The sequence below is a fragment of the Loxodonta africana genome, chromosome 26 (genome assembly GCF_030014295.1).
Source record: "Loxodonta africana isolate mLoxAfr1 chromosome 26, mLoxAfr1.hap2, whole genome shotgun sequence".
Lineage (NCBI taxonomy): Eukaryota > Metazoa > Chordata > Mammalia > Proboscidea > Elephantidae > Loxodonta > Loxodonta africana.
The window spans coordinates 26,194,710-26,266,798 of record NC_087367.1 but is presented as its reverse complement, the minus strand read 5'-3'; the positions used below and the strand labels follow the sequence as shown (position 1 = coordinate 26,266,798).

The 72,089-nt window shown below is 43.2% G+C and overlaps 1 protein-coding gene across 5 annotated transcripts; it reads right to left on the bottom strand.

The window, feature by feature from the left end:
• Window positions 1–17,887: 17,887 nt before the first annotated feature.
• On the bottom strand, window positions 17,888–51,094 carry CDC42EP3 (CDC42 effector protein 3). 5 transcript variants are annotated; one of them, XM_023555290.2, is made up of 3 exons: window positions 50,116–50,298; window positions 41,797–41,902; window positions 17,888–23,678 (listed from the first exon to the last, which is right to left on the bottom strand). In XM_023555290.2, exon 3 carries the CDS (start codon window positions 23,441–23,443, stop codon window positions 22,679–22,681), a length of 765 nt encoding a protein of 254 aa, XP_023411058.1. In that variant the 5' UTR covers window positions 23,444–23,678; window positions 41,797–41,902; window positions 50,116–50,298; the 3' UTR covers window positions 17,888–22,678. The 5 variants fall into 5 exon arrangements, with proteins under 5 accessions (XP_023411058.1, XP_023411059.1, XP_010594174.1 ...); XM_023555291.2 differs by lacking the exons at window positions 41,797–41,902; window positions 50,116–50,298 and adding an exon at window positions 50,868–51,094; XM_010595872.3 differs by lacking the exon at window positions 41,797–41,902.
• Between the last annotated feature and the right edge of the window lie 20,995 nt (window positions 51,095–72,089).

Genomic DNA, 72,089 nt, shown 5'->3' with positions numbered 1-72,089 from the left:
TGTTGAGACTTTTGTGCTTTCCTTTACGGTTTATTCTCTTTTCAGGTTTGTGCTTTCTCATCATACCTTTTCTTCTCATTTATATTGTTCTTTCTTTGTTATTTCCTTTTCAAAAGTTAGCTCATGCTGTATAATACTGTGTACCCCTCAACTTCTTTTTACAAAGGATTAAGCCACCCTTTCTCCAGGCTTCTTCGATCATTCGCCTGTCTCAGTCTGTCAGTTATTCTCTCTCTCTGTGTCATATATACACACACTCTACATGTGCACACCACACCACGTGCACACACATACAACCTAGGAACATAACATTTTTACGTATAGGCATCAAGTTTACACAGAATTTGTTCCTTGCTTTAGAAACTATGAGACTCATGAAATAGAGGGCCATACATTTGATCTTGTCCTTACTCTCAGATCTTGCATCTGGATAATTAGGTCACGCCAAGAGGCCTAGGATGGCACAAATGGAAATTCTTTTAGATGCCCTGTTGTGTGCCCTTGAGTGCTGTGGTTAGAACTTGGCTCTTTAAATTTTTACTTGCCTGTTGGTCAAGTGTCCGGTGACTTGTGACAGCTGCAGTGTGAGATGAGATAATAGGGTGCCATGTGTAATTCATGGTTATGTGTCTTATGTTTTGACTATAGAAAGCTATTGAACCCAAATCACATCTTACATGATTTAAAGATTTTTGGATCGCTTAAGACCAAAAATTGACTTTCCACCAGGAATCAATGTTCACATGTTGTTCTTCTTTGTTATTACCAGTAAACCAGTAATACCAGTAAATCAATTGCCATTGAGTTGCTTCAAACTTATGGTGACCCCATGCATGCAGAGTAGACCCCATGCATGCATCCGTAGGGTTTTCAAGGCTGTGACCTTGCCAGGACTTTTTTTGCAAGGCCTCTCTGGGTGGGTTTGAACTGCCAACCTTTTGGTTAATAGTCCAGTGCTTGTGCTTGTACTACCTGAAGACTCCTTACAGATAATTTACGTCTCTTTATTTCTGACATGATTGGCTGTCCTAGAAATAGTCAATGTCAACAATTAGGCTATAAAATCATTTGCTGCTTAACTCCTATTCTATTATGTGTTCATGCGTCTGCAAGGCGGGGCACTTAAAACACATTTGCTTTAGCACACTTAGATAATGTATGGTAAAGGTGACAGGGTTTTTTTTTTTTTTTTTTTTTTTTGCTAGCCCATACATTAGTGTCTCTTAAGTGACAGATTAAAAATTTTCCTAAAGCAACAAGAGTGATTAAAAATGTTTCTTTAGGCTTGTTAGAACTGTAAGTGCTTACAAGATCTAAATCATATTCTTATCTTTCTTTAAATCAACAGCATTTCAAAAGCCTGCTGGAATGGCTGTATCTTATTGCAGCAAATGATAATAATTTTATTTATGGCTATTTTATTTTACAAGGCAAATAGCTACAAAGCTTAAATATGGGAGAAAAATCCAGATCCATAGAAACATTTGCATGTAAACGTTTCTAAAAGTGGTTTCAGTCCCATTAGTCTCTACATCCTTTTAATACATTAGAGAAATGCATTATATGTTCTTTTTTCCTCAAAAAATTTGCGATAAAAATTTATGGCATCTCTCTCATCCAGTTAAAATTCCTAAGAAGTCATTTCTTGTGAAATTATATATATATATATATATGTATGTATAGGTAAGCATTAATTTTAACCTCTACTTTTTATTCATTTATTATTCTTCCATCCTGGCTGGGGTAAGGCCTAAGGACTGGACTGTCTTGTATGGGGTAATATGACTTGGTCATAATACAGAGGGAGACCTGCTGAGTGAGGCCCACGCAAAGTGTGATGGGGCCAAAACAGAGGGAACGAATGACAGCCAGGAGCTCTAATGTAGGCTTCACATAGGAGGTGACATCAACTTGGGGTTAAAAAAATTGATAGAGTAAAGAGGAAGGAACACATGCGAAGACATAGAGGCTGAACTATGCGGAGAATTCAGCAATAGACAGTGTGGCCAAGCTTAGTGTTGAGCCGTGGTGGGAGAAGAGGCTGGATGAGTTATTTGACGCCAAAACATTAAGGGCTTTGACCGCCATTTTGAAGAGCTTGGATTTTGTCTCCTAGCTGTGGTGACCTGGTGAGAATTTTAGTCAGGGTGATGACTAACAGTGGGCAACGTCAGAGACAGGGGCTCTTGCAATAGTGTAAGCTAGAGGAAATGTGGACTAGAAACAAAGACCTTCTGTGTGGCTATAGACAAGCTCAGCATGTAATATAACAGATAAAAAAAAGATTAACGTATAAGTAGTCACAGCCTCTTTTCTCCTTCCCATTCCCTGGCTTCTCCCTGCTTAGGAAAATTATGGCAGAGCTATGGGATATGAATTGGATCTCCTTTGGTGTTCTTTGAGAGAAAGATATAAATATTAAAATGCTTTAATCACTTTTTGTTGCTACATGATGGTTTTTTGTTTTGTTTTCTAAGAGCTGCAGTGAGATCAGCCCACATGGGCCTCTAGGCTATTGTTGTTGGGTGCCATTGAGTAGGTTCCAAATCACAGTGACCCTGTGTACAACAGAACAAAACACTGCCTGGTGCTGCTCCATCCTCACAATCATTGCTATGTTTGATCCCATTGTTGCAGCCACTGTGTCAATCCATCTTGAGGGTCTTCCTCTTTTTTTGCTGACCCTCTACCAGTACTTCTCCAGGGACTGCTCCCTTCCGATAACATGTCCAAAGTATGTGAAATGAAGTCTCACTATCCTTGCCTCTAATGAGCATTCTAGCTGTACTTCTTCCAAGACAGATCCGTTCCTTCTTTTGGCAGTCCATGGTGGAGTCAATATTCTTTGACGCCATCATCATTCAAAAGAGCCAGTCCTTTTTTGGTTTTCCTTATTCATTGTTCAGCTTTCACATGTATATGAGGTGATTGAAAATACCATGCTTGAGTCAGGTGCACCTTAGTCCTCGAAGTGACATCTTTGCTTTTTAACATTTTTTTTCTTTTTTTATTGTGCTTTAAGTGAAAGTTTACAAATCAAGTCAGTCTCTCATACAAAAACTTATAAATACCTTTCTGTGTACTCTAGCTGCTCTCCCACTAATGAGACGGTCACTCCTCCTCTCCATCCTGTATTCGCCCTGTCCATTCAACCAACTCTGTCCCCCTCTGCCCTTTCATCTCGCCTCCAGACAGGAGCTGCCCACGTAGTCTCATGCGTCTACTTGAGCCAAGAAGCTCACTCCTCACCAGTATCATTTTTTGTCTTAATAGTCCAGTCCAATCCCTGTCTGAAGAGTTGGCTTCGGGAATGGTTCCAGTTTTGGGCTAACAGAAGGTCCAAGGACCATGACCTCCGGGGTACCTCTAGTCTCAGTCAGACCATTAAGTCTGGTCTTTTTATAAGAATTTGAGGTCTGCATCCCACTGTTCTCCTGCTCCACCAGGGATTCTCTGTTGTGTTCCCTGTCAGGGCAGTCATCTCGCTCTTTAGGTCTCAGGCTGATGTATTCTCTGGTTTATGTGGCTCTTTCTGTCTCTTGGGCTCATATTTTCCTTGTGTCTTTGGTGTTTTTCATTCTCCTTTGATCCAGGTGGGTTGAGACCAATTGATGCATCTTAGATGGCCACTTGCTAGCACTTAAGACCTCAGATGCCACTCACCAAAGTGGGATGCAGAATGTTTTCTTAATAGATTTTATTACGCCAATTGACCTAGATATCCCCTGAAACCATGGTGCCTAGACCCCCATCCCCGCTACTCTGGCCTTCGAACCATTCGATTGTATTCAGGAAACTTCTTTGCTTTTGGTTTAGTCCAGTTGTGCTGACCTCTCCTGTATTCTGTGTTGTCTTTCCCTTCATCTAAAATAGTTCTTGTCTACTAATTACTAAGTACCTCTCTCCCTCCCTCCCTACCTTCGTAACCATCAAAGAATATTTTCTTCTCTGTTTAAACTATTTTTTAACTTCGTATAATAGTGGTCTCATACAGTATTTGTCCTTTTGCACCTAATTTCACTCAGCATAATGCCTTCCAGATTCCTCTGTTATGAGATGGTTCACAGATTCATCATTGTTCTTAATCATTGTGTAGTATTCCATTATGTGAATATACCATAATTTATTTGTCCATTCATCAGTTGATAGGCACCTTGGTTGCTTCCATCTTTTTGCTATTGTAAACAGTGCTGCAGTGAACATGGGTGTGCATATATCTGTTCATGTGAAGGCTCTTTTTTCCCTAGGATATATTCCAAGGAGTAGGGTTGCTGGATCATATGGTACCTCTATTATTAGCTTTTTAAGGAAGCGCCAAATTGATTTCCAAAGTGGTTGTACCATTTTACGTTCCCACAAGCAGTATATAAGTGTTCCAGTCTCTCCACAACCTCTCCAACATTTATTATTTTGTGTTTTTTGGATTAATGCCAGCCTTCTTGGAGTGAGATGGTATCTCATTTTAGTTTTGATTTGTTTTTCTCTAATGGCTTATGATCTTGAACATTTCCTTATGTATCCGTTAGCCTCCTGAATGTCTTCTTTGGTGAAGTGCCTGTTCATATCCTTTGCCCATTTTTTAATTGGGTTATTTGTCTTCTTGTTGTTGAGTTTTTGCAGTATTGTGTAGATTTTAGAGCTCAGATGCTGATCGGAACTGTCATAGCTAAAAACATTTTCCCAGTCTGTAGGTAATCTTTTTACTCTTTCGATGAAACCGTTGGATGAGCATAAGTGTTTGATTTTTAGAAGCTCCCAGTTACCTAGTTTCTTTTCTCATGTTTGTGCATTGTTAATGTTTTGTATACAGTTTATGCCATGTATTAGGGCTCCTACCATTGTCCCTATTTTTTCTCTTATGATCTTTATCATTTTAGATTTTATATTTAGGTCTTTGATCCATCTCAAGTTAGTTTTTGTGCATGGTGTGAGGTAAGGGCCTTGTTTCATTTTTTTGCAGATGGATATACAGTTATGCCAGCACCATTTGTTAAAGAGATTGTCTTCTCCCCATTTAACAGACTTTGGGCCTTTGTCAAATATCAGCTGCCCATGTCTGGATTCTCAATTCTGTTCCACTGATATCTGTTGTTGAACCAGTAACAAGCTGTTTTGACTACTGTGGCAGTATGACATGTTCTAAAATCAGGTAGTGCAAGGCCTCCCACTTTGTTCTTCTTTTTCAGTAGTGCTTTACTTATCCAGGGCCTCTTTCCATATGAAGTTGGTGATTTGTTTCTCCATATCATTTAAAAAACTCACTGGAATTTGGATTGGGATTGCATTGTATCTATAGATCGCTTTGGGTAGGATAGATATTTTTACAATGTTGAGTCTTCCTTTCCCTGAGCAAGGTATGTTTTTCCACTTATGTAGGTCTCTTTTGGTTTCTTGCAGTAGTGTCTTCTAGTTTTCTTTGTATAGGTCTTTTACGTCTCTGGTTAGATTTATTCCTAAGTATTTTATCTTCTTGGGGGCAATTGTAAATACTATTGATTTGGTGATTTCCTCTTTGACATTCTCTTTGTTGGTGTAGAGGAATCCAACTGATTTTTGCATGTTTATCTTGTATCCTGATATTCTGCTGAACTCTTCTATTAGTTTCAGTAGTTTTCTTGAGGCTTTCTTAGGGTTTTCTGTGCATAAGATCATGTCATCTTCAAATAGAGGTACTTTTACTTCTTTCCTACTAATTGGGATCCCCTTAATTTATTTATCTAGCCTAATTACTCTGGTTGGGTTTTGTTTAATTACTCTGGTTAGGACGTCCAGCACAATGTTGGATAAGAGTGGTGATGAAGTGCATCCTTGTCAGGTTGCCATTCTCACGGGGAATGCTTTCAGACTCTCTCCATTTATGATGATGTTGGCTATTGGCTTTGTATAAATGCCCTTTATTACGTTGAGGAATTTTCCTTCTATTCCTATTTTGCCGAGAGTTTTTATCATGAATGGGCGTTGGACTTTGTCAAATGCCTTTTCTGAATCAATTGATAAGATTATTTGGTTCTTGTCTTTTGTTGTATTTATGTAATGGATTACACTGATTGTTGTTCTAATGTTGAACCATCCCTGGATACCTGGTATGAATCCCACTTGGTCATGGTGAATTATTGTTTTGATATGTTGTTGAATTCTATTGGCCAGAATTTTGTTAGGGATATTTCCATCTAAGTTCATGAGGGATTTAGGTCTGTAATTTTCCTTTTTTGTGGTGTCTTTACCTGGTTTTGGTATCGGGGATATCTTGGCTTCATAGAATAAGTTTGGGAGTATTCATCCTTTTCTATGCTCTGAAATACCTGTAGTAGTAGTGGTATTAACTCTTCTTTGAAAGTTTAGTAGAGTTCTCCAATGAAGGTGTCAGGGCCAGGGCTTTTTTCTTGTTGGGAGTTTTTCTTTTGTTATGGGTCTATTTAGTTGTTCTATTTCTGTTTGTGTTAGTTTAGGTAGGTAGTGTATTTTTAGAAATTTGTCCATTTCTTCTAGGTTTTCAAATTTGTTACAGTACAATTTTTCACAGTAATTTGATATGATTATTTTAATTTCAGTTGGGTCTTGTCACAGCGCCCATCTCATTTCTTATTTGGGTTATTTGCTTCCTCTGTTGTTTTTCTTTTGTCAGTTTGGCCAATGGTTTATTGATTTTGTTAATTTCTTCAAAGAACCAGCTTTTCATCTTATTAACTCTTTCAATTGTTTTCCTGTTCTCTTTTTCATTTAATTCTGTTCTAAATTTTATTATTTGGTTTCTTCTGGTTCTTGAGGGTTTCTTTTGTTGCTCTCTTTCTATTTGTTCAAGTGGTAGGGCTAATTCTTTGATTTTGGCTGTTTCTTCTTTTTGAATGTGTGCATTTTGTTGCTATAAATTGACCTCTGGGCACTGCTTTAGCTGCGTCCCAAAGGTTCTGATAGGAAGTGTTTTCATTCTCTTTGGATTCTATGAATTTTTTTATACCATCCGTAATTTTCTATATAACCCAGTAGTTTTTAAGAAAGGTGTTGTTCAGTTTCCAAGGGTCTGATTTCTTTTCCGTACTTTTTCTGTTATTCATTTCTACTTTTATGGTCAGAGAAGATGCTTTGTAACATTTTCATGTTTCGGATTCTGTTAAGGCTTGCTTTATGACCTGATATATGGTCTATTCTAGAGAATATTCCATGTGCATTGGAAAAGAAACTATTCTTGACTGCTGTTGGCTGGGGAGTTCTGTGTATGTCTGTAAGGTCAAATTAGTTGATTGTGGCATTTAGATCTTCCATGTCTTTATTGAGACTCTTTCTGGATGTTCTGTCCTTCACTGAAAGTGGTGTGTTGAAGTCTTCTGCTATTATTGTGGAGCTTTCTGTCTTGCTTTTCAGTGCTGTTAGAGTTTTTTTAATGTATCTTGAAATCCATAAATATTTAATATGGTTATAGCCTCGTGGTATATTGTCCCTTTAATCATTATATAGTGTCTTTCCTTACCATTTGTGGTGGATTTAACTTTAAAATCTATTTTCTCAGAGACTAATATTGCCACTTCTGCTCTTTTTTCATTGTTGTTTGCTTGATATATATTTTTCCATCTTTTGGGTTTTAGTTTGTGTCTTTAAGTCTAAGGTATGTCTCTTGTAGGCAGCATATAGAGGGATTGTGTTTCTTTATCCATTCTGCCACTCTCTGTCTCTTTATTGGTGCATTTAGTCCACTTACATTCAGTGTAATTATGGATAGGTACAAGTTTAGTGCTGTCATTTTGATGTCTTTTTTTTGTGTGCTGTTGATGGTTTCTTTTTTCCCCTTAATTTTTTGTGCTTAGTAATATTTCTTTACATATTCTCTTTTCCTGTTTTTCATTGTTGTTGATTTTGTTTTTGCTGAGTATTTTATTTTGCTGCCTAGGATTGTTAGTCTCCTTTGTGGTTACTTCAATATTTACCCCTATTTTTGTAAGTTTAAAGCAAACTTTTATTTCTTTATATCACCTTGACTTCCTCTCCATATGATGAAAGATCTGTAAGTACATTTTTTTTAGTCCCTCTTTATTGATTTAATGTTGTCATCTTTTACATAATGACATCTCTGTTTCCCTGTTTTGAGCTTTTTTAAATCTTGATTTATTTTTGTGATTTCTGTATCTGGGTTGATATCTGGTTGGTTGCTCTGTCCTGTGTTCTAGTCTTGGTTTGATAGGTGATGTTACTGATTTTCTAACCAGAGAACTCCCTTTAGTATTTCTTGTACTTGGTTTATCTGGAAATGTCCTAATTTTGCCTTCATATTTTAGAGGCAGTTTTGCTGGATATACAATTCTTGGCTGGCAATTTTTTTTTCTTCAAGGCTTTATATATATCATCACAGTGTCTTCTTGTCTGCATGGTTTCTGTTGAGTAGTCCAAGCTTACTCTTATTGACTGTCTTTGTGGGTTACCTTTCATTTACCCCTAGTGCTCTTACAATTGTCTATCTTTGGTTTTGGCAAGTTTGATTATAATATGTCTTGGTGACTTTCTTTGGGGATCTAACTTATGTGGGGTTTGATGAGCATCTTGGATAGAAATCTCATCTTTCACGATATCAGGGAAGTTTTCTGTCAACAAATCTTCAACAAGTCTCTCTGTATTTTGTGTTCTCTCTACTTGTTCTGGTATTCCAATCACTCATAGGTTATTTCTCTTGATAGAGTCCCACATGATTCTTATGGTTTCTTCATCTTTAAAAATTCTTTTATCTGACCTCTCTTCAAATATATTGGTGCCAAGTGTTATATCTTCAATCTCACTAATTCTGAATTTCATTTCCACAATTCTGCTCCTCTGACTCTCTACCAAGTTGTCTAATTCTGAAATTTTAATGTTAATCTTCCGAATTTCTGATTGCTGTTTCTCTATGGATTCTAGCAGCCTATTGGATTTTTCATCATACTCTTGAATAACTTTCTTAATTCCCTTGACTGCTTTGTGTTCCTTGGCTTGTTCTGTGTATTGCCTGATTTCCTTCCTGATGTCTTGAAGGATTCTGTATATTTATCTTTTGTATTCTGCATCTGGTAATGCAGGAAGGCACTATCATCTAGAAGATCCCTTGATTCTTTGTTTTGAGAGCTTGTTGAAATGATCATGGTCTGCTTCTTTATGTGATTTGATATTGACTGTTGACTCTGAGCCATCTGTAAGTTATTGTATTAATTTATTTTATGTTTGCTTACTATGTTGTACCTTCTTGCTTTGTTTTGTTTTGATATGTCCAAATAGGCTGCTTGAGCGAGCTAGCTTGATTATTTGTGCCTTTGAAGCTCTAACGTCCTGTCACCAATGGCTAGATCTGTTACCAGGTATATGATCCTAGGAGTCCATTTACTTTTCTTGTATGGATTTGGCTCAGGTGTCCAGGAAATCGATCACCAAGTGTGTGGTGCAGGCTCTGTCCTACAATCTTAAAAGGGCAGGGGTGATTGGTGTAGGCACAGGTATCTGGTTCAATCAGGGGGTCACACTCTTTGCAATGCAGGGTGCTGACAATCGCTCACCGAGTCTCTGTGAGGGAAGCACGTCCCTTGTTCCAAAGAGTGCACAGGTCAATGGGTTCTGCAGCCAAACCATGGGCACCAAATGCTTTTGGCTGTAAGGACTGGGAGGCTCCACTTATCCTTGGACCTCTGTCCCGGGTGGCTAGGTCACGTAGGTGGAGACACCAGTCTTCAGGCCCCTGATGTGGGTAAGTGGGGGCCCTGCTTAATAGGCAGAGCAGTGTCAAGCATCAAAAACTCACCTGTCCACTGCACAGCTGAAACAATCGAAGTCAGATCTCAGGGGTGAAATAGCCTGTGGACTGTTTGTGCCTGGACAGGAGCTGCTTTCCCCCTGACTTCCCAGCTTAGGGGAGCTTGCAGGTTATTTTTTCCCCCATTAGTTAATTTGTTCCTTCTCCAAGACTGGGAGAATGGCTCAGGATGTGCAGCATGACCTATCTCAGGCCCAGGGAAATCAACAACCACTTAAACCAGCTTGGGGGCAAGGGGCGTGTTAAATTAGATGCAAATATTTACCTTTTGCTGAGAGCTCTGTTCTTTGCTGATTCTGGAGGCATTGTTAGATTCTGTACTGCTTGCCATCCGTCCCTGAGGAAAATGCATCCTGAACGCTACTGCCAGCCTTGCCGTGGTCTTGCCAGGGGATCGTGCCTGAGGGACACCGGTTCCCACTGAGTCAGGTCCAGCAACTCCTCATTGCTTCTGAACCATCTCCCCCTCCCCCTGCCACTCAGTTTGATTTCCTAACTTTGCCTTTGATGTTCAGGGCTCCTACCTTGTCATATATATAATCAATTCACTTGTTTTTTCGGGTCTTTGTAGTAAGAGGGATCAACAGAAGTGTCTGACTACTGTGCCATCTTAGCCCTTCCTCCTGCTTTTTGATATTTTAAAGAGGCCTTTTGCAGCAGATTTGTCCAATCCAACATGTCATTTGATTTCTTAACTGCTGCTTCCTTCCTTCCATGGGCATTGATTGTGGATTCAAGTAAAATGAAATCTTTGACAACTTCATTATTTTCTCCATCATCATGATGTTGCTTATGGGTCCAATTGTGAGGATATTTGTTTTCTTTTTGTTGAGGTATAATCCATACTGGCGGTTATAGTCTTTGATCTTCATCAGAAATGCTTCAAGTCCTTTTCGATTTTTAGCAAGCAAGGTTGTGTCATCTGCATATCAAAGGTTGCTAATGAGCCTTCCTCCAATCCTGACGCTGTGTTCATCTTCCTCTAGCCCAGCTTCTTGGATTATTCACTCAGCATACAGATTGAATAAGTACAGTGAAAGGGTGCAGCCATGACACACACCTTTCCTGACTTTAAACCATGCAGTATCCCCTTGTTCTGTTCAAAGACTGCCTCTTGGTCTATGTACAGGCTCTGCATGAGCACAATTAAATGTTCGGAATTCCCATTTTTCACAATGTTATTCATAATTTGTTATGATCTACACAGTCGAATGCCTTTGCATTAGTCAATAAAATATAGGTAAACATCTTTCTGGTGTCCTTTGCTTTTAGCCAAGATCCATCTGACATCAGCAATGATATCCCTTGTTCCACATCCTCTTCTGAATCTGGCTTGATGTTCTGGCAGTTTCCTGTCAATATACTGCTGCAACGGCTTTTTAATTATCTTCAGCAAAATTTTACTTGTGTGTGATATTGATGATATTCTTTGACAATCTCTGCATTCTGTTGGATCACTTTTCTTTGGAATAAGCATAAATATGGGTTCCTTCCAGTCAGTTAGCCAGGAAGCCAATTCCTTGGCATAGATGAGTGAACACTTCCAGTGTTGCATCTGTTTTTTGAAATTTCTCAGTTGGTATTCGTCAATTCCTGGGGCCTTGTTTTTCACCAGTGCTGTCAGTGCAGCTTGGACTTTTTGCTTCAGTAACATTGGCTCTTGATCATATGCTACCTCCTGAAGTGGTTCAGTATTGACCAATTCTTTTTAGTACAATGACTGTGTATCCCTTCCATCTTCATTTGATACTTCTTGTGTCTTTATTAGTCATGTCTATGAAGAGAAGATAGGCAAGATCCTGAAACTCCAGATCCTATCCTGTACCCTCCTACCACTGTAAGTTCATGAAAAACATTCCAGGGAGGCATGCTATTTCCAGCTAAGGCTCTATGCTTAACACCTTAAGTAAGTGCCTTTTCTGCGCCACTCATCTGGGCCAAGCTTTGGGTGAGCTGTAAGGACCCCTTGGCCCATCTAAAAGCAAGACCTAAAGCAGGTGAGATGACATTGTTGGCCCCTCTCTCCTGGATTCTGCCTGATTCCTGTTCAGCTTTCTAAGAAAGGGAAGAAGGCTCTGGACCAATGTTTTCCACCAGCTTCTTGGGAAGAAAGAGAAATGACCAGAATTTTAATAAAGTTGAACTTAAAAGAAGATGTTCTGAATGAAGTATTCCACCCAGGAGCAAAAAAGTTGATTGTTTTTCCTCCCATTTAATCCACAGTACCACAAACTCAATTCTACCGCGTTGGGTATGGATTAGGGTAAGGTGGAGTAACACTTGATTCTGATTTATAAAATTTGGATTTACGTCCAGCTTCTGCCACTAACAGATGAGTTTCCATGTCCTGCTTAGGGGTTTGAGCTTTGTGTGGTAAGGCGAAATCTCTGAAGTTTGTTAACTTTAGAGTGTACAGGTTTAGATGTTCATTTAGAGAGGGTTTTAAACATTTTTAAATGTTAAAAAATATGTTTTTAAAAACCCCAACTACCAACAAAAGAAAAACATTGGCAGTGGCCATACCGAAGGCAAGGAAATACTAATTGAGGCAAGGATCGAAGAGGGTCTGAATAAATCTAGTGCAGTGGGAATGCAAAAAAGAGATTGGATATGAGAAATATTAAGGAGGTAGACACAGAAAGATGTGGGTAGAGGAGTCCACTCTCAGGTTTTTGTGTTGGGCTGCTGGCTGGATAGGTGGTGTTATTCACTAGGTTAGGAGGAAGAAGATGGGAGCAGAAATAAGTAGAAACCTCCAGTGCCCAGTTAGATATTCAGACCTGAAGCTCAAGAGTCCAGTCCAGGTAAGAGATACAGATGTGAGAGTCAGCAGGAAAGAGCTGGTAGTAGAAACTATGCGACCAGAGTTCACCAAACAGGAACTGAGAGAAGGACGAGGAGGACCCTGGAGTGCACAGTAGTGACTGGGCCAACAGAGTAAGAGAAACCAGGGAGGATGCAGAATGGAGTAGTGAGAGAGGGAGAAGGGAAGCAAGAGAGATGGGTGTGAGAGAAGAAGCGGTGCCTGGCAGAGTCAAATGCCACAGGGAAGGCAAGGAGGTAGTGGTAGACAATGTCTGTCTGCGTCTTTAGGAACAGAGTTCACGGGTGACTTTGTTGAGTGCTGCTTCAGTGAAGTGGTGAAGGTGGAAGCCAGAGGACAATGGCTTCAGACAATGTGAGATTGTAAGATTTGGAAGGATAGGCCTCTAGGTAAAATACCTTTTCAAAGTCGCTGAATGTTTTCATGAGAGAGACTACAGCGTGTTTTCCACGGAAGCCAGTAGACGGGGAGATTGGCAGACTGAGCTATGGGTTAAAAAAAAAAAAGGCTTAGTTCTGTTTCGCCTGTCAGACTCTGAATACGTTTTATTTATAGATCTCTTCCTCAACTCACCAGTTAGTGCCCAGGACTCCCAGGCTCCCTGGGTTTGCTCTCTGTCCACTGTTACAGGGGAAGGATTTGCCCCTGCCCTGCTGCTGTCACCACTGCCAGCATGGCGGTCAGGCCTCAACAAGTGCGATGCTCTGTATTCTCTCTTGGGACCGCACTTTCTCCTTCACCCCCTTGTGCTTCACAGAGGTCCCAAGACTCTGAGACCTATGAAGAACTGCAGGACAGTCCCATAAAGAGCCAGGGGCCAGTGAGGTCACTGTGTTCTGGGGCAGGACTTCCTACATTGCAACTGTTGGCTGTCAAATATGTTACAAGGGTGCTGTGGCATTGAACCTCTCAGCACCTGTGGCAGGTAAATGAGGCCTGTTCAGCCTTAATAGCCCTTCCATTGTTGTTCACATGTTATCATTTTCTTTTTGGACAGTGATATGGAAGCACTACTTAGTGGCTCCCCCAGCACACTGGCTGTTTCTTTTCCAATCAGCTTCCTGACGGTGTTTACAATGCCCCACACATCACTCTCAGGCCTCAATAAACTCTCTGGCTTCTTTGATCTGCCATGGGCACACTGAGAAGGGCTACTTAACTTTGCCTGGCATTTGTGTGAGAAGGCTCACTTTTTAGGCAAAGAGCTACTGTAAGAGTATGTCCCTAGTAATAACCAAACTCCTCCTCTGCAGGCTTTCCTGGTTCCCTTTGGTTGTTACCTGGATGACAGGGATTGAATCTGGCCCCTGCCCACATCACATACTATCTGGGGCTGGAAACAAGCCTTAAAACATCCTTTAAATCCTTTCTTTCCCTCTCTCTCTCCCAAATCTGCCCACCATGCACACACCAACTGGAGTTATAGCAGCAGCACTCAACCTTTGAGTACAGTGGCCCTCCCTAAGGTAGCAGAATTGGCCCCTGGGCTCAGGCATCACACCTGGGTACGATTAGACACTGTGTTACCCCACTTGAACGTGTGGCACATGAAAGCAGCTTTCTCTCGTGCACTTGTAGTGGACGATGCTTTCTGGAAATGTGAATGCAGGGCTAGACTCTGCTCCTGCCTGGAATGTTCTCCCTTCCCTCGCCACAGTCAGCGCTCCACTGAGCCAGCGCTAACTCCTCCTCTTGTAGTGGTGTCCGAGGTCCAGGGAGGTGGGGTCATCCTGGTCTTATCACCTTTAAGAACCTAACTCTTTAAGAAGGTCTTTGGTAGCTCCATCCTTCACATACTTGATTTTTCTGAATTCTCTCCAGTGGTTTGGTGGGGTATTTGCTTCTTACAGCTGCTGTAACAAAATACTACAGACTTGGTGACTTAACATGACAGAAATATATTCTCTTTCAGTTCTGGAGGCCAGAGTCTGAAGTCAGTATCACTGGGCCAAAATCCAGATGTCAGCAGGGCCTCACTCCCTCCAGAGACTCTAGGGGATTTTTCATTACTTGCCTCTTCCAGCTTCTGGTGGCTGCCTCCATTCCTTGGTGTGGGGCCCATCACTTCAGTCTCTGCCTCCAGCTTCATATCACCTTCTCTTCTGTGTGTCAACTCTCCCTCTGCCTCTCCTGTATAAGTACATTGCATTTGGGGCCCACCCAGAAAGTTCAGGATAATCTCCCCATCTCATGATTCTTAACTACATCTGCAAAGACCCTTTTTCCAAATAAGGTAACACTTACAGGTTCCAGGGACTAGAACCTACTATCTCTGGGGGGCCATTATTCAGTCTACTACAGATATATTGTTCATGTAATATCATTTGGTCTTTTAGCAGTGACTCACCACCTATGAGACAAGACCTTTTTGGAGGGCAGGAGACTCAAAGCTGTCTTTCCTGAGCAGGTCCAGGCAGGATCACCACCTCATAAGCACACTCAAGACACCTTGGCTGTCCTCTCACTAGAGACAGGGCCTGGGGGCTGGGGAGGTGAGGAGTCTCCCTGGGGAGGTGCAGCTTGCAACAACCAGAGGTAGGAAGAGTCCCTTCTATGCTTCCTTATTTCATGGCTGGTTACAGGGATGGGCACTCCTGGAGGTCATTTCACTTGCAATAGTTTGCCTACTTCTGGTTGGAACAATCACAAGGAGGGTGGCTCCCCTCTCCTCTGCAGTGTGGACCCTGTGGGGAGACGCTGCTCCTCCTTATTCTATCACCATACTTACACTTTTCCTTTCAATTACCTGAGGCATTAGATGAATTTTCAATGTGCAGATAAAGTCCAGAAAGCCAAATGTGTTGAAAATTAGCAATTTGAAGCAACAGTGAACCCACAACTTTGTTTTTTAAAAAGAGGAGTTTGCGAGCGAATCTTCACAAACAGTACTTTAATTGCTCACAAGAGCTGTGATCTCCTGCTAGAATGGGCAAACTTCACTGGTGCTAGTCTCGTATCTAGGATTGTGTTAGCCTGCTCTTCCTTTTTGCCATTTATGGTGATATGTCTGCTGCCCAAGCACCACCAGTGTTTTGCTTCTTGTTTCTAGTCCCATTCCAATTTAATTTTTATGTCATGGGAGTAGGGCTTAGAAAATAATTAACAATTATCTTCTTTCACTTTTAACAATGCCTCTGATTACAAAACTATGTCTGAATGCTACTCCTTACTCTGAAAAATTCAGTATGTTATTTTTAATGTTTTTTCAGGCTTTTCAAGGTTTCATGAGTTTCTGGGGCATTGCCATCGGTTTACCTTAGAATGCAGAAGGACGATTATAAAGGAGACTTCAGAATAAAGTCATAATCTTACCAGGGAAAGCATGTCACTATGATTCTGTTGTTAAGAGGTGGGGGAAAAGGCAGAGGAAAAATCAATGATTTAGAAACATCAACATTTGGCATCAGGGCATTAAAGCCTTGTGGCCTATAGGGTGAGCAGAACCATGTCAATCACTGAGAATTTCACAGTAATCCTGTACTATCTAACTTGTGTTGATTTAAAATTAGATTTACTTGCAATGGGTATATTTACTCCTCTGGCACATTTATTATCTCCTCTGCTGAGGTCACGTTTGGTGACAGGTAAATCTCTTGGAAAGCATGTCTCCCAATCTCCCCACCCCCTTTATTTTGGTCCCAGGCAAAATTATGCATTCAGTGAATTCAGTCTTCATGATAATGGTCTCTCTTGCTCTCTGTCTTTCCTTGCCCTAGTTCAATTGCCAAAGGCTTGTGTGCTAAGGAGCCCTGGTGGCACAATGGCTATGTGCTTGGCTGCTATCTGGAAGGTCAATGGTTAGAACCCACCCAGTAGCTCTTCAGGAGAAAGTCCCGGTGATCTGCTTCCTTAAAGATTGAAAAATCAAAACCAAATCCACTGCCTTGGAGTTGATTCCGACTCACAGAGACCTTACAGGGCAGAGCAGAACTGCCCCATAGGGCTTCTGAGGTTGTAAGTCTTTACGGAAGCACACAGCCACATCGTTCTCCCAAAGAGCATCCAGTGGGTTCAAACTGCCGACTTTTTAGTTAGCAGCTGAGCACTTTAACCACTGTACCACCAGGGATCCTCCTGTAAAGATTTAAAAAAAGGAAAAAGACCAAATCCATTGCCATGAAGTTGATTGTGACTCATACCGACCCTATAAAACAGGGTAGAACTGCCCCATAGTTTCTAAGGAGCCCCTGATGGATTCAAACTGTCAACCTTTTGGTTAGCAGCCACAGCACTTAACCACTACGCCACCAGCATTTCCTCCTGTAAAGATTAACAAAACCCTATGGGGCAGCTCTACTCTGTCCTACAGGAAAATCAACTCTGGCACACAAATGAGTTCACATCCCATTGTTGGTGGCCCTAACGTGTCCTTACTTACTCCTGGGAGTATTCTAAGAGGACTTTGCCCCTAGTATAATGCCTCACCCAAAGGTGGTGTCTCTAAGGGTGGATTTTTATGGCCCTGGGGCAGCTGTGTAGAAGAGGGATTGTTTTGAGCAGGATTGTCTTCCCAGAACCACTCAGGTTCTACCTTCTTCACTTACAAAAAAGGCTGGCCATGGGTATGAGAACAATTTCTTTTTGAAGTTTTAATGTACCTTTCTTGAGACTTCTGTTAAAGATGTAATTTTCTACAGAAAAGCAGTGTCTTGGGTCTTTGTTGGGATTTTTAGGACCCAAATGTTAACGAAGTCTTTTTTCACTATTTATGTGGGTATCTGTGGTATAAATGTTGGGGACACTGTGCTAAGCTGAGAAGGCCATTTTCCTGATGTGGCCTGTAGGGTAAGGCCTCACCCTAGGAGTGATTGTGGTCTTCCCCGAGGGGTAGACAGCCCAGAAGGAAGCAGGCAGGCCCTCAGACAAGAAACCAGACTCTGGAAGTTGAGGACTGCTGCCTTTCTCTGGGCCTCAGTTTTGTGGCCTTGGACTTCCAGGAGTTTAAGGCAACTTCAGGAGCTGTTTGCTTCTACTCCATTGTGTTGGTTTTCCTACTCCACAAGCTGGAAACCCTGGTCCTCTCAGGTTCTAGGGACCTGGGAAAAAGAAATTCTCAGCTGAGACTCTAAGTTTCCTGAGTGATGTTCAATCAACCAGCCCATGAAAAGATGGGTTGAGAGGGCATGAGAAAGCACTGCTGGTGGGATAGCTGTCCAAGTGTGTCCAGTCCAGGGGACGTAATACGAAATTGTTTCATCTGCTGCTGTTTCAGGAAACATTTGGCAACCCCCTCCCCCGCCCCCGGGCCCCACGTCTTTCCTGGACACCTGATGACAACCTCACTGTTGAAGTGTCCCTAACCTGGCCTTGAGGTTGGAGTGGTCACTATCAACTGGATGTGAGCTGTCACAAGATGGCAGCCACTTATATAAAATTTCAATCTTGGGAAGCACCTGTTCAGCAGCTCGGATTACCCAACTTTTTCTTCCTCCACCAGAAGGGCCTTGGGCCCAAATTTTGCAGCTCTATAACTGACATTTTCTACAATCTTTGTTCCTGAACTGTTTTGAGTAGATTACTAGGATAGTGTGTATCCTTTTATCTACTCAACCTTCTTCCTCCCTAAAATGCCCCCTACCCCTAAACAAATCTTCTCAGTCCCTCAAGACCCCCTTTTAGGTCCTTCTCTCCCATGAATCAATTCTCAAAATACAAAGCTCTTTTTTTTTCCAGTGATCCTTTTGGTAATGAATCCCATGCATGCATTATGCCATACTTCAACAACCATTTTATGGTGAACATAATACCCACTTCACTTATTCAGCTTTGATAATTTTGATGTATGGCAGACATCTCTGCTTGTGTGATGAGTCTCTGTAATAATTATTCTACTTTGTATAATAGCTGTGCTTTGAGCAGATGTTTCTATCACCCATGTCAATCTGCTTTCCATGGAGGAAATCTGGTTGACCTTTAAAGGATAAAGCTTATTAACCACTCTTTGGAAGCCAATGAAACTGACATCAGTATCAGATTTTTGAAAGTAAAAATGGAAGATAATTAACTGCAGCGTAATAGTTGTAAAACAGATTTCATTGTGTTATACATAACTTCATAAAACAGGCAGTTTCCATTCTTTTACACGATATTCTCTGTAGCATCTTTACCACGAATCATGACTCCTTGACAACCCAAGTGAGAAATATTTAGATATACTTAATGAGCACTTGCTCTAAGAATAAGATGAAAATTAGATATCCTCAGATGGAAGGCTCACCAGGTAAAATGGTATACCACTGGAATACAGCAAGTGGCGTTCTAGGTACAGTCAGATGAAACAGGCATGTCACAAAATATACCAGGGAGACCATCTTCTTCTTTGGAAGATAAATGAATTGTACAGCCAGAACCAATAAGCTAATGAGTGAATGCCAGTTTTGAGTACCATGACTTCCTTGAGGCGCATGCAGACAGACAAACTAGAAGGCTCCCTGTTTGGATTAATGGTGACTTACCATTGACATCTGGAAACTATTCTTATTTTGTTGGAGTTTGGATGGGGACCTAAGGGTAGTACCCAATAACCCTATTTATATGGCTCACTGACTTGTTTAAGAAGTCAATCATTTCTGTTAGTCTGGACATTAAACCGGAGCCCTGGTGGCACAGTGGTTAAGAGCTTGGCTGCTAACCAAAAGATCTGTGGTTTGAATCTAAAGTCCAAGAATTTTGTTCAATAGAAAAAAAATATAGTACTGCTAAATTTGGGACTAGGTTGATAACAGAATTTCCAAAGAAGAAAGCCTTATTGGAGAGAGATCATCGTGTTGGCTCATCCTCTTGTCTTTCTATATTTATAGTAAAATGCTTCAGTCTTACCAGGCTCCATACTAGGAGGATCAGAATCATCACCTAATGTATAATTTTTCTTTTGTATGCTCTAAGTATTTATCAAGTTAATTCATGTTGTTGTTGTTAGGTGCCAACGAGTTGGTTCTTACAGTGACCCTATGTACAACAGAATGAAACACTGCTTGGTCCTGTGCCATCTTCACAATTGTTATTATGCTTGAACCCATTGTTAACTCATGGATTCATGGATTTCCTCCATTTCATGAATTCAACTGTTTGAAGGGAGCTTTGAAAAAAAATGGTGGTTTGCAGTAATCTAAAAACAGAACTAGACCATGATTCTGGAAACCCAGGTTCTGTTTTCTGTTCAATCACTTTAGCCTTTAGTGTTTAGATGTTGATTTTGGCTCACTAAAACGTCATTTAAGACTTTATATTTGTGAAGTGCTAAGTAACTCTAATATTTTGATATTTTAAGCAGGTAATTTTAGGCAGAAATTATCTTGTCCTTTGTTAGGTCTGGCCACCCAGGGAGAAGATCACTAATAACCTTGCCTGATACAATAAGCACCTCTACTTAAAAAACAGCTGGATCTCTTCTGGTGGTTTCCATTCTCTTTGAACTTGCAGGTAAAGTGCATCTTGGGTTTTCTCGACTATAAACAAGTGAAGATGACTTAGGTTAAAAGTGGGAGAGTGTTCATGGGGCTGGAGAGAACATGGATTCAGCTCTCAGCAGGTGCAATTCTAAAGTGTTTCTCTGCAGGAAAAACACCAGCAGCTCTGCACCTGCTCCCTGGAGAAGGGACCAGACATTAGAAGGGCTGCCAAGGGAGAAATGACTCAACAAATAGTTTATAAACCGGATGTGGCTTTGTTTCCTTTCTCCAGTAGGGGCATGTTTGTTGTCAACTCAATTATACCTAAACTGATGGGGGAGAGGGTATGTGAAAGGGCTGGGAAAGAGCAACATGGCTAAATACATGCAGGGTGCATTATTTGATTAACAAACACAACTCTGTCTTACTTGCACCTCCATAACTGTCTCCAGACCTGTGAGCAGATGAAATACACACTGACAGTCTTCATCATCTAGCCTATTTGTTTCATCTTTTCCTTGAGGTTACACTACAAATGAAGAGTAAAATGAGAGATTTAATATGATCGATAATAATTAAGATGGAGGAAGGTTTTGAAAGAGTAGCTAAAACTGGCTAAAAATTATGAGATAAATGAACTCGTCCTCAGTAACGAGACTGAGAAGAAGCTGGGGAGTCTCTATTGGAACTGTGAACTCTGAGTAGGGTGTTGTTGAAAAAAACACTAGAAAGTTATGGGATAAAGAAACCCAACTGGAAAATTGTGGAGTAACACTCAATGCTCTAAGGGAACTCTTCTAATTGGTTAGTCACCCTAACTGCATTTCACCTGCAGTTCAAAGGTTATTTCAGATGATCAGGTGGCAGAATTGCAAACAACTCCAAAAGCGGTGAGAGAACCTCTGAAGTGAATGGTGAGGTCATTTTTGAGATACATTTCAAGGAGAAATCAAAGTTTGAAAGACAGAGTTGGCAGTTATTGCGTGCAGGTGTTTTTCCCTGGTCGGGGAAGAGGTGGTTGACAAAGGCACAGGAATCAGTGTGTACATTTCCTGTTCCTGTTTCCTTAACCAACATCCTTAGAGAATCTCTGGGTCCTTGTGGGGGAGGGAAGGAGGGGGCAAGCGCTCTCTGGAGTCCCTGGGTGGTACAAATGGCTAGTGCACGCAGCTGCTAACTGAAGTGTGGGAGGTTCAAGTCCATGCAGAGATGCTGCAGAAGCAAGGTCTGGTCATGTACTTCCAAAAACCCAGCCACTGAAAACCCTCCGGGACACAGTTCTGCTCTGACACACGTCAACTCAACGGCAACTGGGTTTGATTTTTTAAGTGCTGTCTACTGCCCTTTTAGCCTCCTTAACCTCATCTGTAAGGTATCAAACATCTGTCCTGCAGGGATGGGACTGGGGTCACAAGTGTTGGCTGTATCAGTGTTAGCGAAGGGAGGAGAGTCACAGAAGTAAACCTTGAGAGGTTGGCATCAGTGTTGGCTCTAAAAAAACTTCTGGTCTCAGATGTACATTTTTCCTAAACTTGAAGGGCCCCATTTCTGCAATCTCGAATCTTCAGGAAATAAGGAAAATTAGAGTGGATGGAAACCATATCTTACCTTGTTTTAAAGTCTCACCCACATTTTAGAGAAGCAATTTTTCTAGCCCTAGACTTACAGAAATCTTCTATTACACTCTTCTGTATAAATAAGCAACTTCGATTCAACATTTACTCTTTATTGTGTTGTATGAAGTACCTATGTAATGCAAGAATGTACTGTACTAAAATACCCCTATTTCCAAATACATTATGTGGTGAAACCCACAGTCTCTGCAGAAGCATCGTGAGTAACCTGTGCCTTCATACTTTACAATCCATTGTTGGCTGCTGTGAGAAGTATGACAACAGGTGAAAAAAAAATAATGCTAAGTATGAATACATTTTTCCAAACACGTACACACACAGCTTACAATGGAACCCCAATGGAAACAAATCAAATGGCATTGGATGCAATATCTGTAAAATGTAGACTCTGCAATAAAAAGCCAAAGGCACATAAAAATATATTTTAACTTTAAAAATAACTTAGTTACAGTAATACTTTGCTTGTGTCTTACCAACACGTAGCTGACGGTCAAAATTTTGCGATATAGCTATAATATATAAGGATATATAAGAACTACAAGAAAATCCCCCAAACCATAAAATTATTCAAAGTGAAAACAGAGAAAAGTTTTAACACTGGAGAATTCGCTATGCTGAGCCCAAACGATATAATATAGAAAAGAGTCTAGAAAAAATGCTTAGGTGTTAGATAGTTTTGACTTCCTCTTGCTCAGAAAATGCTGCAGTACTGTACAGTTCCTTCCCGTGCCTCGCCCAGCCCTTCCTAAGTGCCAATCCCAGCCAAGCCAGGTTCCTTACTTACACATCTGCAAAGACAATGTGAGCTGAACGTCGGCAATGCCCACCGAAAATGGGCTCTGGCTGACTCATTTCCTCTTTTTGCCAGGATAGTTTTTTTCCTTTTTAAAACTTTTTGCAAACAGGACATAACACGATAGGTAAAAAAATATCTCCTAGGAACGTTATTTTAGAAAACCCATGGCACAACTGCAGATATAGCCAGCGAAGCTCTCCTCTGCAACTGTGGTTAGTTTTGGCTCTTCAGTACCTTTCGCCCCAGAGGAAAAGGGCTGGTGTCCTGTTACTTGTTTTTATCCATGACATTCAGCACCTCATCCAAAAGTGAGGGCCCCAGGTCAAGCTGCAGGGAGAGGAGGGAGCCGGTCAGATCCGAGAGGGACTCCTCCGATTTTGTCTTTTCCTTGATGAGCTCACATGGGGCTGGCTGGTCAAACAGGTCCTCGGTGGGCCAGTCGGGGTACTGTTCGGAGAGGCTGGATGAGTGGCTGTCCCTGCCCTGACTGGACTGAGACGCGGAACCACTGGAGCCCCACGAGGCGTCTCCCTGGTGGACTGGCCCGTTCTCCAGCAGACTGCTTTTCTTCTGAGCCTTTTCCTCCACAACAGGCTCACAGCTGAGCCTGGGCAGCTTTGCTGGGCCAAAGGACTCCTGCTTGGAATTAAATGTCACTGGTGACAATAAGGGTAGAATGAGCGCTTGGGACCCTCCAATGGTTGGGAGGGAGATGGCGTTTTTGAGCACTGGGGAGGGCGTTTCTGTGAACACAGAGTCAGAGGTGCTGTTGGCTCGGAAAAACTCGTTATGCCCAGGGAACTGGCCCATGCGTGCTTTCTCCTGGTTTCCAGGTAAAAGCTCATAATTGCCTTGAAGAAAGGAAATGTCCCCAAAAACGTCATGCTGGCCCTCTTTGCCAATGTGAATGGTGTGGCGAAAGTCTCCAAGGGGAGGACTAATCATATCAGGAGACAGAATGTCCCTTAGTTTAAATTTCTTTCCCTTCTTGTTATTGGCAGCTTTTAGGTAAATTGGGGTCTTGGCTGGCATTTTGGAATTTGAGAATGTTTATTTTGCAGAAGGGAAAAGGATCACTTTCTTCACAGATGTGATATGTTTCTGAAAAATCCTTTCTGATATGAACAGTCACATCATTTTCTTCAAGGAGCTTAAGAAGCAACTCTGAAACAAGATGGGGTCGGAGAGACTTCCTTGAGTTACGGCCAAGTGAGGCTTCCAAGACAGCCAGTCACACCATCTGATCCTTTCTGCACCATGGAAAAACCTGGAAAATAAACCAGAGCAAGTTATAAACAGCTAACCCTTCAGGGTTCACTGTTGTTGTTGTGTGCTGGTAAGTTGACTCCGACTCATAGTGACCCTATAGGACAGGGTATAACTATCCCATAGTCTTCTAGGCTGCAATCTTTATGGGAGCAGATTGCCAGGTCTTTCTCCCTCAGAATCACTGGTGGGTTTGAATGAATGACTCTTCAGTTAGCAGTTGAGCACTTTAACCACTGCATCACCAGGACTCCTTTCAGGGTTCACTAGTCCTCCTTTTCACAAAAGGCCTGTATATAAAGGCAGTTCCCACCTAAAGCTAAGCTTTATCTTGTTGTTTCCCTATATAAAGCTTTCAATTTGACAAAGGCTCACTGATCTGGCCTTACTTCAGGGAAAAAAAAAAAGACAAAAAGACTTAAAACCCCCAAATCTATGACATCGGCACTTTTTAAACATGCCCACGGACATACCTAAGAGCGGCTAAAAGGATTTTACCCTTTTCCTCTAACATAAGAACTACAGTCAGCATATGACCAGAGTGCCTTCAGCTCCTTAGGTATAACTAAAAAAACTAGATTAGTTTAAAAATATTATTTTTCCTATTTGCTTTGGCATTCCCACTAGCAAGACTGATAATACTTTGTGGTTGAGTTCAATATGTAAATAAAATTAATAGTCCTGTAAGGAAAGAAGGAGCTCTGGTGGCGCAGTTGTTAAGTGCTGGGTTGCTAACCAAAAGGTTGGAGGTTCGAAACTACCAGCTGCTCTGTGGGACAAAGATATGGCAACCTACTTCCAAAAAGATTACAACCTTGGAAATCCTATGAAGCAGCTCTACTCTGTCCTATAGGGTCGCTATGAGTTGGATTCAACTTCACAGCAATGGGTTTGGTTTGGTTTTTATAAGGAAAGGGCTTGAGATACCATTTACTAAGTGACCAGATGGTGAAAATGGTTAACACGGTTGGGTGCTAACCAAAAGACTGGAGGTGTGAGTTCACCCAGATGTGCCTTGGAAGAAAGGCCTGGTGATCTACTTCTAAAAAATCATCCACTGAAAACCCTATGGAGCAGTTCTACTCTGACACACATGAGGTCCCCATGAGCTGGCATCAACTTGACCATAACTGGCAACTGTATGGTAGTGTCCAACATGCTCTTAGTGAGATGTGCTCTTCCAGAGGAGGGAACTCGATTCAGTAGTTAAAAACAAAACAAAAAACCAACCTTTCCTAATAACATACAGACAATAAGTGACAGAGCTGGAATTGGAATCAATGTGTTGTGGAAAGTACTGGGCTCAGGATTTGGTGGCCTTCTGGGATGGAAGAAAAAGAACAAAACTGCTTCTTTTCAAAGAGAAGACAGTGTGGTTACATATATTACACTGGGCCTTCACTTAGAATTACCTTCAAAATATTTTCTAGTAAGTTCCTCTTCTCTGTGGTAGGCAGAATTCTAAGATGGCTGCCATCTCTGCCTCCTCATGCCTTTGTGTAATCCCCTCTACTGGAGTGTAGGCAGAACCTGTGACTTGCTTAGAAACAACAGCATATGATGAAAGTGATGGAATGTCACTTCCCGGATTAGGTTACATTTTAGAAGACCTCATCTTAGCAGACTATAGAGAGAGACTCCCCTTGCTGGCTTTGAAAAAGTAAGCTTCCATGTTGTGAGAGGGCTTATAAAAAGAAATTCTGCCAACAATCTGAAGGAGTTTGGAAGTTTCCCCAGTCAAGCTTCTGGTGAGACCACGGCCCTGGCTGATACTTAGATTGCAGCCTGATGAGACCCTGAGCAAAGGACCCAGCTAAGCCCTGCCGGACTCCTGACCCACAGAAACTGTGAGATAATAAATGGGTGTTGTTTTAAGTTGCTAAATTTGTGGTAATCTGTTACACAGCACAGAAAATTAACACACTTCTCTATACACGTCATATGATAAAATTAGAGGTGAAGAGCTAGAAGGTGTTTGGGGACCTGAGGTCCTCATTTTACAGATGACAAACTCTTGGTACACACAATACCATGCCTTCTTCAGTTCCATCAGGTGATACCAGTTCCCCACTGTGGGAATCCCCTGGTGGTTCTGCTGTGACCTTTTTCCCATCATGATCTCTTCCCCTTGGCTGCAAAGCCTGCAAAAAAATAGTCTATGGCTGGGTGAGACAGTGGCTTGAGGAGAGCCACATTTGCTTTGTAGCATCTGGGGGCTGTACCCATCTGCCCCATCCTTCTTTCAACAAAAGTTTTCATATGCCAGTGGCAGGTGACCAGACCTTTGTTCTACCATCTTCCCCGCTCCCCCCGACCCCCCAACTGCAAGGTAATAACTAACTGTTTGGCAAATGGCATGTTGACCTGCATATACCTAGAGTGCCTGTCAGCATGCCTTACAGTGATCCAGGCCAGGGAAGAAAGAGAACAATGAGCTGGAGGAACCCCAACCCTACCCCCACTTCAGACTCGGGGAGGAGGACAAGGCAGCATTAGGTTTGTACCCACTCACAGTGGGCTGACCTCAAAACTGCCAAAGAGAGCTACATACGCACCACCTCTTGCTTTCTCTTTTTAGTCCCTGCTAAAAAAAAAATTTTTTTTTTTTTTTTTTTAAGGCACTGGGTCAAAAAATCCATGGGGGTGTGGCCCTCGCCTAGGTATCCTGCTGGCCTCTGAGGCCACACAGAGTGGTCTTGGGTTCTGCAGCCCTCGCCTAGGTGTCCTGCTGGCCTCTGAGGCCACACAGAGTGGTCTTGGGTTCTGCAGCCCTCGCCTAGGTGTCCTGCTGGCCTCTGAGGCCACACAGAGTGGCCTTGGATTCTGCGGCACATTTCAGGTTAGAAGCATTACAGAGACACTGTGTGATTACAGGAGACCCTTGATACTAAGTGGAAAAACGGGAAACCCTAGCAAAGGAAGCCAAGACTTGGATGCTGGCATTCTCTCTCAGTTTTAGGTCTAATTCGGGTCTTGCAGCAATAACAAAATTTAAACCCTGGGTCCTCTTGCTAATGCATCAGGGCTTCTTCCTGTATAAATACATGATACATGGCTCCAGCCTAGGGCCCTGCCACCCACCTTCGCGTCTCTCTGCGCACAGCGCAGATGAGTGGGATGAATGGCTGCAGAAGGCACTGGCCGCAGAGGTTAGGGGGGTAGCCCTGATGAATGGCCTCCCACACACAGCCAGGAGGGCAGCTGCTGTGAAAAAAGACACAGTGTATTCACTGCAATTCAGAGGCGTGCAAGGATGCCTATGGCCAGCTGGTGGAGCGAGGGTTATACAAGGCCAGAAGCAGAGATGAGGGATTTCAAAGTTATCTAAAAAAGAAAAATTCCCCAGGACATGCAGCCAGCAGCTGGTTTCAGAGAGTGGTCCCGGAGTCCTCACATCTACCCTTTACTTAAACAACAAGGATGAGGCTACCCTGTGGGGCACTGGGAGTTCCTGGGCGTACAAACAATTAATGTGCTCAGCTGCTAACTAAAAGGCTGGAGGTTCAAGTCTACCAGGGGTGCCTTGGAAGAAAGACCTGATGATCAACTTTGAAAAACCAGTCATCGAAAACCCTATGGAGCACAGTTCTACTCTAACACATGTCAGGTCGCCATGAGTCAGAATCGACTCGACAGCAACTGGTGCGGGACAGTGGGGCGGCAAATTCAGGAGGAAAAGAGGGGAAGGAAATGCTTCTCTCTGAGGGCACGGGGTGAGGAGTGCCCAGGCCTCAGGCCTCCTGGCTACGGACACTAATTGTTGCAGGCACCCAGGCTGAGGTGCGCTTGGCCTGCTGGGAGCTGGGGTTTTACGTCAATGCCATAGAGACAAAGGTTGGAGGAAGTGGCAAAATAAAGACAAGAGAAAAAGGTTAAAGATAAAAGAACTGGTGAATGGAGGCTACACAAGCTGCAGACAGTGAGACTTTGGAGAGCAGGAGAAGATAACCTTAAAAGGCTTCTTCTTTCTACAAATATTTGCACAGTGTTACACACATCTCAGGGATGTAGGCCCTGAGGACTTGGGAAACATTTTTTTAATTTAATTTCTACTATGTGCCAGTGCTAAGAACTCCCAAATAAGTGGAAGTTTCGAAACTTAAAATTAAAAAAAATGAATATGAGGCAAAAACGACAGCTTCACAAGTTTAGATGGGTGGGTGTCTGATCTCAACCCTTTATCTTATCTGTTATCTTTCCTCCTCCAGCTCAGGGATACCCCTGCTTGATTACAGGAGAGGCAATCCTATTCCCACTTCTTACAATGACCATTTCCTCCCCTCTCTCTTTCTGAAGATTCTGGACTTCCTGGCTTATCATTCAGTGGACTTCCCTGCAGCTTTACCAGTTTTCCCCTTGGGGATATTTAAAGAGCTCAGAGATATATACCCAGACTAGTAACTCTTTCAACGTCTTCTCTGCCTTTGTTTTATGCAGAAACCCAATGGGGCAATTTCTTCACTAGTGACTGGCCTGCCTCGAGAGGCTATGTGCTTCTCCTGGGAAGCAACGGTGACAGCAGTGGCAACAGCTAACACTTACGGGGAGCATCTCTCTCTGCCAGGCACTGTCTAACCTTTGACATGTACTAGCTCACTCACAAGAACCTGAGGCTGCTGCTGTTAACATCCCTGTTACACAAATAAGGCACCAAGGCACTGAGCTGAGTCCCTTTGCCAAGGCCGCACAGCTGCCAAGCAGAAAGCCAGGCTGCTGGGCTCCGGAGTTTGAGGTCTTGACATTGACAATTGGTGGACACATGCCCTGGGAATTCAGTCAGCCCCCCAAAATTATGAAGGGGTTGCATTCCAAATTCTAAGACACAAATGTGCAATCACGTACTGTCCTTATGAGGGTAGGGAACAGGCCTCACACATACTGATGGTGGAAGAACGGATAGGTTCAGCCTCAATGGAAGGCAGTATCAAAACTGTGAATTCACATGCTCTTTGAACCAAGAATTCCATTTATAGGGAATCCCTAACTCACGCAAATGGGAAATAATGTATGTGCCAGGGTTGTTCAATCCAATACAGTTTGTAACAATGAAGAGTTGGAAACAACCTAAATAAGTGGTCCCCAATAGGGGACTGGTTAAATAAATTAAGGTATATTCATACAAATGAGTACCATGCAGGTGTGAAAAAGGAAAAAGCAGTTCTTTGTGTGCTAATAAGCAACGAGCTCAAAGATATGTTATTAGTAAGGGAGAAAAAGGTGTAACGTATTTATATCTGTGTTTGTTTGTATATCCACAAAGTATCTCTAGAAACATCCATGAGAAACTAATGGTGACTACCTACAGGGAGGGAAAATGAGTAGAAGATAGAAAAGAAACTTGAAGCTTTTCACAGTACATATAAATTTATAATTCTGGATTTTCCAACCATGTTAATGAATGAGCTATTTAAAAAGTTAAATAAATGGGTTGCTTAAGGCTCAGATTGAGAAGTCCCTTGGCGGTACAAACAGTTAAGTGCTCAACTACTAGCAAAAAAGGTTGGCAGTTCAAGACTACTGAGAGGCACCTTGGAAGACAGGCCCAGCAATCTGCTTCTGAGAGGCCACAGCCTTGAAAACCCCGTGGAGCAGTTCTACTCTGCACACATAGGGTTGGCCCTGAGTTGGAATCCACTTGAGGGCAACCAGCAAGGTTCAGACTGCACTTTCTTGCAGAGCCAATGTTATACACGGTACTGAGGTCCTGAGAAACCTAGTGAACCTGTGAGGTACCTGATCATAACATGTCTATGCAAAGATGTGAGCAAAAGCCACAGTCTGGGAAGGCAGCATATAGATATATGAAGTCCTTATGAGAGGGCTGGGCCTGGTCCCACCTGAGCTTGGAAAGGGAGAGATCACTAGTTCCTGTAGTCGTTAGTCCTTCACCAAGGAGGCAGCATCAGCCTGTATTTTACAGAAAGATTTCAGAAGAGAAGGGGTTTTAGGAAGAAGGAAATGAGAAGAGGTGAAGAGTACAAGGGTGCTGGAAGAAAGGCCAGAGGGCAGGGCGTCCACGTGGAGGAGCCAATAGACAGGTAGAGTCGCGAGGGCCCTGCGTACAGTCCCTTGTCTGTGAGGTGGCTAGTGACACTGACAGATAAAACTTTACAGTGGAATGGTCCTCAACACCATGACAAGAAACCCTGTCCCTCCTCACCATTTCAAAAAGAGGAGGCTGCTGATGGCTGACCAACCAACGTGGCAGCAGACAGAGGGAGGGACGGACCAGAGTGGGGAGAGCCTGAGTCGGGGGACACTGAGCAGGCTTTACTCTACACCCAGAAGGAAGCAAGGCGTGCTTACAGGAGGGTGGTGTGGCAGAAGAAAGGCTGACTGGGAGGATTTATGGGCCGGAAGTGCGTTATTAGACTAGAACTGGCGAGAGCACACTCCTGGGAGTCCCGTGAGCCACATGATGAGAATTTATAGCCTTTCTGCATCAGCCCAGAATCTATCATCGATATTAACTCTCAGGCTCAGAACCACCGGAGGATGCTGATCACCCACACTCAGGCCTCTCCTGCCCCACCTTTAACCTCTTCCTGCAACAAGGACTTGTGCGCTCAGGCTCCATTTTGCTTTCCTGCCCATCTCTCCCGCTTTCTTGCGTGGCTATCAGTCCTTTACTTCTACTATTCCCACATCTTAAGCCCTTTCTCAAAAACCCTTCCCTTGACCCCGAAATCTGAACTTGCCAGGACTGCCAGCTAACCCCTTCTCTTGGATCTCTGTTTGCTCCTTTTTTCCTCCCTTAGATGACACTCGAGATAACAGTCATCTGGGAAATTAGATTCCTTTGAAAACAAATTCTGCAGTTCCTGGGCACTGGTGAGGAAAGTTTCTCCAACAAAATGGTCGGACTCCTCGGCCAGCCGCTTGTCTCCCTCCATCAGGGCTAGAGAGGTGGTCCGGCAGATACATGGGCCAAAGGCCAGCTACAAATGGACAGGCTCCCATTTACAGGTACTTTCAAGAAATTAAATGGCTCAAAGACACAAAAGTACCCGAGAGAGTGCTAGGGCCAGGTTTTGATAAGAAAGGCCTAGTGCCGGGCTTAACACTAAGCCATCACCACTGGAGTCAATTCCGACACATGGCAATCGATGCGTTAGAGCAGAACTGGGCTCCCTGGGATTTTTCCTGGCTGTAATCTCTATGGAGGCAGACCATCAGGCCCTTCTTCTGAGGTGCCATGGGGTGGGTTCAAACCACGAGCCTCTAGGTTAGTGTCAAACACAAGCTGTTTGTACCACCCAGGGACCTTGGCCTGACACTAGGCCAGACAGTTCTAGCTTCTCATTTGTGACTGACTCAAGCAAAGACGACAGTGGTAATAACAGAAGTAGTAATGGCAGTAATAATTCAAGGCAGAAAAAAAAAAGATGTCCATTGCTTCACCTCCTTGTCATCCTTCTGGTAAGCAGGATGACGCTGAACAGACCAAAATGGGGTAGCAGCAAGGAGGAAGGAGAAACAAGCGGGTATAAAAAATGACAGATGGAAAAACCCATTCCTGAACTCCTTAGAGTTGACTGTACTGGCAATTTTGCAGGGTTCTGAAAAGAACAAAAAGTCAAACCAAACCTGTTGCTGTCGAGTCGATTCTAACTCGTAGCAACCCTATAGGACAGAATAGAACTGCTCCATAGAGTTTCCAAAGAGCAGCAGTGGGTTCCAACTGCTGACTGGTTAGCAGCAAAGCTCTTAACCACTGCACCACCAGGGCTCCGAAAAGAACAAAGAGGTTGGGATAAAAAGACTTCATTTATTTTAAGAAAGGAATGTTTGGTTTGCCTAATTATTCTTAGATTAATTCTTAGTGGAGAGGGTAAAAAATTTCTTGCATCCTACAAAATAGGTTGCACAATGTTAATTAAAAACACATACGCCTAAAAATAGGGGCAGGTGGGATAAGGGAGGGGTATTACTGTCCTGAGAAACCTGCTGGGTTCTCCCTGTCTTCTACTTTCAGGAAGTGAGCCTCTGCCTGATTTCCCCTTTCCTGCTTGGTGGTCATATCCCTTAAGGGCATCCTAGCTTCTGGTCACTTTTCACTCGGCCTCAGCACCTATCTGTACGCCCTTTGTCCTAGCACCAGCCTCAGCACCACTGTACTGTCTGGGCTCCGAGCAGAAATATTAAATTAGTCCTCCTTCGTGTCTTCATCAACAGTCCTAGGCAGGGATGACTCGCTCAAGTACCCTCCCCCATCTCCCCACCCCTAGCCACCTTTGGGAGTGTTTCTCTCTGCTGACACCGTGGCAAACCCCAGAATACTGTATGCCACCCTGGGCTCTGCACTTTGGATGGGATAAAGGTTACCTGGAGTATGTTCCCACATGTGAGCAACCCAACCAGGAGCCAAGGAACTTGGTCACATCAAATCAGAAGGAGCTGAAGGAACTGAGTAAATTCACTGAAACCAAGCCCACTGCTGTGGAGTTGATTCAGACTCATAGCGACCCTACAGAACCCAGGAAAACTGCTCCATAGGCTTTCTAAGGCTGTAAATCTTTACTGAAGCGAACTGCTGCATCTTTCTCCCATAAAGCATCTGGTGGGTTCAAACTGCTGATCTTCCGGTTAGCAGCTGAGTGCTTTAACCACTGCATCACTTACAGAAAACTCAGAAAATTATCTTTAGGGATCTGAAGGACTCGTTGATTGTAAACACAAGAGGGATTAACTTGTTCTGCAAGGCCTTAGGGCTACTAAATAGCAGCTACAGGGAAACAGACTTTGGCTTTTCCAAGGAAGAACCTCCCTCCATCCTCCCTGCAAACAAAAACCCAAAAAGCCAAACCCAACACTCTTGAGTTGATTCTGACTCACGGTGAGCCCATGTGTCAGAGCAGAACTGCTCCATAGGGTTTTGATGGCTGTCATCTATATCAAAGCAGACTGCCAGACCTTTCTTCTGCAGCGCCACAGGGGGGTGGTTTGAACCACCAACCTGTACGTTAGTAGCCAAGTGCGAACCATTTGCACCACCCAAGGACCATAATGAAGAACCAAGTTTCCCCAAAAACAAATGAGTTGCTATGGGGAGGGCAAGAAGGGGCTATGAGCATGGGGAGAGGCAGCCATTCCTCTGAGACTGCCTGAAGGTGTTTACATCCCAGTTTCTTCTCTATGGGGATGCTATTACTGCTCATTTCCTTATGGCCCCAAGTCACATTTACCTATAAAATACTCACAGACTCCACCTCCCCCACTTTTTTTTGTTTTGAATTTGACAGTTTATTCAGTGACTTTCCACCAGACACATTTAATGGAAAATGAGACAGAAAATTAATTGTATTCATACCAATATTATTGGGTTAATAAAAGTTTGTTTACTGCAATTGTGCTTAGCAACATAGTGAATTTGGATTCTTAAGACTAAAGTTTCCCTTCCAAAGGCTTTCTGTGTGAAGAAGGCTGTGCTTTTCCACTAAAACAGAAATGACGAACCAGGCTTTGGTTTCAGAAACACTGACACAGTATAACAACATGGGGGTGGCTCCTGCCAATCAGTCCACAAGCCTCTGTAGGAGCGCTTCCCCAAATCAGACAAGGAATTTTAAAATTCAAGGGAAAAAAATCAAATCATAGTACTAAAAATCCAACAATTTACTTAAATGAAAACCCAGGACAGAAATAAGTGTAACAAGAGAACACTCAGGGAACAGCATCCTAAAGGTATGCTTTTCATACTTCCAATCTATCTTCCTCCCCCCATTTTAAGATAAGAAAATGCCTTTTCTACTTGTAGGTTTTTAACCTCTCCCCAGACCATCTGAGCTGAGGGTGCAGCTATACACTGCCAGACTGTAAACCGCAGTAGCCCAGCTCCAGCTGCCCAGTTCTGCCTGCAAACGGAGCTGGCTGTGTTTTATGGACCCACTCAGAAAGTCTCTGAGACACTGCACCTTCAGTTTATAAGTGGACTTCTTGTTTATGACTCAGCTACCACTTGCATTTACTTTTCTTTTACAACCCTGATTATATAAAAACCAAAACCAAACCCAGTGCAGTCTAGTCGATTCCGACTCATAGTGACCCTACAGGACAGAGTAGAACTGCCCCATAGAGTTTCCAAGGAGCGCCTGGTCGATTCAAACTGCCAACCCTTTGGTTAGCAGCCGCAGCACTTAATCACTACGCCACCAGGGTTTCCCCTGATGACACAGAGACCCACAAAATACCATATGGGAGACTCACTGCTAATTTGTGTCTACTTCTCACATTTATAGGATTTAATTGTTCTATCTGAAAGATTTTTTAGAATCAAAATTAGAAGACAGAACATCCACTTCACAAAATACCAAGCCACTGCTTTTGAAGAGAGGCCATTATGGCCTTTTTCCCTATAAAAATGAGTTATTGGGGAGGACTAAATATGGACACTGATCCCTGGTCTTTAAGACAAGGCAGCAGAGGGCAGGCTCTCTCAAAATGTCTGGCTCGTTCAACAGGGGACTCAGCCTCAGCGCTGTTCAGGAGCACCGATTCAGGCATTTGAGTTTGGTAGATGAGCATCAGAAGGCCATCAGAGTGAACTGGGTGCTTCCGTAACTAATATCTACGCGCTGCCATAACTAATGGATCCCACCTGATCTGAACGCTGCAAGGATAACACCCATACGGGAAGGGAACTCAACTTGGAAGTCTTCAGCAATATTCAACCAGGATATTTATTCTAAACTGTGACTGCAAGTAACTCTTAAAGCTGCTTAGTGTTAGAAATCTTTATGGGTTGCTCACACACACACACAAAAAACCCCTACTATTTAAGTCTGCAATTATCCTATGCAAAACTGCAGCTGTGGCAACAGTATCATAGCTACTATTAGTCAGTCAAATGATCCAGACTTACAGGTTTGACAGGTATCCAGAAATTCAGTCATTTGACCAATATCACCTTAGGAGAGCCGAGTCCCTAGTCATCTGCCTTGGTAACACATCCTCAGGTTTAGGTCCCAGAACACCATCTTCCCCTAGTAGGGTGGTAGGTCAGACATGACAGTGGGGATCAATTTCTATGTCACTCCCCCATCCTGATGGGGCCCTCTACCCCCACCCATGCTCCCTGGGGGTCTGAGATACAGCTTCTCTGCATCACACCACCACTCAGCCTGTCTGCAATCTGCCAGTGGCCACTTCCAACCCTTTCGATGGCAGACACCCCAGCGTAACTGGTGTGTATGTCTGCACAGAAATAAGTATTGGATGTTGAATGAACGAATGAATAAGTAATCTCTCCGACCAGGCTGAAAGCTCTTCTGTGGTCTTATCGTTTTTGCTGCCCAGAAGCCCTGGTACAAAATCAATAGTTAAGTGTTAAACCCATAACCCCTGCTAGACTCCCATCACCCCCAGTGCACGTCAAGAGGCCGCTTCAGGGACACAGGGAAGTCCTGACTGCAAACAGAGGGCAGGTGAGAGTGTGCTCCCAGGTGCTGTGCCTAACTACGTCTTTCCAGCTGTTCATTGCCCCATCTGTGGGTCAGGGAGAGATTAACACAGGGCAGTCTCTAGGAAGTGGAACTTTTAAATGCCTGGTTCTCTGAAGAACTTACACATGTGAATGGAAAGGACTACTATTTGAGTGCGTTCTGTGGTCGCACAGGTACATACTGTCTTATTTAATACTTAGAACACACCTTGGAGGCAACAATCGTATCTCAGGCCAAATCCCAGTGTGCAAGAGCTGGGATTTCAGCCCCAGATGGCCTCCACAGTCTGAGCTCAACCACTGCCTACTGTATAGTGTGAGGACCACCACCTTGCAGATTATCTGTCTTGATGTCTGATAACTCCAAGAAGAAATGATGCCCTATGATCTCAACATCAGCAAGAGGTGGAGATGCTAACGTGACCTTGTCAGAAATCAAGAATGAATAAAACGGTCCTAGACACCAGCCTTTCCAACTCTAACTTACTAGGACTTTTCAATATTTTTGCTATTTGTCAAAAGGAATCTCAAAAGGAATTTGACTTTATGGTAAAACATAAAGAGTTAAAAGATTGTAATTTTAAGGTAATAAAAGTCCTCTGTGTCTCAAGGAGAAAAACAAACATCCTGTTCTTAGAAAACAGCTGTAAGTGCTATGAATTCTTTTCCCTGAGGAAACACATGCTTGGGGTCACCCATAATCACACTGCTTTCACCTGGGACAACGGCATCTTTCCCTCACTACTGACACTTCACTTCCCTGGTAACTTTCTGAAACTAAGAACTCTGTGTTCCTTACATGGAATGTCCTCCCACCTTCTTACCATCATCAACGACTCATAACATCCTCCAAGACCTGGTTCAAGAGTCACTTCCTTCCTGGAGGAAGTCTAACTTACCTCATGCAATCCAGGCTCATTACTGCCTTGGGTTCATGGAGCATTTATAGTTTGTTTTGTTATTTTCCTGTTCTCTGGTTTTATGTTTAATATCTCCAGGTAATGGTAAGCTTAAAAAGAATAAGGTAAACAAAAGTGCCATCAATAAGAACTGCTGTCAATGAAACTCTTTACGCTGGATCAGTTACAGAGCTTCTTCTCAGGCTGTGAACACAAGGGACCTTCAAATTTTGTTGAATAAGCCCCTTCTGCCAATCCCTTAGGCCAAAGGTCTGCAAATTTCAGCAGGTGGGCCAGATCTGACCTCCTGCCTGTTTCTGTAAATAAAGCTTTATTGGTATACTCATAGATACTCATTTATGTATTATCTACGGCTCAGTGGTTCTCAAGGGGAAGTGATTTTGCCCCCCTCAGGGAACGTTTGGCAATGTTTGGAGACATTTCGATGGTTGTGACTGGGTGGTGGTGCTACTGGCATCTAGTGCGTAGAGGCCAGAGATACTGCTAAATATCCAACAATGCATAGGAGAGTCCCCCGCAACAAAGAATTCATTGTTGTTGGGTGTTGTCAAGTTGCTTTCCACTCATAGCGACCCCATGTGACAGGGTATAACTGCCCTATAGGGTCTTCTTGGCTGCAATCTTTACACAGGCAGATCACCCCGTCTCTCTCCCGTAGAGCAGCAGGTTGGGTTTGAACTGCCAACCTTTTGGTTAGTGGCCAAGTGCTCCACTGTTTGTACCACCAAAATCTCCGTAGTGCTGAGTTTGTAAACTGGCGGAATAACTGCTTTCATGCTACAAGGTCAGAGTTGAGAGCTGTAACAGAGACCATGTGGCTCTCAAACTCTAAAATATTAACTCTCTGGCTCTTCACAGACAAAGTCTGAACCTCTGCCTTAGATGTTGGCATGTCCACAGCGTTAGACATTTCTTGTCCATCCCCCAACCCTCAACAATCCCCCTGCAGTCACATCCTTGCACATAGTTTCAACTACCACCTCTAAAGAGAGCCTCCAAATCAGGATCTTTAGCCCACACATATGTAACGTCTAGACCTGTACTACTCAAAGTGTGGTCCGTGGTCTAGGGCCAGTTCATGGCAAAATTGAAGGTGTTTAGAACCTTCTATAACATTTGGCATTGTCCTGACGATCATGCATGTTCACACTGAATAGGCTATAGAAAATTTGGAGTTCTGAGTTATGAAACTTGCATAGGAGTTGGGTGTGGCCCAAGCTGCATACTTGTGCACAATATCAGATGATGAATTGGAAATTGGAAAAAAGAAAAAAACAAAACAAAAAAACACCGGTCCTTCACAGATAATTTGAGAAGCACTGAACATTTCTCCCTGTCCTTCAGACTGCTCTACTTTGCTTTCCTCAGGCACTTCATATTCAACATAACTCTGATGGAATTTGCCATCTTTCCTCCCCCTGCCTCACTCTCCGTATCAAGTCCAATCATTCTGCCTCTTCCATCTGAGTGGGCTCTGTCTCCTCTTATTCACCCCCACTGCCTTGGCCTTACTTCTGGCCCTCATGAGCTCTCCTCTAGACAAGGGCATTTGCCTCCAGCCTCATTCCTCTTCCTGTGCTTTATCTTCCAACTTATACCACAGGGAGCCATCTAGAATGCTCAGGTAATCTTGTTGTAAGGTGCCGTTCAGTCAGTTCTGACTCACAGAGACCCTATGTACAACAGAATGAAACACTGCCTGTTCCTGGACTAACCTCACAATCGTTGCTATGCTTGAGCCCATTACTGCAGCCAGTGTCTATCCATCTCGTTAAGAGTCTTCCTCTCTTTCAGTGATCCTCTACCTTAATCTTGTCACTTCTAAAATCCTACAATGGCAGGCTGCCCTTACAGCCTGGAGATAAGACAGATGGTGAGGCTCGCCTTCGCAATCTAAGTCCCATCCATCTCTGCAGCTCTATCTTCTGCCAGCTCCCTAAAGCCTCTTAAAATTGGCGGTGCCTTTTTATACCCTTACACATGCTTACTATGCCTTGCCTCCACCTTGTCTGCTCAGTGATGCAATCCTTCAACACTAAGTATTGCCTACTTCCCAGGTCTTCACCTGCATGACTCAAGCTTGGTGTCTACCATGATCTTCTAAGCCAAAAACAAACAAACCCATTGCTGTCAAGCCAATTCTGACTCATAGTGACCCGATAGGCCAGAGCAGAACTGCCCAATAGGGTTTCCAAGGCTGTAATCATTATGGAAGCAGACTGCCACAACTCTCTCCCACAGAGCAGCTGGTGGGTTCTAACTGCCGACCTTTTGGTTAGCAGCCGAGCACTTAATCACGGGACCACCAGGGATCTCTTAGCACCTTGTATACACCTCAGACCAACTACCACACTGAACTGTAATTACCACCTACTTGACTGCCTCCCCACTAGATAGCCTGCTTCTCGGGAGAGAGAACTGTATCTTATTCATAGCAGATTCTGGACAAATGTTTGTTGAATGAATGAATAAAAAATCTTGAAAGACATTGCTTCCTCTTCAACCTGCCTGTTGAATATCCAAGTTGGAGTCTTTCTATGACTCCTACAGGTGGAAAAAAAAGAAATTAACAAGGAGCTGTAGTCTCTTTTCTTGTGGTAAAGGCCTTTCATTCTTCCATCTGTAAGGCATTTTAACCTTTCTCTCTCCATGCAGGGTAAGGATTTAGCAGCGTATCAATATAAGCCTCAGTAATTCTATGGGCTCCTACAGATCTTTACAATTAAAGCCATGAATAATTGTGAACCTGCTGTTTGAAAGGAAAATGTCTTCTATCCATGACTGCAATGTACAAATAGATGTTAGAGAGAGGCAGGTCTCAAGAAAAATTTGACAATACATTTCCCAGAATACAGGCTTGCTAGTTATATTTAAGACAAACTTAAAGAATGAGGCCCTAAGGGAAACAATAAGCCCGCTCTCCTGACCTTTCCTTCCAAAAGGAAATGGGTAAGGCGGAAGTCAGATTGTTTGGCCAAAGATGTATATGGGAACCTCAAGAAACAACAATGGACATTCTGTAGAGAAGCGTTGTTTTTGACTTTAACACGGGACTGACACAGAACAGGTACTTAAAAGATAAAACCGCCAAATGAACAAAAACATCAACAGCTAGTAGAGCTCTCACCCACTGTTATAGATTGAATTGTGTCCCCCAAGATGTATGTCAAGTTGGCTAGGCCATGATTCCCAGTATTGTGTGACTGTCCACCATTTTGTGATCTGATGTGATTATCCTATGTGTTGTAAATTCTAATCTTTATGATGTCAATGAGGCAGAATTCGAGGCAGTTATGTTAACGAGGCTGGACTAGTTATGTTAATGAGACAGGATTAGTTGTCAATCTAGTCAATCTCTAAAGAGAGAAGTGAGCAAAGAGATAGAGACCTCATACCACCAAGAAAGAAGCGCTGGGAGCAGAGCATGTCCTTTGGACCCAGGGTCTCTGCATGGAGAAGCTCCTAGACTGGGGGAAGACGGGTGACAAGAACCTTCCACTAGAACTGATAAAGACTTTCCTAGAAGCTGGCACCTCAAATTTGGGCTTCTAGCCTCCTAAACTGTGAGAGAATAAATTTCTGTTTGTTAAAGTCATCCACTTGTGGTATTTCTGTTATAGCAGCACTAGATAATTAATGATACTCCTATTCCAGGCCTTAGAAGTAGAGGAAAGAACTGGACCAAAAGACCCAAAACCTTGAACTTAAAGAATCTTTGCAGACTCCCATACACATCTAGGTGCCAGTTACCTCCTATGTAAAATGGAGCTATTGCCCCAAACCTTCCTAGTCTCTCTTAGGTGATTACAGAAACTGAGTGTAAAATCTCTGTAACTACAGGGTGCTATGCCAACACAAGGCATTATCTTTCCCCCAAGTGAAAAACCAGAACATCTACTGGAATACAATATGAAGAACGGGGAACCATTCTAACTGCCAAAATAACCATTTCCATTTTCTCCTTAAGTGTCGTTTGGAGCAGTCATCAATAACATGGATGGAGATGGGGCAAGATTCCTAGGGCTTGCGGATCAGAAAGTGATTTCTTCTGACAAGAGGCCGTGAGGCTAACTTCTCATACACATATACCTGTATCCTTTATCTCCCATTACAGTTCTTCCAGTCTTGAGAACAAATAGGACTTCCTTGAGTTTGGAAAATCAACAACTGTCAGATAACGGCATCGTTTTAATGCCTAAACTGGGATTTCTTATAGTAGGCTCCTTGGCTTTCCTTTGCTTGCAGAGGGTTCCTTTCATGGTCTCTTCTCCCTATGTGTGTGCCTCTCTCCACAGCTGTTTTCGTTTTTTATAAAACATCACTCAGAAGGGATTAGTTTTAGGACTCACCTTATTCCAATATGGCCTTATTAACATAACAAAGAAAACCCCTATTTCCAAACTGGGTCATACTGATAGGTACAGGGATTAGGACTTCAACATAACTTTTTAGGGGACACAATTCAATCCATAATAATAGGCATGTGTAGTACACAGCAGTCTTAATACATAAATAGATGCAAATAGTCTAAAATCTCTCTCTCCAAACTCTAATTTTTTTTTGAGGGGGAACCCATTTCATTGCATCTCAAGTTCACTGTGTTTTATTTGTATGAAAAAGGAAGCTGAAGCCAAATAGGTAAATGCCCTTCTCTGATATTTATTCAGCTTTTATTGTGCTTCTATCCCAAGGAAGGAGCCTGATGGGGCAGTGGTTAAGTGATCGGCTGCTAACTGAAAGGTCAGCAGTTTGAACCCACCAGCTGCTCTGTGGGAGAAAGATGTGGCAGTCTGTTTTTGTTTGTTTGTTTATTCCAAAAAACAGGAGAGAGAAAGGAAATTACTCAGCATCTCATTTTGTTTCCTTGTTTTTTGACAGGGTTGCGAGGAAGGCTGATTAGGATCAAACCATACACACATCATGCCTTGATTTTAGCAAGTGTGAGAAGAATCATCTTTGACAGACCAACTGACTTGAAATGGGAAACACTTGTCAAATCTATAAATAATACGATACTCAGAGGGAGCTTCGATGTGCCAATGACAAACCGGGGGCCAAAATTATCTTGACAGACTAGGAGTAGGGGCAGGATGAAATCAAGAGGCACTGGATGAGAACAAGAAGTTCTGGGTTTGGGGTAAAAATAAATTATATCATCACATAAGTACTGAGTGGGGCAAGATCTAGATGGCAGACTAACAAGTAGATTCTGACTCCTAGTAACCCAGAGTAGAACTACCCCACAGGGTTTCCAAGGGGCGGCAGGTGGATTTGAACTGCCAACTTTTTGGTTAGCACCTGGGCTCTTAAGCACTGTGCCACCAGGGCTCCTATGTAAATAAACGAGGGCATCTTAGTTAACCACATGCTTACTGTGAGCTAAGAGTATGAGATCGTAGCTGAAAAAGCTATAGCAATCTGTGGTTCTATGGACAGTTCCTACCGGCAAGAGTCCCTTCCTACCCCACTTTGTTCACCCCTATCTGAGACTTCACATTACAAGAGGCATTTGCAGGCCTGAGTTCATCCAGAGGAGAACAGCTAGATGGTGAATCTTAGCAGATGCCTACTGGCTCATGGTAAGGTAATGTGTGAGAGAGAGAAGATACAAAGGTATTTTCTTGAAATACTGACAAGCTGTCAAGTGAAAGGAAATCTGTATGGTTCCAAGGAACAGACTCTGTGTGACTGAGCTTCACAAGGGAGGCCAGTTGGGGCTTGATATGAGGAAGAAGTCTATAACAATTCGAGTTATCTACCTGAAGAATGGGCTGACAGACTCATCACAGGAAGTTTTCCCGCTGATCCCGGGTGGCTGCAGGGGCTCCAAGGTGCGAGCGTATAACAGCGTGTAGCAGTTTTATCCTATTAGAGTGAGAAAGTAGGGTCTAGATAAGGTCCTTTCCCTTTGGGAAATGTGATTCAACATATCTGCAGAATCGTGTACCTTCTAGGGAATTTCAAGAAAAAAACGTAATACTTTTTAAAGAAGACAAGACTATCCTTAGAATTAAAATACTTGTTACCAGCTTATAAATTTTCATCATCGTTTCCCATGCCAATGACTCCCTTTGGAAGCCTCAGTTTCCTCAACTGTAAAGTAGAAACAGTAGGGGTAGGAGTTGGCTCTCCAGAGCTCCAGTAAGGATGCAAAGAAATGTGCATAAAGGGCTTAGCAAAGTCCAGGCAGGCAAAGAGCCTCAAGTAATGGGAAAGGCAATTATTATTATTATTAATTACTCCAAAAAACTAGAGCTATATAAGAAACAAGACAGGCTGGAATTCCAGCTCACAGTGGGGACTTCTTCCAACATTATTTCTTTCAGACCTTGGACTCTGGACACCTAAACTAATTGAAAAGAGTGTGGGGAATTCCCAAATGTTCTGGTTCCAAAAGTCTAATACCCCATCTGACAAAAAGCTCACATTTGAAAGAGGTGCTGTTTCACTCCACATGCCATCCCTCAGCCGTGTCTGCGGTGGTGCTCACAGGCTGGCAAGTGAAGCTCACCTTCCCTCAGGTAAGACACTGCTTAATGGCCTCTTCACAAGGACTACAGAAACAAATTCACCAGGGAGCATAAACTACACTAAATACAAGGCCAAACAGCCATATTATTTTGGAAGACACTTCATTCTGGAGTCATCTGAGAGCAAGACAAAAGTTTCAAGTTTGGTGCTATGATACATACACAGTGGGACATGTGGCTTGAACAGTTTCAGTCAGTGAGAAGCAGGCTTTCAAGAGAGCATTCCACGTGCCCAGCCCCAGGCTGGTCACTCCTCCATCTACTCAAGGCATATCTACCAAGTCCTACTAAGTGTCAAGCACTGTTGTGGGCACTGAGGTTATAGCAACGATGCCTACATGGAGCTTACATTCTGGTGTAGAAAGACAGATGATAAATACATAAACCAGTAATTGGTTGTACACTCATGGTGGCTCCAGTGATAGGCCTAGGCAAGCACGAGGAAACACAACCACTATTTTCCTCAGCACCTGGGCTACCCGGGTGGCCTGCATGCTGAGTGGACATGCTGCCCTCAGGCATGAGAAAGCTTCGGCAGAGGTTGCCAACTGGCCAGCTGAGAAGACTGAGAAGGTTCCAGTGGTGACTTCAATGGTTTCATAGTACCCTTGGATGATCATTATCACCAGAACCAAAGGACTGGGGGTGCCTCCCCTCAAATCTGAATGTTCTGTAGCCTGGCAAGGAGTACTTTACTACAGCAAGACTCAAACTAGATAAGTGGTTAACGGTTTCTGACTTGAAGACAACTAAGAGAAAAGGATGCTATAGAAGAATGAGACAAAGCTGCATATCTGGCTACAACACTGGACAGACCACTTTCTCCTTAAGCCTTATCTTAAAAAAGATGACTGCTCAGATAAACTAGGTTCAGTCCCTGTCCTCAAAGAGCTGGCTATCTAAATAGGCAGCCACATGGGACCATGAACGATAACTGAAACGCAGTAAGTGTTACACTAGGAAAAGGTACAAGACACTACGGAAATACTCCCGAACAGGAGGGTGACAGGATCACAGTAGCTTAGAGTCAGGAGCTGCAGCCCTTCACCTCCCCCACACACACTACAGAGGCCCACCCAGGGAGGGGCAGCGATTTGCCTTGTGATGCACTGGTCAAAGACTTGGAGCCTTGTCTCCTGCTGTGTTAAAATCAATGTTTTAAAGTCTTAACTGACCCTTGGCAAAAAAAAAAAAAAAAAAGTTAAAAGTAAATAAATAAGGAATCAAACACATTCCAAAATGGCAAGGCCATGTTTCACCAAAAATGTCTTTGCTTGTTTTAAAAATGTTCATAGCCTAAATGACTATGTGTTTGAACAAAACAGATCTTTCCAACTAAACACACGACACTGACCTACTATTGGCATGATGTGTCTACAACTATGACCTTCTAAATTGTCACCAGAACATGATGGACGCCCAAATGTGAAAGCTGTCTAAATAGCAGCCTGACTTTGATGTGCCCTTCCTTCCACGCTTGCTCCAGCTGCCGGGCCAGAGGTCCACAAGGACTGTTTTTCAATCTGGGGTTTTACATTATTAGTACTAAGATAGCTATGCTAATAGGTGCCACTGATCTGGCTCCCTGAATTGAGAACTAGAGATTATCGAAGATAATCTAAGATGCCTCATCTGTCACACAACTTGGGGCAAAGGTAAGACCAGAACCTATGTTTTTGGATCTCTAGTCCATTATACCTTTTCATTTCTCCAAACTTAATTCTGTATTAGTTTCATCAAACAGGAGAGCACTGGGTGTTTGCCGGCATCTTCTGGTGTGTTCTATGGCTCTATTCCTGTACAGCCTGTGGTCTGTTAAGATGTCCTTGGGCTCCGTAAGCCCTACAGGGCACACTGCAGTGTGTGGCTTCTGCCTTCTGGCTCAGTGTTTCCGGGTATGGGTTTCCTGCCAGACTAGTCCTGCCAGCTGCTCTGTGGGCTAAACTATTTGAGAAATTCTGGACACTATTTCCCCGAGGAGATTCATGGTACACACTGGCATATTAAAAGCTCTGAAAGGTTCTGCCGTAAGGGAACTTAATCAAACTTAGTTTTCCACAGAGTCCTTTTCTGGTGCTGTTCACATCTTGGAGTACACTTTTGGTGGCCCTGCATTAGGTAACTGCAGGTGTGTGATCTCTGCAACACTGTTTAACAAAGAACCAGAGGCTAGAAGGCTCGTATGAACTTTTCAAATATGGAAATAAACCCAAATCACTGAAAATCCATCTTTTTTAAATTTTAATCTTGGGATTCTAGAATTCTACTACTGACTCATGACTTTGGCAATCAATAAGGATCAAGCCAATACCAGCTGCAAACTCATCAGCCTTCAAACAGCTTATTGGCTATTCAGAAATAGTAAACATTTTAACATCAATGTTATGATTCACATTATAAAATGACATGGCTCAAGTTTAAAAACTAAATCCTTACTGTCTAACTCAGTCTGTCGTCATGGTCTCTGGTGAAAAGGTGGCACTGAAGTATATCAAGGCCAGGAAGGCATTTTTTTAAAGAAACATAACTGACTACTGCCGTAGAGCTATTTGGCTCTTTATATTACTCTTTTTGGTGTTGTTTTGCTTTGTGGCCTTTAAAAAGTAGGGGCAGGAGAAGAGGTAATTCCAAATGGAAATGGACAGCTCCAGGGCTCTTACACTTCATTTTGAGGCAATGGGGCTTATTTGGAGCAGTTTTTTCCAGAACCCCTACCTCTGTCTGAGCACAGTCCCCCAAGCAGACTCACACAGCTAATCACAACCCACAGCATCAAAGGCAGTGGAAGCCTGGCAGACCGCTCAGGTTATCCAAGCGCCCCTCAAGGTTTCAAAGGTCTCCTTAATCTATCCTTCACAGCAGAAGCTTATCTGGCAGGGTCTGGGCATGTACAAGACTGTAAAGAGGCCCTGACTTCCTCCAAGGAAGAGCCCAGTGCCGTCCTGCCCAGCTTACTTGTGGATCCTGCTTTAGCTCATCTTAGAGCAAAATCATTCCCAAACATGTATTAAATGCATACTAAGTGCCAAGTGCAGCCCTGGTGGCGCAGCGGTTAAGAGCTCGGCTGCTAACTAAAAGGTCAACAGTTCAACTCCACCAGCTACTCCTTTTAAACCCTTTAGGGCAGTTCTACTCTGTCCTATAGGGGCGCTAAGAATCGCAATCAGCTTGACAGCAATAGGTTTAGTTTTTTTTAAGCACCAAGTGGAATCTCCGGATAATATATGCAGTTAACAGGCTCAGCTGCTAACCAAAAAGGCTGGAGGTTCAAGCCTACCCAGGGGCACCTTGAAAGAAAGGCCTGGCGGTCTACTTCCCCAAAATCAGCCATTGGAAAGCCTATGGAGCCCAGTTCTTCTCTGATACACAAGGGGCTGCCATGAACTGGAACACACTCAATGACAACTGGTTTTAAGTGCCAGGTACCGAAGCACCATAGATTCCTGAATGGCACAGTTTACACTCAGCTTTTACTAACCTAAGGGTTGGCAGTTCGAACCTACCCAGCAGCACTTTGGAAGGAAGGCCTGGAGATCTGCCTCCATAAAAATTATACCAAGAAAACCCTACGAAGTGCAGTTCTACGCTGTGACATGGCGGGTGGCCATGAGTCAGAATCGACTCCATGGCAACAGGTTTTACTTACTTATTAGCTGAAGGACCAGGCACTGTGAATGCAGTTCCTGGCCTCAAGATGACTGTCTCGGCTTGGTTACTGGACCCTGCACCCCCTGACTCTCTAGAACTTTGAGGCAAGGAAAGGGTTCACACCACAGTTCCATCTCACCCCTGACCCTGAAATTTCTTTTTCCTGGCTGTGGCACAGCTTTCTTTCTCACTCCAGAGTCCTGCATTTTTACCTAGTAAATTTTTTCATTTATGGTATAAATTAAACTGCTCATATTAACTCTAGCAGTCTGATGCTTGATCCACTGCAGGAGACGCCTGCTGCCACACATGTGGGACTGCTTCATCTTTAATAATAAAATAATTCACATCGTATTCCCCAAGGCAGGCAATTACTGTCATCTTCCTTTTGTGGGTGGTACTGTGAGATACAAAGTACTAAGAAAAGCGTTCCTTGCTAGAGGCCAAAAGCCAGAGAATCAGATTTAATAGCGTCCTTGCCCCTCCTCCACTGGTGGTGGTGGTGTGGTATTTAATACAAGATCAAACAGACCTTAATTCAAACCCTGATTCTGCTACTTACTTGTTAAACCTTGACCAAGTTACTAACCCTTTCTGAACATGAGTTCTCATATGGGAAATAAAAACAATACCATCTGTCTCAAAAGGTAGTCATGAATATTATTAAATGACAGAACCAGTATTAAACACCTATCATAACAACAAAAGCAACAATGAAAACAAACCATTTATTGTGCCTACTCTGGCCCAGGCACTGTTATGAGTGCTATAAATTTTTGATTAACCATTTAATCCTTACAGTACTATTATTATTCCTATTTTACAGTTGATTAGCTGGGGGTACACAGGCTAAGTAACTTGCCCAAAGTCACACGATTCATAACAAAAAATTGGCCAGAATTCATTCATCCTCACATGTCTGGCAGCTTGTCTGTGTCAAGTATTAAGGACCAGAGCCAGGATATGAGCCCAGGCAGTCAGATTTAGAGCAGCTTTTTAACCTCAGGGTTCTTTCCCCCTTTCCTCAGAGAGCTGCTGACTTCCATGAAGGATTAGCCACTTACATAAGTACATACTGTGTTGTTAAATTACATATGCATGTTTAGATATGTTTCTCACTGTGTGACTTTGCGCAAGTTATATAACCTGTCTCAGTTTTCATATCTGTAAAATGGGGATATTAACAGTTCCTCCTTCATAGAACCCTGTTAGGAAAAAATGAGTTAAAAAAGATACAGGGTTGAGAAGAGTGCCTGGCACTCAGAATAGGCTCCATCCAGGAAGTACCTCCAATATCCAGTCATGAACAGTGTGATATGTCAGGAGAATATGGGAATACAGGAGACTGAAGGGCTGGCTCGATCTAGTAGTTTCAAATGGTAAACACAGTACAATTAGAAAGAGATTTAAGTTCTTATCCAGTCAATGAAAAGAAAAACAGGGTTCTGGTTAGAAAGAAATTAGGCAGGGCCTAAATGAAATCAGACTGAAAGCAAGAATTTTAACAATTAAAACAAAACAAAATCAGAGCAGTCTTTCTGGCATTTTCTCCAGTCATGGACTGTATTCCACCCACTGGATCAGTGTTAGGGCTGGAAACCTACTGGGCAAAGAGCTTGTGAAAAATTTATAGCCTGGTAAAAATCGTTGGGTGATATAGGTTAAAGCAACGTTATCCTTGACACTGCTGAATACCACGAGTTTTCTAAGTGAAAAAGGGCAGCTTTTGTGAGCATGTTGGACATAAAACAAAACACAACATTAAAGGAAAAGCTGGAGAGCAGACAGCAAGCAAGCTCATTTGAGCACTCTGCAATAATCTTTATGGCTTTATATTTTACTCGTCTCACACCACACTTGAATTTACAATAAAAAGCAAAAAATGTGCAGCATTTTTTACTCCAACTGCCTTTACATGTCCCACTGAGATACAAAACAGGGTTTCGCTGCTCGAATTCTGAGGGAAGAGGGAGCTCATTTTACTTCACGTCTGCGCTGCTGCCACAGCCGCAGCACCATGTTCCAATCACGGGATTCTATGTAAATCTCTAGCAGATGACACCACTGGAAAACAGAAACTGCCATGGGTCCCCAGTGCTTCCAAATTTCTCCTCTAAAGTTCTTATCTGTGAGCCCAGAGGCTGGTACAGAGCATTTTATTCAATGGCCGAGGCCTGTTGGGAAATCTACATTCTTTGGGAGATTTAAAAAGAAATTTCAACCATTCCTCAAATACGTGTAACGTCTTTATCATTTATTTTACACATGACAATGCTAAACATTTCACAACTGCCCCAACGCATCCCTGAATGTTTAAATCTATTCTGAGAGGGGTGTGTGTCACACCCTTACCTGTGCAGCCTCTTTCTTAACTGCAAATATAAAAAAAAAAAAAAACCCAAACCCATTGCCATTGATTCTGACTCATAACATCTGTTAACAAGAGCTCATAAAAATCAACAGGGGGTATCAAAGAGAAGACCTCTGGAGCTGTCCAGAAGAGAGAAGCTCCATTTCCTGGTTGTTTGAGTAAAAATCTTTGATAAGTTAGATCAGTGTATGATTCTTTTAAGTCACCTCAGGGATACCCTTGGGACATCAAGTAATGTTCCATTAACCATTTGCTGGACTGCTTCATGGTGAGCCTTTGTCTCCCCATGAGGTTAAGGGGAAGTCCACAAGGCTGACTTTGCTATTAAAATACAGACATCTGCTGCTTTCCTAATTTTTCTTCTTTTTAAAGGCAACATCCCCAAGAAACCCTTTAGATACTGTAAGGCCTAAGGGCTGGGGGAGAGGATCTGTCTCCCTAGCACATTCACCAGATTCCTCCCCCTCCAACACCTCCCTCCGCAGTGCCCCTACACCCTCAGCACACATCAGCAGTCCACTCCCCCAAACACATCAGGGCTGGGAAGATTCATGTTGCGATACCGTCCTGTCCTTCCTATTCCCGCCCTCATTTTAATTCACTTTTTGAAAAAAAATAAAAAACAAAATGTAATTACTTGACTGTCAGCTTGGGTTGCACTCTGGGGCTTTTACTCCTTTCAGCACAGCTGTGCTCCCGGCTTTGATGCTGCTGTCCACGCAGCTTGTCTCAGCCACAGCCTGGCTCTCGGTAACGTAACATTCAAGTGCATATTTATTTTTAAACTGACCTCTCCTAGACTGTACAGTATAAAGGAGGTCCTGCCAAAAAAATATGCTACTTTCTATTTATAAGATGAAACACATGCCTCCCAAAGTCGAGAGGGGGGTGGAGTATAATAATTCTTCAGAGGAAAATGGCCAGATCCATTCATCCTCAGATGTCTGACACTAGTGTCAAGACACTTAGTTCCAATGAGAAAGAAATTAAAAAAAAAAAAAAATCTCGAAAACGCTTCAGCTGTTCAGAGTCCACCTTCCAAAAAAAAAAAAAAAAAAATTCAACTGCCAGGTCTGCAGGTCTCTCAAGCGGAGAGGGCATCCGGCGGGCACTGCCTCGGCAGATCTGCACGGTGCACCCATGTGCGGTTCTGCCTGGTGCCAATTCACCACCCGAGGGGCGCGGCGGCCATGTGCGGCTTGTTCTCAGCTGGAAAAATGCAACACGCGCCCAAAAATGGCTCTGTCAATGGCTCGGAGATGGTGCAATGTAACCGCGCAGCCCCACCCTGAAAAGTGGTGAGCACAAACGGTGGAACTCTGCATCCTGGTGGGTGCCACCCGGCCCCCTCCCGGTGTACTTTATGTCTTCTTTGGTTCTTTTAACGCCAGCTGGGGAGGCGATGCCCTCCCTCCGTGTCCCCATCCCTGGTCTTTCCTAAGCCCAGTACCCCGCACACGCCGGAAGCGGCCACGGTCGCCGCTCGGACAGACTCACAGACAGGCAGAGGTGGGGTGGCAGCGACTCACCAGCAGTCCCGAGGATCCCGGCCGCTGTCCTCGGCGTCGGGGCGCCCTGCACCGACACCTCGCCGAGCGCACACAGTCCCTGCCCGCTGAGCGCAAATTCGACCGGGTCCTCACATTACCCGTTCCGAGACGGCGTGAAGGCGCCGAAGCCGGCCGCCGGGTCTCCGGCCTGGCCCCCCGCTCGGGCCCGCCGCAGCGCCCTCCGCCCGCTCCGGCCCCTGCCCTGCGGAGAGTGAAGGGAGCAGCGAGACTGAGCTCGGCCGCCGGCCGGAGGACTGAACCTGCGGGGGGCGGGGGCGGCGAGGGCGGGGCCGCGAGGCCGCGGGGCGGGGCGAGGAGGAGGCCCCGGCTGCCCCGCGGACCGACCCCGACTACCTGCGCCCGCAGTCCTGACCCGGGGGCCGGGCGCACGCGCGCGGCGCGGCTAGGGGCCACCGGCGGCGGGGCCGGGGGGCGCCGGAGGACAATGGGCGCCCATTGCTACCTCCCCAGCGCCACCGCTCGGGGATGCGGCTGCCCTCAGAGACGGAGCCGCGTTCAGTGCCCTCGGCACAAAGAAATGTCGCGGATGCCCGCTTCAAAGAGGGACCCCGGAGTCTTGGCGCCCTGGTGCCTGAGGACAATGAGCCTCCGTCCGCACCCCGAACACCGGCGCTAAACCTGTGAGCCCAACTCTCCCTGCTCCAGGAGGCCTAACCCTGCAAGACTCCTGCGCGGCGGGCGGGTGCCCCAGGGAAGCAGGGCCACCTTACCCCGCCAGTCCCCGGGCGGGTCGCAGCCTGGGCTCCGGAGAGGTTGGGGGGTCGCGGTCGGCTGGTTTCCAGCTCGCTCCCTTCAGAGCTGCAGCCAAAACCCGGAGAGTGGATTTCACGCACTGGAGACGCCGGGTGCTCCCGGCTGAGCGACTGGGCACGCGAAGAACAGCAGATGAGGCAGGTTTTTCCCGTCCAGGGGGAGGCGTTTCCTCTCCCACGCGTCCCTAAAACGGCCTTCCTCAGAGCTGGGGCCTGGGTGTGGCGGCCGCCCCTACGCACGACGAGGCGAAAGCGCAGCTGCTGGCGGGGGAGCGTGCATTCCGCCAGCGCCGCACCTGCGCCCGCCGGTCAGCCCTGCGGCCGCGGCCCCGCCCCTCCGCCCGGGCCCGAGCTTGAACCCGGCTAATTAGTGTTAATTTTTCTTAATCAGTCTCCATTTTTTCCTCTAGTAGTCGGCCTGGGGACTGAGTAGCAGACAGGAAAGGGCGGTGTTTTCCGGCTCTGAGGTGCCAGCCCGCCAAGTCGGCCTGGGGAAGGGGCTGGAACCCAGGGGAATCGGACGCTCCGGGACGGGCCGCGGCCCTGGGACTCTAAGGTTGGAGAGAAATCCTGGCACAATCGGAGGACCTCGAGGGGACCTTGAATCAACAGCGCTATCAGCTTCAGGTCGTCACAGCCGTGCCCCCGAATCTGTCTGAAACCTTAGAGATGCACGTTAAGCGCACGATGTAAACCACCGCTGACAAGAAGTGAAGTGGAAAGGAAACGGACACAACTGCTCTGGAAAGCAAAATACTTGGGTGGAGTGTTAAAAGCCTCAAAGAAAATAATAGTTGGCAGGTCAAATGGCCGTAAGGTTGGAAGTCAAGTACAAAACTCTGCTGAAGTGATGTTAGAAATTTTACAAGCAAAACAGTTCATGAAGATAAGAGAACAGGCATTGTTTCCTTTCCTCGAATCACAACTGCTTCGAAGTTTCCTTTGGCAAATACCTGGATTTCACTCCAGATTCCTGAGAGTTTTCCTTGGGGTTCATTTTTCAAAATATATGTTCCATTTGGCACTAATGTATGTATTTTATACATGAATTTATTGAAAAAATTAAATGTTACTGGCCTACTTAAAGGTATTTTTATAAATATTTATGGGTAGCTTTCATTACATACGGTATTTTTATAAGTACAAATAGTATGTATATATATTTATAAAAATACCATATGAAAAATTCCGTTTGGACACCCAAAGACATTCCTGATACATACGTCTTGTGTGTAAAAATTTTTTTTCATTTGCTCTATTGTTAAAAAAAGAAAACTGCTGTTGTGTCAGTTCCGACTCATAGTGACCCTATAGGACAAAGTGGAACTGCCCCATAGGGTTTCCAAGGACTCAGCAGCCTTCCTAACCACTGTGCCTGCTCTATTGTTAACTGCTGTTAAACACATTTCTCCAGGACTAATTGCTTTTTTACAGCTCGTCGCAGGTTGTTTGAGGCAACAATTTTATTTTAAACCCCCATTTCACTTTTCTACAGTGTTCCTCACCTATTAGAGGCTCTCCCTTTCTACCCTTTCTTTATGAGACTTCATTTCTGGGCTCAAAACAATTTATTCAGAACCTTCCCCAAGTGCCTGGTGGTACTATTTTGGTCTACTCTGGCTTCTTTGATGCCCTCCTTATTTGTATGTACCAGAGATCTTCAGTGAGGAGAGAATGCCCTTACATAATGAATTATCCTTCCAAATAAGTGCATTTCCTGTACTCTGATTTGATGGATTTAGATTTCAACATGTTGGGTGACTACATATTGAAAGAGAGAGAAAGCTTTGTTTCAGGAAGATTTTAGGGGTTCTGAAATTCTGCTCTGACTTACAGCAAGATAGAGCCTTGAAATTTTGATAGTAACCCTAGAAATCTAATTTGAGGCTAAGAAATTGGGCATAGAAAGGATATATTAACTTGGTTCAATTACTATGGTTCAATGTGCTAATTAATACCTGTAGAGCAGCTGCCTGGCCCAACACTAGGCTATTTTTCCATTAGTTCTGGCTGTGGGAGAAGAGCTGAATAGCACCAGCACTGCCCTTGGTGGTCCAGAAACTTGCAGTTTACTTAACGGGGCAGAGAGCAACATGCCAGTTTATACAAGTGAGTGTTGACTGGAAGTATTCTAGGCTCTTAAGACCAGCTGTGGTCTCCAGACCAGCAGCACGAGGCCTCTCTCCAGAGTTACTGAATCTGAATCTTCATTTTAATAAACGTGTGCACGCTTAACATTTGAGAAGCACTGGTCAAGAGCGGTGGTTCTCAATCTTTTTAAGCCACAGACTCATTTTAAAATCTTGTAAATTTACGAACACTCTGGTAGGAAAAATGTACACAGAGCACTATACACACACTTTTGCATACGATCTCAGGGTTCCCTAAAGATTAGTCTAGTGAGGACTTCCTTGCCTGAGGCCTCTAGTCACAGAGAAGGAAGAGGTGCTCAGTGTCAGCTGGGGTGGTTAGAGGAGGATTCTAATAGGAGGCAGAGCTTGAACAAGCCTTGAAATGTGGGGAAAATGGAAGAGGAATGAAGGAGGGCACTTCAGACAGGAGGAATGCATAGGTAACTGAGCCCAGGAGGGAAAATAGCAAGTATCCAACTAAATGTGTGCTGTTGTGGTTAGGTGCTGTGGAGTCTATTTTCAACTCATAGTGACCTCAAGTGACAGAGTAGGACTGCCCCATAGGGTTTTCTAAACTGTGTAATCCTTATGAGAGCAGTTTGCCAGGTCTCACTCCTCCAAAGTTACCACTTATCTATTGTTTTTCCATCCCCAGCCCTCCCCTCCCTTGTAAGCATCAAAGGTTACTTCATTTTGTGTGTAAACCTTTTCATGAGCGAGATTGTAATTTGATAGCAGGCTCTCCTTGCAATTTATTATCATCTTTTCAGCCTCCAAAAAAATGAAGCCGGACTGTGGACTCAGCAGCCATCCCACTTCAGGGGCTGCAGGGATCCTACGACAAGGAGTTGGATGTAAGACCTCATTTCCTGTTATTTGCTCTCCCTCTCACTCCGCTCTGGCCACATTGAGCTCTAGGCCACTCCTGACACTCCATGCACAAGTCCATGTGCCTGGGACACTCTTTCCCCAGAAAACCACCTGGTTCCTCGCTCGCTCCACTAAGGTCTTTGTTCAAATTGGTCCTCATCAGAGATGCTGTCCCTCGAAGATAGTAGCCTTGCCCACACTCCCTGTCACTACGTAAAACAGAAGAATAAATTCTTCATGGCGCTTTTTGTTGCTTGACACTGTTGTTACTTACCGTTGAGTCATCTCTGACACATGGTGACCCTGTGTACAACAGAATAAAATGATGCCCAGTCCGGTGCCATCTTCACCACTGTTGGAATGCTGGAGGCCATTATTGTGCCACTGTGTATTTTGGAAACCCTGGTGGCATAGTGGTTAAGTGCTACGGCTGCTAACCAAAAGGTCAGCAGTTTGAATTCACCAGGCACTCCTTGGAATCTCTATGGGGCAGTTCTACTCTGTCCTGCAGGGTTGCTGTGAATTGGAATTCACTCAATGGCAGCAGGCTTGGTTTTGGAAACCCTGGTGGCATAGTGGTTAAATGCTGCGGCTGTTAACCAAGAGGTCGGCAGTTCGAATCCACCAGGCGCTACTTGGAAACTCTATGGGGCAGTTCTACTCTGTCCTATAGGGTGGCTATAAGTCGGGATCAACTCGATGGCATAGGGTTTGGTTTTTTTGTGGTGTATTTTGAGTACCTTCCAACCTAGGGGTCTCATCATCCAGCACTATGTTGGAGAATGTTGTATCATGACCTAAAGTGTTTTCAATGGCTAATTTTCGGAAGTACATCCCCAGGCCTTTCTTCCTAGTCTGTCTTCCTCTGGAAGCTCTGCTGAAACCTGTCCATCATGGGTGACCCTGTGGGTATTTGAAATACCGGTGGCATAGCTTCCTGCATCATAGCAACATGCAAACCACCATAGTATAACAAACTGACAGACAAGTGGTGGACCTGATATTATATTTATTTGTAATTTATGGCCTGTCTCTCCTAAGGCATGGATAGACTTTGTTTCCTGTTGCATCTTGTATACCTCAAACAGGAGCTGGCACATAGTGGTGCTCAAAAAATATTTATTGAATACCCATTGCCATTGAGTTGATTCGGACTCATAGCAACCCTACAGGTTAGAGTAGAACTGCCCCACATGGTTTCCAAGGAGCAGTTGGTAGATTCCAACTGCCGACCTTTTGGTTAGCAGCTGAGCTCTTAACCATTGAGCCACCGAGCTCCTTTATTGAAAAAATCACCCTTAAATAGAAGCAGTAATGAGTGTAACAGCCATGTTTACCAACTCCAGTTACAGAAATGATGACATTTCAGCATTCCTGAAATATCACACCGCATGTATGCTGGGAGTGAATTTTCAATCACTTTAGTCTAACTGAACAAGAAATACTAAACACATGGAACATTTTAAGTCCTAAAATTCAAACATTTTTAAAGTAATGCTTACAGAAAATGTCTTTATAGTCCATGTATAATGCATAACTATTTTTCTTCTGGCAAAGTTGAAACACACTCATGTGTGCTCAGCTGGGGTTTTCCTCTAAAATGCCGCATTCAGGCTGGATTCATGTGTGTATGTTCTCGATTATCCCCCTAAGTTAGATTTAAGGAAAAATGTAAGAGAAACTGGAACGTTGGAACATATTGAAGAAGAATCTCCTTGTAGCTTGGTGGTTTCCTTCTTTGCTATCTGATTAGAATTTCACCTGTCCTTGAAATATGCTAACCTGCTCCAATGAATTTGGTTCACTGATTGCCAAATGTTAAGGAATCTTCTAATCAGAAAAATTCAGGTCAGATCTTGCTTAGGCTAGCTCAGTTTTGCCTAATTAGGTGCACCAGGAAACATTACACTGTGAGACTGTAAGATAGCGAGCATGCGGACTGCTGGCCTTGCAGAGTTCCGAGGAGGTAAAACAGGCACTTGCTGCAAACACTGAATCTAGAACTTTTGGGCATTTACATTAGCTCTGAACTCAGGCCAGCACCAATGTTATTTGTGGATAAGGGCTTACTTGATCCTGATTGTTGAGTGGAAACTGATGTTATTGTTAGGTGCCACTTATCTCTGCTTGCTGTAGTAGAAACTAGTGACTAATAAACTGTTGTTGTTGATGTTGTTAGGTGCCATTGAGTGGGATCCAACTCACAGTGACCCTGTGTACAACAAAACGAAACATTGCTCAGTCCTGCACCATCCTCACAATCCTTGCTATGCATGAGCTCATTGTTGCAGCCACTGTGTCAATCCTTTCCTTGAGGGTCTTCCTCTTTTTCACTGACCTTCTACTTTAGCAAGCATGATGTCCTTCTCCATGGATTGGTCCCTCCTAATAACATGTCCAAAGTATGTGAGACATATTCTCATCATCCTTGCTTCTAAAGAGCATTCTGGTTGTACTTCTTCCAAGACATGTCTACACCAACACCATAATTCAAAGGCATCAATTCAGTCTTCCTTATTCATTGTCCAGCTTTTGCATGCATATGAGCTGATTGAAAACACCATGGCTTGGGTCAGGTGCACCTTAGTCCTCAAGGTGACATCTTTGCTTTTTAACACTTTAAAGAGGTCCTTTGCAGCAGATTCGCGCAATGCAATGCATCTTTTGATCTCTTGACTGCTGCTTCCATGGCTGTTGATTGTGGATCCGAGTCAAATGAAATCCTTGACAACTTCCACCTTTTCTCCGTTTATCATGATGTTGCTTATTGGTCCAGTTGTGAGGATTTTTTTTTTCCTTTACATTGAGGTGTAACCCATACTGAGGCTGTAGTTTTTGGTGTTCGTCAGTAAGTGCTTCAAGTCCTCTTTACTTTCAGCAAACAAGGTTGTGTCATCTGCATAACACGTTGTTAATGAGTCATCATCCAATCATGATGCCGCATTCCTCTTCATATAGTCCAGTTTCTTGGATTATTTGCTCAGTATACAGACCGAATAGGTATGGTGAAAGGATATAACCGTGACACACACCTTTCCTAACTTTAAACCACCCAGTATCCCCCTGTTCCGTTTGAATGACTGCCTCTTGATCCATGTACAGGTTCCTTGTGAACACAAGTGTTCTGGAATTCCCATTCTTCATAATATTATCCATAATTTGTTATGATCCACACAGTCGAATGACTTTGCGTCGCCAATAAAACACAGGTAAACATCTTCCTGGTGTTCTCTATTTTCAGCCAGGATCCATCTGACATCAGCAATGACGTCCCTGGTTCTGCTAATAAACAAGTGAGTAATAAAAAACATGAGGGGAAACTGGTGACTAATAAACAGCAGTAACATATATACATAGCCTCCTATGCTTTTAGAAATCCTTTTACATTCATTTCATTTCATCCTCATTTTAGGGCCTTTTGTCCATATTGGGTAGTTAAAACATGTATGGTTGATTTATACTTTGCTTCTTTCCAGAAGGGCTTTGAGACTACTTAAAAAGGCTTTTGTGTATAGTAAGAGTCATTCCTATGACTCTTCTTATGACAAGCTCTTTATCCAGATACCTGCGTGTCTTGCTATTTGGCTTTCTGTGGGCCTTTTCAAAGAGGCTTCCATGACATCCTATATAAAATATCACCGTACAGCTCTCTTTTTCACTTTACCCCCTTTATTCATCTTTTCACTACCTCACATATTGTATATTTATTTGCTTATTGTCCTCTCCACACACACACACACACACACACACACACACACACACGGAGCCCTGGTGGTGCAATGGTTTAGCACTTAGCTAAAAGGTCGACAGTTCAAACCCACCCCGCTGCTCTGTGGGAGGAAGACCTGGCAAGCTGCTCCCATAAAGATTAAAATAAAGATTACAGCCTAAAAAATCCTATGGGGCAGTTCTACTTTGGCACATGGGGTTGCTATGAGTTGAAAATCGACTCAAGGGCACCAAACAATAACACACCAACAACAATAACAACAGACACACATATACAACTGTGAGGTCTGAGAGGGCAAAACTTTGCATATTTTATTCATTGCTGCATCCAAACACATTAATCAATGCTTGGCTTATAGTAGGGACTTAATAGATATTTGTTGAATGAATGAATGAATTCATAGTGCTTATTTCAGGTGCCTGGTACATAATAAATATTTGTTGGATAAAAAAAGATTTAATCAATGAACTAGAGGAAGATAAGAGATTTTTTTCAAGGTCATACAAACACTAATCATTTGCTTTATCTAGATTTCAATCTCTGCTACTTCTTTCTCCTAGGCTTCTTCATTTGTATACCTGGTACTTTTATCAAAATTTCTTTGTTCATCCAATTTAGTACCTGCCAAAATTAACAGAAGCCAAACCCATTGTCGTGGAGTCAATTCCAGTTCATAATGACTCTATAGGACAGAGCAGAACTGCCCCATAGGGTTTCCAAAGAGCGGCTGATGAATTTAAACTGCCAACCCTTTGGTTAGCAGCCAAACACTTAACCATTGTGCAACCAGGGTCCCTATATTGACAGGGGACTGCTAGAGAAATTCAAGCTGAATTCAGAAGCAGATGTGGAACCAGTGATATTATTGCTGATGTCAGATGGATCCTGGCTGAAAGCAGAAAACACCAGAAAGATGTTTATCTGTTATGCAGATTAGGTACCCACACAAGCATCAACACTTGGTAACCCTTTGCTTTGCAGCTTTGGACAGAATGCTGTGAGACATACACAAACAGACACTGAAATGTTGAGCTTGTTCGGAGATGCACGTCTCCTTTGTCACTCTGTATTAAAATCTCTGTTCCTAAGAGTGGTCTAGAACTTCCTGTTTGTAAATGCCTATTATTAACTTGTTTCTAACGGCAGGCTTGTCTAGAAAGAAAATATAAGAATTTTGCAGATTCATCTATTGTCTTGTAACTCTTAGGACCTGCCATGTAAATCTGCCTGCTAATGAGTATGATATAACATTCTTACTGTCATTCAACCTATATACTAACAGGTACACTTAAGGATACAAAAATGAATACAGTCCCATGCCTGGCTACCACCACTGACTGCCCTGACAGGGATCACAATAGAGGGTCCCAGGAAGAGCTGGAGAAAGATGTAGAACAAAATTCTAACTCACACACACACAAAAAAAACAGACTTACTGGCTTGACAGAGACTGGAGAAACCCAGAGAGTGTGGCCCCGAAACCCTTTTAGTGCAGTAAGGAAGCCATTCCTGAGGTTTACCCTTCAGCCAAAGATTAGACAGGCCCGTAAAACAAAACGAGACTAAAGGGGCACACCAGCCCAGGGGCAAGAACTAGAAGGCAGGAGGGGACAGGAAAGCTGGTAATAGGGAACCCAAGGTCGAGAGTGGAGAGGGTTGACAGGTCGTGGGTTTGTTAACCAATGTCATAAAACAATATGCGTACTAATTGTTTAATGAGAAGCTAGTTTGTTCTGTAAGTCTTCAATAGTACAATAAAAAAAATGCAAAAGAAGAATATGGACCCTACATTTAAGGAGTTTAAAATTTGTAGAGAAAATAAAGCTAGCAAGTAACTAACTATAATACAATATGTGATAAATGATCGTATTTTCCAAATCCCAAATAGAGCCATAATTTCTGATATGTTAAAAAACACACAATCCAAATCCATCGTCATCGAATGGATCACTACTCATGGAGACCCCATGTGTTACAGAGTAAAAATAGGGTTTACTTGGCTGCAATTCTTTGCAGAAGCAGGTTGCCAAGGGCTTTCTTCTGAGATGATGCGGTGTGGGTTCCAATCTCCACCCTTTAGGTTAGACATGAAGCTCAAACAGTTTGTGCCACCCAGAGACCTTTTCTGATATGTTACCTGACAATAAAAGACAAACAAGTGGCTGTTGAATTGATTCCAACTCATGGCAACCCCAGATGTTTCAGAGTAGAACAGTACTCCATAGTGGCTGTGATCTTTGGGAAGTAGATTGATAGGCAGGCCTTTCTTCTGAGGTGACTCTGGGTGGATTGAAACCACCAACCTTTCGATTAATAGCTGAGTGCTTAACCTTTCGTGCCACCCAGAGACTCCTCTTTGACAATTGGGGCGATCTTGATCCATAAACTAGTGGTTTTGATGTTTTTCCTTTTTAAATGGAATTGTAAGAACTCCAGTATATATTACAGATGAAAGTAGAGCTGTACTGGCTGAGCTGGAGCAGGGAGAAAAAAAAAGCCCACCCTTTAATCCTCTACCTCTTAACAAAGGGATTGCTGCAACTCCTTCCTGGATCTCTTGTGCTCCAAGAAACAGAGTTGAAAACTATGATCAAAGAATGTAGAGGCTGCTTCTGGTTTTGGTGATTGGGACAGCCTGATGGAAGAACCAGTATTTGAAATAGACCTAAAATAGGGTGATTACTGGACATTCCATCATAAGGGCTGGGCTGTGTGGTCTGAGTGCACCTGTATGTGGTACCAATCTTCACTGCCCAGGAAAATGGCCTCCACAGAGGGTATTCTTGAGGGTCTAGGACTTGGTGAGTAATCTCGTGGCCAGGTAAAGTGGTGAGGGGTCTGAGGTTCATCTCTGGCCTCTTCTGACATCTTCTTCCTCAGTCTCATCCTCTTCCTTTCTATCCCATGACCAAGTGACTTTCTGCTGTCCCTTTCTCAGCCTAGAGCCCCTGCTCCTCTGAACATTTGTCCTTTGCCAGCAGCACCACTCACATATGGATGTGAACACTTATTAGCAATAGACCCCAGAAGTCACACACCCAGGGCAATGCAATGATGAATGAACATAGGAAAATTCCCCAGCATATACAGCCTTTCTCAGGGAACGTTGCATTTGCTACCAACGAGGGCAGGCTTGGAGAGAGGACATGCCTAGGAGCCATGGCGTTTATTGATTTTCTTGCTCTCTGGTACCAGAGAGTCAAAGACTATTGAGACATAAGTCTTTTGAAGAACTCATGGTAGAGGTGAAGGTAAAGGAAGACTCCAGAAGAATTATCAAGCAAGACAGCCCCCAGGCGTGTTATGGCTAAAGCCTTGGGGTGGGAGACAGCACCGGACACTTAAACACTGGAAAAGAACCAGTGGAAGAAAATTTCCCATATCCTGCTGTGCTGATGCCACTGAGCCTCAGGGAAACAAGACAGGTAAAAAAAACTTTAAAATATTAAGCTGGTGAATAATTCGTCAGTGAGTCAACAGCTATTTATTGAGAGTCTACTCTGGGACACACGGTGTTTTAGAACATGGCAGACGACAAGGGCCCTGCCTCCAGGGAGTTTACAAACTGTAGCCACAAGTGGGTAAATGAAACAAACAAAAAATGTAAAAGAAAATTTCAGGCACTACCTTATTTTTATGCAAATAACACATGCCTTCTATGTTTGTTTGCCAACAGCTCCCTCCCCCAGTAAGGTACTTTTGTAAGCATGCTATGCTAATTTTTTTTACAACAACTCTTTAAAAAATTGGCTTAGCTTACAAAAATACCTCTTGGAGAGAGGGAGCAGTTGGCAAACAAATGTAAAAGGCCATTTTATTTGCATAAAAATAAGGTACTTGCTTGAAAAAAGATCAAATAAGGTCTATGGTAGTGGCTGCTGACTGGGGTGGAGGCCTGTAGCAGAGTTGCAACAGGAAGCTACGAAAGGCTTGGAGTGTGTGTGTAAGGGAGAGGTGAAGTGACACAGGTTATACTTTAATTAGACAGTCTGGCTATTCTTTTAAGGCTGGACTGTGGTAGGGTAGAGATAAGTAAAGCAGAGCAGGGCTTCAGGTAGAAGGCATACCCAGATTTACAAATGTGTGAGGGTTCTGCAGAGAATTCATTTCAATTAAAAAAAAATGGGCTTATTGAGTTCTTACTCTGAATAAGGCACTAAGCTACACTATTGGGGGATAGAATAATATACGGTTTATAAAACAAAGACATAGTTCAGTCCCTTAAGGAGCTTACCTTCCATTTGGGCCTTTCGTTACATGATAGACTAAGCAAAGGGGATTCAAGACAGAATCATTTTCAATTAATTATAAGTCCCAGGAAAGGCTTCCTGAAGGTAAAAACACATCAAGTGGGCTGAGAAGGGTGGGTTGGATCCCAACACAAAGACTGGAAGGGATGTAATTCATCAGGGGGAACAACGTGAGGAACGTGCAGAGGCTGGAACATGTGGCCTACATTTAAGAACAAGATGGAGCCCAGGCTGGCTGGTCATTTAAGACCATTTCACCAGGCTGTGGCATTGACCTCAAGGTAGCTGGCTGAGGAAAGTCACTGAACTCCTGGATTGCCCTTGTGAGTTCAGTCAGCTTTGGAGGTGGTGCTTTGTCATGCAAGTGTTCGTATTCGCCATAGGTTTTCAAGTTAACGAAAGTTGGTCTTTAAAACGCAGCCACTTGCTTCTCTTTCTCCCCTGGTGCCAGCACATGATGGTTTCAGTACACAGAGCTCACAACACTAAGTGACATATTTTGACAGAGAAACAATAGCCAAGGAGATTTGGAGATGTTTCTCATCACCAGGTAAGCAAGCGTATTTCTCAACCTCCAAACAACAGGCCTCAAGAACAGTGTTACTGACGTGTCTGATCAATTAAAAGAACATGAATGTTTAATGGCCCCTTAGAGACCTTCTAGCCCTGCCCCCTTTTTTATAGCAGAGGAAACAGGCCTGGAGAAAGTTAGAGATTTGCTCAAATCTTTCTGTTTGTGAGGCACCTAGTCTAAAAGGTTTTGTCTGTTTAACTAATTTTGCTTCTACTTGCAAAAGGAGGATCATCCCTGAAGGGTTAGGGTGGGGAAACACTCTAGGTTTTGTGTCTGGGAAAGGCACAGCATCCCAGTGAAATGCTTGTGCTCTGGAATCAGGCATCTGGGTACAGACTCCAGCTCTCAGGGGCTGCTCATGTGACCTAGATCTATGACTTATGCTCTCAAGCAGTTATCTAGTGCTGCTACAATAGAAATACTACAAGTGGATGGCTTTAACAAACAGAAATTTATTCTCTCACAGTTTAGTAGGCTAGAAGTCTGAATTCAGGGTGCTAGCCTCAGGGGAAGGCTTTCTCTCTCCGTTGGCTCTGGAGGAAGGTTCTTGTCATCAATCTTCCCCAGGTCTAGGAGCTTCTCCGTGCAGGGACCCTTGTTCCAAAGGACATGCTCTGCTTCTGGTTCTTGTTGCTAGGTAGTAATGAGGTCCTCATCTCTCTGCTCACTTCTCCCTTTTATATCTCAAAAGAGATCAACTCAAGATACAACCTACCTTTGAAGATTGAGTCCTGCCTCATTAACATAACTGCCTCTAATTCTGTCTCATTAACATCACAGAGGTAGGATTTATAACACGTAGGAAAATCACATCAGATGACAGAATGGTGGACAATCACACAATACTGGGAATCATGGCCTAGCCAAGTTAACACACATTTTTGGCAGAACCAATGCAATTCGTAACAAAGCCTTACTTCTTTACCTATAAGAATGGTGGGGGGCGGGGGATAGGGAAGATTTAAGGAACCCACCTTGAGAGTGGATGTGAAGATTTTTGTGAATGTGACTGACACATTATCAAACTCAAAAGTCTGCTCTCCCTACCACATAGGCATAGCTGGATTCATCGCTGTATTGCTGAGACCTGGCACAGTTCCTGCCACAGAGTCTGTGTGCAACAAGTGTGTGTTGAATGGGTAGGGAAGCATCAGGAGCAACCTAGAAGAAAGGATAGCACATGGAGCTGGGAAAAGAAAACGGGAAACAGAACATGGGATGATATATGGATAAAGGGAGATCTATAAACATTTAGATTTTCGGGGAAGCAGAAAGATTTGAGAAATGTTAAAGGTCAATAAAAGGAAAGAGGAATCCTTGCCTCACAGGGGATTAAACAGGATCAAACAACAGGTGCACGCAACATACTTCGCAAGGCATGAAGTACAAAACAGTTGTGCAGAACCATCAAAAGAAGAAGCAACCAAGCCTGACCAAGATTTGAAGGAGGAGATGTCGACCCAGAATCTAGAGAGGCCAGTGCTGTTCAGACCTCAGGAGCTGGTAAGGTCAATGGGGAAGAAACCGAGAATAGTCTGAGACAAAGCCAGGGAAAGTAGACCCAACAGTCGAGACTATGCAAAGAGGTGCCAGTAGGGCTTCTAGAGCTGTCCCCTCTCTTCCCTCATTGGGCATCCTTTCCATTTCAGTTCAGAAATGATATTCTCCTGTGTTCTGAGAAGTTACTTTCTGAATTTCTCTTTCTCTCTCTCATTTGTTTTAAGTGAAACATTGGCTCACGTGTCTTTTTTGTTGTCGTTCTTTTATTTCAGGATGGAGAATGTAGAAGCTAAAGTCAAGTGGAGAAAACAAACTGATGGTTTCTCCGTGACATTTCTAATCTGACCCAAAAGAGGAGCACCTCCTCTCCTGTAGTCTGAGCTATTTTAAAACTGTTCTTAATGGTTAGTGCCAGTGACTAAGTTTTCTTGTTCAGTTTAAAAATTTTCCTCCTCACCCCTGATAATTTTAAGGGGTTAGTAAGTGGTGGGAAGAGGATATGTGCTTAATTATTTTGCTTAAAACTGATTTCTGTCTTTAACTGATTATCCTGTAATTTGTTGTTGTTGTTAGCTGTTGTTAAGTTGGCTCCCAACGCATGGCAACCCAATGTATTACCATCCCTATGGCTGGTTGCAAATCAGATGGTTGTGCTCCATAGTGTTTTCATTGACTGATTTTCGAAATAGATCAACAGACCTTTCTTCCTACTTTGTCTTAGTTAGGAAGCTCCACTGAAACCTGTTCAGCATCACAGCAACATGCAAGCCTCCACTGAAAAATGGTTGGTGGCTGCACGTGAGGTGCATTGATCAAGAATCAAACCTGAGTCTCCTGCATGGAAGGTGAGAATTCTACCACTGAATCGCCAATCCTTAATTCTATAATTTAGGGCTTGGAAATTTAACTAAAGTAAATGAATAAATTCTAACTCATCATAGATAAATAACTGAAAAACCTTTTCTCTTATAAAATTGAAAGTAAACAATTAAGCCAGCAAGAACAGGGGTTTATATGTGTATAAAAGTATAGGACTCCACACTTTTTCCCATACCTATAAGTGATGACCATTGTACTATTGTGATTTGCATTGCTGTTGTTAGGTGCTGTTGAGTCTGTTCTGACTCATACAGACCCTACGTACAACAGAGCTAAAGACTGCCTGGTCCTACGCCATCCTCACAGTCATTGTTATGCTTCAGCCCTCTGTTTCAGCCCCAGCGTCAGTCCATCTCACTGGGCCTTCCTCTTTTTCATTGACCCTTTTTTTTTTTACTTTACCAAGCATGATGTCCTTCTCCAGGGACTGATCCCTCCTAATAACACGTCCAAGGTATGTGAGACATAGTCTTGCCATCCTTGCTTCTAAGGAGCATTCTGGCCGTACTTCCTCCAGGACAGATTTGTTCACTCTTTTGGCAGTCCATGGTATATTCAATATTCTTCACCAACATCACAATACAAAGGCATCAATTCTTCTTCAGTCTTCCTTATTCATTGTCCAGCTTTCGCATGCACATGAGGTGACTGAAAACACCATGGCTTGAGTCAGGTGCACCTTAGTCTTCAAGGTGACATCTTTGCTTTTCAATTCTTTAAAGAGGTCTTTTGCAGCAGATTTTCCTAATATAATGTGTTGTTTCATTTCTTGACTGCTGCTTCCATGGGTGTTGATTGTAGATCCAAGTAAAATAAAATCCTTTACAAGGTCAATCTTTTCTCCATTTATCATGATGTCGCTTAGTGGTCCAGTTGTGAGGATTTTTGTTTTCTTTATGTTGAGGTGCAATCCATACTGAAGGCTGTAGTCTTTGATCTTCATAGGTTAGTGATTCAAGTTGTCCTCACTTTCAGCAAGCAAGGTTGTGTCATCTGCATAATGCAGGTTGTTAATGAGTCTTCCTCCAATCCCGGTGCCCCGTTCTTCTTCATATAGTCTAGTTTCTTGGCTTATTTTTGCTCAGCGTACAGATTGAATCAGTATGATGGAAGGATACAACCCTGATGCACACTTTTACTGACTTTAAACCACGCAGTATCCTCTTTTTCTGTCAGAACAACTGCCTCTTGATCTCTCTGTACAGGTTCCTCATGAGCACAATTAAGTGTTCTGGAACTCCCATTCTTCGTAATGTTATCCATAATTTGTTATGATTCACACAGCCAAATGCCTTTGCATAGTCAATAGAGCACAGGTAAACAGCTTTCTGGTCTTCTCTGCTTTCAGCCAGGATCCATCTGACATCAGTAATGATATCCTTGGTTCCACGCCCCCTTCTAAATCCAGCTTGAATTTCTGGCAGTTCCCTGTTGATGTACTGCTGCAGCTGCTTTTGAACGCAATTCAGCAAAATTTTGCTTGCACATGGTATTGATGATATTGTTCTATAATTTCTGCATTTGGTTGGATCACCTTTCTTTGGAAAGGACATAAATATGGATCTCTTCCAGTCAGTTGGCCAGGTAGCTGTCTCCTAGATTTCTTGGCATAGGTGAGTGAGCACTTCGAGCACTGCATCCATTTGTTGAAACATCTTGATTGGTATTCTGTCAATTCCTGAAGCCTTGTTTTTCGCCAGTGTCTTCAGTTCAGCTTGAACCTCTTCAGTGATTTGCAATTCTGAATAAAAAATATGAAAGACCTGTGACAAAAGTAAACATTGAATTCAGCTATTGTAGATTGCTCTATGACTTTAGTATGTGAAATACTGCTGGCTTTGGAACATGGCTTGGAAATGGATGGTTTTAGAGAATCCTAGTGGACCAGAACCCTTGGGTATCAATAAATAGTCAAGCAGGTATCTTGAGACTTAAAACAAGAAACTCCTGTTCACTTCTGACCTGGTACTGGAGAGTATATAGCCCTCGTGGGTAACTGACTCATGAATTCAAATCCTTTTCAAACATCTAGTAGTCGATTTTGAAATATTCCAGAAATAGACTCTAGTTCCCACCACCTCTAAGAAGATGGGTAGCAGGGAAGCTCTGAAGCTTTCTCTGAAGCCTTCCAATGGGTCGTAGCTGCCCCATGGAAGTGCAGGATAACAGTGAATTAGCCTCTCTGCACAGGAGTTAGTGGAAGGGCTCTTTCTTGCTGTAAATGCTAAAGAGTGACTCTGGCACCAACCCCCATTCTGTCCCCACCAAACCCTGTGGTTTTTGTTCAGGCAATACATATTTACAGAATGGCTGCTATGTGTAAGACCTGTGCTAGAAAGTGTGGGTAACACAAAGATGAATCAGATGTAGATCCCACTGATCTTCCCTCAAGGATCTGATGATCTAATATGAGATTATATTTGCATAATTGATGAAAAAAGGTACAACATGATTATTGGAAAATATTCTTACTGAGAAGACAAGAGAATTGTTCCATTTTGTCCTCCTGCCTAGTAAAAACTATAGGATCCATGAGGCTATTTATTTTTTAATTACACCTTTGAATTTGTTTGTTAGGTGCTGTCAAGTCAATTCTGACTCATAGCAACCCTACAGGACAGGGAGAACTGCCCCATAGGGTTTTCAAGGCTGTAAATTGTTACGGAAGCAGACTGCCACATCTTTCTCACGTGGAGCAGCTGGTGGATTCGAACTGCCAACCTTTTGGTTAGTGGCCTAGCACTTTAACCACTGTGTCACCAGGACTTCTCATATGCTCCTACTCATCCTTTAAGAGTCCTCTCTGGTAGCCCTCCTCCCCATAGTCAGAGTTAATCTTACTCTCATCTGCTGAGTCACTGGGACTTTCCTTATCCCATTCTTATAGTACTGAGCTGCATCTGACTTGCATTCCTGCTGGCATGTTTTGTCTGACTTTTTTTTTTTATCTGATTTAAAACCATTTCAGGATAAGTGCCTTATCTTCATCTTTTATCTTAGCACAATGCCTGGCACAACGCATGTTGGTGAAGTTAATTACTCTTTCCGTGATACTTGGGCCTCTAGGCAACCAAACACAGTAAGGCAGATGCAAAGGCCACCCCAATTGACCCCATTTCTGGACATTCTAATAGGCAGGACATGCCAATCTGTATATGAGCCTCAAACAACCAGAAAATGGAATTTATACCACATTTATTTCTCTTCTTTTGATACCTGGAAACCCTGGTGGCATAGTGGTTAAGTGCTATGGCTGCTAACCAAAGGGTCGGCAGTTCGAATCCACCAGGCACTCCTTGGAAACTCTATGGGGGCAGTTCTACTCTGTTCTATAGGGTCACTATGAGTCGGAATCGACTCGATGGCACTGGGTTTGGTTTTTGGTTTTTCTTTTGATACCTACTCCACAGTCATAACTGAAAAGAAGGAATAAATCAGACCAGAACCTGGAATGTAAAAAAGGCTACTTGTCAACTAACCCACTGTTTTCTGCTGGAGTTAGCAGAGTGGCCTGGGCTGCACATTCCTAGGATATGAATAATATGTTGTGATTACACTTCAGTATCTCATCCATCACCAACCCTTGAGTACATTGAATATAACCTAATTAGGAAATGTGAAGGTTCCTTGGCTGGGGATGCGTGATAGTGAGGCCCAGGTCCACATGATTTCTTAACCCGAGATGGGGGCTCAGCGAGCGAGGTTCACACTGGTTTGGGTCATGCAGCTCAAGTGCCGACCTCACCATCTATGCCACATTCCTTACATAATCACCAGTAAGCTGAGAGAACAACACCTTGGATTCCACCCTATATTACACTCCTCCTTAGATGCATTCCCAAGAAGATATGTTAGGACTGATATGTCAGACATCTTCTAACGGGTGTTAAAGTATTAACTAAAAGAGTGCCTAAGACGTTTTTGTTTACTAGTTTTGACTGGCCTTCAATAGGAACTCTGAATTTGTTGTTGACAACAATTTGCTTCTCATCTTTCATTGCATTATTCTAAGCTTGTTTGTCTTTTCCTTCAACATTCTTAAAATGCACTCAGAGAGGGTTGCATTTTGTCAAGAAAGCAGAGTATGTCTACAGGCTTAATTACAAAGGATGAGACATTGTCCTTAATGTTCCTTTGCATTAGAGAAAAATACAGGCTTTTCTTTGTAGAAAAAGCTGCTGCATCTAAATTACCACTTGTAGTGTGTGGGCTTTAACTTGTTACATTCATTTATTCAATACACCATTCATGTGTCTATCCAGCATTTGTTCAGAACCTGCTGTGGTACCCGTCACCTCATGCCCATGGTACCCTGGCCCTCAGCATTTACCGAGTAACTGGAAGGAGCGAGGAGGAGGCCTTTGGTTATAAGCAGACAGATGGACTTACTGCTCTGGGAGTGAGAACCTGGCCATGGCCAGAGCCTCAGCACACAGACCCCAACCATCTGACCTAACTGATAAGTCAACTTCACTGTAACTGTAAAATGATTTCTGTCAAACCACTCTCTACTGACTTCTAACCTACACTTTGTCCTGATAATGTGTGAACCTCAAAATCATGCAGTAAGATTCTTTTTCCACTGGGATGTAGGCTTTTGGGGCTGGTCAACAGAATTCTTTATTTGTCTTAATTTATGGTCCATTCATCTACAGTGTCACTGTAGTTTGCCACCTAAGTTCCCAAATATCATCTGCCTCTCTCATTTCATAGAATGGGGCTTCCCTTTGGTTCCCATTCTAGTATCCAGTCTGTCTTGCACTTTTTATTTCTGGGTTCTCTTCCCACAGAATGGAACCTGGCTTTGGAATGGACTTCCATAAAGCAGTGGGATTCTGAATACCACCTATTCAATTTTGCTTCACCATGGAAGAACACTTTGCTATCTCTGCCTTCTAGCCTGGTGCTTGCCTACAGCATGCCTGAACATTACTCAGTTTTTTTTGGCTGCCATGCCCCATCTGCTTGTCTGAATTTCTGTGGTCAACCTGGCCCCCACCTTCCCTAGCAACTCCACCTCCATTCCAACTTGTCTTGCTGCCTTGCCTTACTGAAGAATCTTGAAATTTGATAGGGAGGATGTTGTTGTTGTTATTAAATTATTATTAGAGAGTCAATAAAAAAGAGGAAGACCCTCAAAGAGATGGATTGACACAGTGTCTACAACAATGGGCTCAAACATATCAAGAATTGTGAGGATGACACAGGACCAGCAGTGTTTTGTTCTGTTGTACATAGGGTTGCTATGAGTGGGCACTGACTTGATGGCCCCTAACAGCAACAATTTTAGAGAAATTGAGGCTTCGAGGGATTAAGTGACTTGGCCAAATACATGTCTAACACAGCAGAGCCAGGCCTTAAGCCAAAACATCTACCTCCAAATAGCTTGGTCTTTCCCCAAATCCATCCTGTTTGCTCTAAAAATCTCTAGTAGGTTTGAAGATTAGATGCGATTTAAAGAAACTATATAGGGAATACATGCTTCATTATTATTATTAAAACAAATGAGCTTCCTCCCATTTGCAGCGATGCATTTCTTCTGGGTCAATCAAGTCTCTGAAACAGAAAAGCTGCTGCTTTCTGCATCAGATGAAGCTAGTACATGGGTGGAAAATTATGACAATGTGTACAGATGCCAGTTGTGAACAAGTCATGCTCCGGAAGTTCATTTGTGATTATTTAGAATGGAGATTTCATTTTCCCAAACAGATAATATTATAAATGGTAGAGTCTTGAGGTAGCCCACAAAAGCTTTTTAATGAATCATGCCGCTGGAGTATGTTTCTAGTTCATAAGGCAGCTGAAGTCATGTGTGTATTATGCCACTGCAACTTAATCATCAAAGTCTTGATCAATTAAGTAATGCTTGTTTTCATTCCTGCTATCTGTAGAACCAGCTGTCTCCTGACAGCAGCAGTAATTCTGCCACGATGGGCTCTAGAGCACTTAGGAGCCGGTGGGAAATTTCCTGAATTTTAAAAGCTGAGAGAGCTTTTTATCAACTGAAAAGCAGGAAGAGATTCTAGAGACAGGTTGAATGGCTTTGAAAAAAGTGTGCAGATATAGAGTTAAGAAAAGACAGGAAGAGAGGAATACTGGAAACAAACAAACAAAAAAGGTGTGAGCAGAGGATTTGGAAGAAACAAGAGGTAAAAAAAAAAAAAGACAGGACTGGAGTCAGGTGAAGATGAAAAGTAAAATCTCAAGGAAATAGGAACTAATGAAGGGACTTAGAAAATGTAGATTTAGAAGGTTAATAATATATAATGAGAGGCATAGAAGATGCCTTTGGTAGAAGGGGATTTTGAATGACTTTGCATAGAGCAAGCTCAGTTTTAGGGAGATGTTTAAAGAAAAAGACACACTAATAAAACTTATGTAGCATAACTCTGCCCCATGCATCTGTCAGTTTGTTGTTCTGTGGGGGCTTCCCATGTTGCTGCGATGCTGGAAGCTATGCCACGAGTATTCACCCATGGTGGACAGGTTTCAGGTGAGCTTCCAGAGTAAGACAGACTAGGAAGAAGGACCCAGCTGTCTACTTCTGAAAAGAATTAGCCAGTGAAAACCTTATGAATAGCAGCGGAATATTGTCTGATATAGTGCTGGAAGATGAGCCCCTCAGGTTGGAAGGCACTCAAAGTACGACTGGGGAAAAGCTGCCTCCTCAAAGTAGAGTTGACCTTAATGACGTGGATGGAGTCAAGTTTTGCAACCTTCAGTTGCTGACGTGGCGTGACTCAAAATGAGAAGAAACAGCTGCAAACATCCATTAATAATCAGAATGTGGAATGTATGAAGTATGAATCTAGGAAAATTGGAAATTTTCAAAAATGAAATGGAATTCATAAACATCAATATCCTAGGGATTAGTGAGCTGAAATAGACTGGTATTCGTCATTTTGAATCAGGCAATCGTATGGTCATCTATGCTGGGAATGACAACTTGAAGAGGAATGGTGTTACATTTATGGTCAAAAAGATCTATTCTAAAGTACAACGCTGTCAGTGATAGGATAATATCCATATGCTTACAAGGAAGACCAGTTACTAGGACTATTATTCAAATTTACACACCAACCACTAAGACCAAAGATGAAGAAATTGAAGACTTTTACCAACTTTTCCAGTCTGAAATTGAATATGCAATCAAGATGCACTGATAATTACTGGAGATTGGAATGTGAAAGCTGGAAACAAAGAAGAAGGATCAGTAGTTGGAAAATATGGCTTTGGTGACAGAGA

Coding starts and splice junctions, on each gene's coding strand:
- CDC42EP3 (XM_023555291.2), bottom strand. CDS start 23,443: ATGCCAGCCAAGACCCCAATTTACCTAAAAGCTGCCAATAACAAGAAG.